A 72,089-nucleotide genomic window follows, 5' to 3' on the forward strand; every position below is an offset into this window, starting at 1 on the left:
ATGTTTAAAATGCCAAGTAAATACCACAACAAATGTATGAAAAATGTTTTACTGATGGTTTCATTTTGTAAATTCTTTTGAAGATTTTTTCTTTCATTCTTCTGGATCGCAGAAAGCAAGGGCTCTCTGTTCTTCATAGAAGAATCTTGTTTGAGTACAATTTTACATCCATTCAGTTTATATTTAACCAGAAACTTAAGATATAATGCTCTATAATTTTTTTAACTAGTATTTAAAAACGTGTCGCGCTGTGAGGTTGATTTTCAGAGCTGCATGGCTTTGAGAGAAGCTTAATGGTTGATGCCAAGTCCTTTCTTTTTTATGCTTTGAACTTTTCCTTTTTCAGTTTTCCGTGTTTAAAATAAAGTTTTGGAAGACTAAATATATCACTCTCCTCTTGGATCCGATGCTTTTCTTTCTGGCAAATATTTATCAATTTCTCCCCTTTGGTATCTCCAAAGACTTCAATTTTCATTAATTCAATAAAATATTTGATAGCAGAGCACATTACCCCCAGACCCTATCTTTCATCATGAAATTGCTCTTTTGTTGATGTAAAGCCAATGGGGTCCCGTAGCGTTATAGAAGACTTTCATTGCTGGACTGCTCATTTGATTTGCTTAAAGTATTAGCCAGTTCACTTTTTTAAATAGCTTATTAGATATTTTTTCCTCATCTACTTTACCGATATTTTGAAGATGACAAGGATTCGAGTTTGGTTATTTTTCCATGATGAACATTGGCTTTAGACCAGTCTCATTTTTCCCCCTTGTCCTGAGCATCTTTCCGTTTTAATGCCCAAGTGGATGTGTGTTGGTTAAGTTAAGATTGTGGAATCACAATCTCCATGGAACTCTCAACAATAGCAGTTTGTTCCCTATCATCCATAGACACACCGCAGCCATGGAACACTAACTTTTACAAAGCTAATCACTATTCATGCCATAGTGAGGTCATAGCTTGCTTTGCAGTAAAGTTGTTTTTGATGTGGCATTTTAAGGACATCTATGGGACTGCCACTTTGTCCAGTACTGGATTACATCAGTTCACATGTTCCTGGATCCTTTTTCCTTTAGTAGCATGGTCAGGAACACAGGGTTTGGGCTCAGGCAGGTCTTAGCTCTAATACTTGCTCTGCCACTTATTTGCTAGATGATTTAATTAACTAATTTTTCTAAGATGGAGAAGAGAGTGTGGATACTTCTATTTTTAACAATTCTGGATTAGATGAATTCTAACAAAACTTCTGAATTAGTTCTAATGAGAACCATTAAGATAATTAAAAATAAAACAAGTGCTTGGAGACATCAAAGAAAATCATGGTAGTGGTGACTCAGGAGGCCAAGATCCTGGAGGAGGAGGCTGTGTGCAGTGAGATAAGCTCAGGACTGGGAGCACGCCACTCATTGTGACATTTTCTGATCCTGGAAAAGTTGCCTAAAAGGTAGAAAAACTGAGTGGTTCTATTGGAAATCTCACAAAAAGAGGTAGACAAAACTGATGCTCAGGGCGACCAAGGCTTGAAAGAGTCTGATACACTTTGGTTTGGGATCATAAAGTAGGGGTTAATGGAAGAAGCCGTAGAATATCATTGTTATTGGTTAAGACTGAGGTTAGGACTAGGTTAAGATGATCCTAGAATGCTGTCTCTTAGCCTGACCACCTGTCAGAAGTAAAACTGAATTATCTCTAGGGGATGAAGACAAAGTGATGTGTGGTGGTGACCAATCACAATGGCAGGGGAAGTTTAAGAGGGGCTCTGTTGGGGTAGTTTAGGTGGAAGTAGAAGCTCCATGGGGGAAATGTTGTTGGATCACAAAGGAGAAGGCTGATGAACCAAGGTGTCAGGATTCGTGGGGGAATTCTTCTAGAACATACTCCCACATCTTCACATCTTCATATGCCAAGTGGGCATGGTTTGGGTCCTGGCTCCCAGATGGGACAAATGACTGAGTGGTTGGTAATCAGTGCACACACTAGTGTTCGGTAATTCGGAACTTCCCTTTGAGGGACCTGAAGGCAGAAAAGGAATCTGCAGATGCTAGCTGCTCTCCCACCTGCCAGCAAAGTGAGAGGAACATGGAATGACCTGTGAGGTGCTGCCCTGACAAGAGAGCCACAGACAGTTAATCCCCATGTTACAGGATGCAAAGTTTGCAGTGGGCATACTCAACATCTCCATGGGGAAATTATTGCAGCTGTGCAAGGGAGATTGTACTATATTTAATTACCCACTAATGTTTGAGACCAACTTCACACAGATTAGCAAAGAAGAGAAGTGATCAATAAGCCCAACCTTGTCCAAGTGGTGACTGTGAGCATCCACTCGCCCCAGCCTCTCACTATCTGATGTCGTGCTGCTGGTATGATGAGCTACAAGCTGTGAAGAGTACGTCTGCTGCAGTCCAGCCACACAGGGAAGAGGCCAAAACCTACAATGGTCTTAGAACTACCTGGGGTGCTTCCCTTCAAGTTTGTAGAAATCTCCATTCATGCATTATCATAAAAACAGCTCTAATACTTGCCACCAGCAGTTCTTTTTACCTTCAATTATGTCCCCTTTCCAAAGGAATAGAAGATTTTTTTCATTTACTGAGACTAAATTGTCTACTTCCTGAGTCCACCAGTGGAGGGTTACATCCCTGCAGACCATCCCAGCTGGGGTCATAATGGATATACCTCTGTTTGAGGCAAAGGACAAGAAGACACCATGAAGCCCTATGGAGAAAGCCATCAAGATCAGGTAAGCATCGGGAATCTTGGCACAGTTCCTGTTTGGGGCCCTCTCTTCTGGTTATGGTGATGGGGAAGGAATCTAATACACCTGCCACACATCCTGTGTTCATGAAAGCACACTCTTTCCTAACCATGACTCCTACGGTACTTGACGAAGGGGCAGCAGGGGTAGCACCATAGTAGGCAATGTGGATGTGCCAGCAATTGAGTGTGCAGACTCAAGACAGATAAGCACAGCACTGGTAGGACAGAGGGTAGTTCCAGAATACCAGCAAAAGCTCCAGTGTCTCCGCAGAGATAACATGACTATGGTGATTGCAGGAGCAGACTACCAGCAAGCCTGTTGCAAAAACAGCCTGATGGTCCAGCAGTGAGACCCTTTGTCTCAACCTTGCAGGGTAAAAACTACATAAATAAACAGGATGGAATTCAGAAACTCCCAACATCGTGCTGAAGCATAGAGGGGAAGAAGGAAAAGGAAAGAACTCTCACCAGAAGGCATGTTCATCACTATAGGATAGGAGAACAAGACTACTCTGATATCGACTTTTGCTGGTTCTTAGCCCACCATGGAACTATTACTATTAAGGGCGAGCAAAAGGAAAAGCCAAAGAAGCCCAGTGGCCAAAGGATCCAGCTCCTTCCCCCACAAAAACACCAACCATAACCCACTGCAAAAACGTCTAGATGATTTCAAACTGTGCTGAGGAACCAACCTACAACTAGTTAAGAATCCCAAAGCAACTGGCTCTTTCTTTATGAACTTCAAAACTCATCTTACTGAACAAAAAAATAGTCCCAGGTTTTGAAATTGTAAAAAAATCCAGCAGGATTAACTAATTGTTGAAAATCAAAATCTGGCCTACTACATAAACACGGCGCCAGGTCCTGAAAGTAACAGACCCAGAGGGACTGAATCTTTCTTAGTGGACTTCAAAGCCAGTTATCCTATGCAAATACCAGTCCCAGGTCCCACAAGATAGGATCCAGAAGAATTGGCTCTTTATGAAAGAACCTCAAAGCCCAATGTTCTGCACCTGATACAGAGGTGGACATCATGTTTAAAACTGGAGGAGAGCAGCATGGAGACCATCATGCAGTCAGCAGAAGACGGTGGGGGATTGAGGTCACTGGTACCATGATATTAGAGACCAAGGAGACAATATGTTTTGAAGTCTACCAAAACTTACACAAACAAACAAACAAACAAACAAACAAAACAGAGGATGGGGACCAAGTTGTTTCCAGTTTAGCAACTTTTTAAAAAAATTTACTAAAACCACATTTTCTCAGAATGAAACCTGAACTTCTTTTTGAATTTACATGTTTCAAGGATAGTAGTGACTTCCCAGTGGAATCTATACTGGAGCCTGAGACTCTTGTCTCCAGTCAGCACAGCCCAACCTCACACCTATGTTTAACAAAACCAGTGGGGGGGGGAGGGGCTTCCACTTGCCTTGGCCTGTCCCCCTTGGGTTTCCCAAGACTATGGCTAAAAGGCACAATCCATGCCTAAGAAGCACCACCATTTCCCTTTCCTCTTCCTCTATTTCCCCCTCAAAGTCCTTGTATATATATGTTAAGTCCATTCCATAGATTAAACAAGAACCAGAATTCACGTTTCCTCAGGATAGTCCAGGAAGGGAGGAGAGAGAGAGAGCTTTTGCTAGTAATCAGAATAAGAAAAGTTTTCATCTACACTTGATAATTTTACTTGTAGGTATGTATCCTGGTGAAGCTCTCACATATATATGTCCCAGGGAAACAACTATGAGAATATTTGTTTAAAAATAATTTATAAAAGCGAAACACTGGAAATAGCCTCAAATGCCCATCAGTGAGAGAACTGATAAATTATAGCATAGAATACACACACACACACACACACACACACACACACACAATGGGGTGCTATACAACAGTTGTAGCTAAGAACATTGACATGGATCAGACCCATTGAGTTAAGAAAAAATCAAGTCACAGAAAATTAATTTACAGAACAGTTCTACAGTAACACCAAACAAGTTATATAGGGTACAAATTCGGCAAGATTAGAGATCAACAAGATGTCTGTGGCATAAAGTAGGGATATAAATGCGCTTCAATAATTTGGGGAATTATTTTATATCATAAATAATATGGTTGGTACACATGTATTAATTTTTGGATACTCTCACATGCTAACATTTCTGAAATCAATGTGCCTTTAAATGATACAGTTATCATTGTCAGTGTTTTCATAGAAAAAATTTAATCATTTTGTTTTAGTAAAATTTTATATTTTATAGATTCACAAGATGGATAGGTCAAAAACCAAAGTGTGAAGTATCTGCTTTTAATAAATATATAAAAAACGTTTGAAGCGACAAGAAAAAAAAAGGCATTCAAGAAGAATCATTTGAATGAAAACCAAGAGAAAGAACAAACAATACAGACACATAGGGAGTCTAAATAAAATAATTAAAATTGGCGTTGTTTTAGTTTCCTAGGGCTGCCAAACAAAACATCGCAAACTGGGCGGCTCAAACAACAGAAACTTATTTTCTCACGGTCCTGGAGGGTAGAAGTTGGAGATCAAGGTGGTGGCGGGGTTGATTTCTTCTGAGTCCTCTCTCCTTGGGTTGTAGATGGCATAATACGAGCAATAATAAGAGCCTCAAAATACTTAAAGCAAAAATTGACAGAACGAAAACAAATAAAAACCAGAAAAAGAGATTAAAAAAAAACAGAAAAAAGACAAGTCCACATCCATCGTGGAACATCTTTCAGTTATGGATAGAAAAAAAAAAAAAAAACAGGACAAAAGTCATTAAGAATAAAAAATAGTTCAATAAAATAGTTAGCAAATTTGACTTGATTGTCATATATCATGGCCATATAGAGATCACAACTTAAGCAGAATAAACATTTTTGCAAATATGAATACAATATTTACAAAAGTTAACTGCACACTGGTATCTGAGACATGTTTTAATACATTTTACATGGTTGATATCATACTTTTTTTAGCTTTTACTAAAATAAATTTTCCGTCTTTGAAATTTAATTTGTACACATACTATAAAAGTCTTCACAAGTTGAAAACATGGATTAAAATCTAACGAAGCTTAAAATGTGTTTCGTGGTTATTGGTTGTTTTCATATTAACTGGTGTGCAGATAAAATCAAAAATAAAAAGAGGAATGTAAAATCCCCGTTACGTTTGGAAATGAAAAGATGCACTTCTATCCCATACAGGGATCAATAAGAAATCACAATGGGAATTAGAAATTTTTTGAAACTAAATGATAATGAAATATCAAAACATGTAAAGCAGCCTGCACTGTGCTTAGGACAAATTTATAAACTTAACTGTATAAAATTTAAAAATACAAGAAACACATCATAACAGAAAAATAAAATCAATCAGAAGCAACAAATAAAAATAAATAATACAAATAAGAAATAGTAAGAGTTAAAGGAAGAAATAGAAATAAAAAAGACCAATGAACAAATTATCCATCCCATGAAGGTAAAGAACCAAATTAAGACCAGAACACCGCTAATGCCATAACCAATTATTGAGTGTCCTTATTCAACTGTATTGCTAAAGGATCATTCAGAAATATTTACTGATTGGTCTTTAAATCTGAATCTAGGAAAGAGTTACTGGTACCTGTGATTAGCTGAATTCTAGAATGGCCTTCCAGACCTCACCCTCCTTGGTACACATACCCTGAATAATGCCCTCCCCATGAGTATACACAGGACAGGACAGGTGTTTAAGACAGAATAACCTTTTTCTAATTTTTTTATGTTCTTTAGTAAAGGTGAATTGGTCTTGCAGGTACAATTAATGGTTTCTTTTTTCAGTGGATTTTGAGTTAATCAAAAGTGAGATTATTTTGAATGAGGTTAACTTAATCAAAGGAATCCTTAAAACAAAGTGTAGGCTTTCACTCAAGAGAAATTAGAAATAAAAGGTGATGATCCATGAAGAAGTAAGCTGCGGGCTGCGAGAGTGCCTGGGGAAGATTCTATAGGTACCTCGGTAAGAAACTAAGAAACTTCTAGAAACTGATAGTACCTTCCATCTTGCAGCCAGGAACCTCATTTCTACAGCCACAAAGAAGGGAATTCTGGCAAAACCCACTGAGTTTGGAAGGAGAGGTCAAGCACTAGAAGGGAACTACATCCTGATTGACATCCTGATTTCAGCATCCTGAGACCCTAAGCAGAGAACCCTGCTCTAATTCCTACATATTAATTGTATGTAGAAAATGAATTGAAATATATATTTTTAAAATATGGAATCTTGGTAAAGCTCTGATTAACTGATTCTCACTATATCAGGAAAGAAAATATTTGGCTCTCTTTTCAACATGATGAATGTAAGTATGATTTATTGGCACTGAGCGTGGACAAGGCATTAGCATAGGCACCCAAGAAGGGGATGTGCACAATGAGCCCCAAAATGCATTTAGTCAGAGAAGGTCATTTCCTAAAGGACTTCAGAATATAATAAAGTTACTTCTGCACTGATTACAAGAGAATTGAGGAATGGCTCTGCTATTAATTAAGCCTGGAAACCTCACCTCGGGGTAAGACAGTTACCTGGTCTTGGTTTCTGAATTGAGCATTGGAATTCCAAACCCTGTAAAATCTTATTAAATTTTCTCAACCCTGAAAAGAAAGTAATTGTACAGAACTTAACAGTTTGAAAAGAATACAAACCCCTTGAGAGACCAGATGTATTGATTCCTATATTGCATCATCCTGAAAGATTAGTTTGCGTCCATTAAATGTGAATAACTGGCTCTTTTCTTCCATATCACCACAGTGGAAAAGTTCTCTCTGGAGAAGTGATCTTTTCTTGCATTCCCATCTGCTTTTTTTTTTCCCCTCCCCCTTGAGAGTCTTAGTCTGTTTTCCTCAGGTTACCCTGTAATCTTGGTTAGAAATATTTCTGTCATGGGGATAGTCAGTACATCATTTTGGAAGGGTAATGAAATGAACGTATATTCATAACTAGCTGAGAGCTGACCATTGCATGAGACACTTAAACATAGTCACAATATTTACTTATTAATGTTCTTATTGTTATTTTTTCATAGCAAAAAGTTATTTGAGCATTTACTCCATTAACGAAACATTGTTTCAATTCACATAATCATAAAGCCAAGCAGAATCTTTTCATTTCTACTGATGGGGAAAGTCAGAGAGATTAAGTATCCTGCACAAGGCACACAGCCAAGAAGAAAAGTATCTGGGTTCAAGCCAAGTTGGTGACACTAAGACCATAGACCTTTCACCAAATATCTATTTTTATCTCTTAATTTCTGTCTCAGTGTGTGTGTCTGAGTTTCTCTGTGTGTGTATGTGTGTGTGCAAGCCAGAATTCCTGAGTTCTAATTCTTGCTTTACCATTTGGCCCATTGCTCTAAGATTCCTGATTCAGTTTCTTCATCTGTAAAGCAGGGATAATACCTATTTCATGGAGTTATTGTGAAGATCAACATATGAAAAATACTTAGAACAGAGCTGGTGTGTTATATAAGAAATGCTATTATGACTTTTCAACCAGGCTGTTGTGAGTAAGATCAGACATTCAAACAGAGATCCTCTCTTAGATTCTTCTTTACCTACCTTCACTCACCTGCATCCTCCCTATCACCTACACGGGCAGGGGGGTGGGAGCTAGTGTTCTACACATCCAGCACCCTGTAGAAGCCAACATAGATAAGAGCAGTCTTACTTAACTTTAATGAGTTGCAAAGCTAAAGATGGGGATCCCACCACCCCCAAAAAGAGCCTATGAATGTAAAACAAGAGCCTCATTTTTCTCCTGTAAGCCAAACTGATACACCTCCCTTGGTGAAAATGCACTATCTTTGGGATTACAACCATTCCGGCAAGAGCCACAAATTCAAACACTTGCAGCTATCTAGCATCTGGCAGTAACAAGAATGAGTCGGGTGAACAGAATAGTAGAGAGCCCATGTTCCATAAAAGCTTCAGAGCAATTCTGCCCAGTTTGGTGGAACATAGAGTGTAGGTTCTTTTCCAGAAACGGGGCAAATATTAACATTTATTTATGAAGGGGCACCTGGGTGGCACAGCGGTTAGGCGTCTGCCTTCGGCTCAGGGCATGATCCCGGCGTTATGGGATCGAGCCCCACATCAGGCTCCTCTGCTATGAGCCTGCTTCTTCCTCTCCCACTCCCCCTGCTTGTGTTCCCTCTCTCGCTGGCTGTCTCTATCTCTGTCAAATAAATAAATAAAATCTTTAAAAAAAAACAAACAAACATTTATTTATGAAGCACTAGTTTTCCCAGGAACTATTCTGAGCACTTTATACATATTAATTTACTTAATCTTTAAGACACAACCCCATGTGATAGTTACTACTATTATCTCAATCTTGTGAATGAGGAAATGGAGACAGGAAGAGGTTAAATGCACAGTCCAACATCATTCACCTGAGAAATGATGAACCCAGTATTCTTAGACACATACCTGTAGTGACTTCGGTCGTATGGATATACCCAGGCCTGAGCTGAACATTTTATTGTTAATGATTTTATTTATTTATTTGTTAGAGAGAGAGAGCACAAGCAGGGGGAGCAGCAGGCAGAGGGAGAAGCAGGCTCCCACTGAGCAAGAAGCCCTAAGCGGGATTTGATCCCCGGACCCTGGGATCATGATCTGGGCCAAAGGCAGATGCTTAACCAACGGAGCCACCCAGGTGTCCCTGAGCTGAGTATTTTAAACACCAAAAAACACAGCCTGCCTTAGTGGACAATTTGTTAAACTCAAAAGAAAACACTTTTTTTTTTTTTTTTCCATTTCAACAGATAGGGAAACTGAGATTCAGAGAGAATGAGTATCTGGCCCAAGGTCTTAAAACATCTTAGTATTTAGGAATCTCACCAGCCCTTCACTGAATTTAAGATCCTCAATTGCTCTGTTAAACTTTATTATGCCTTCCTTCAGCCTCATGAAAAAAAATGAAAGGGTCACAGTAAGGAACTGAGTAAAGTCTTTGTTTGTTTTTGTCTGGAAAAAAAATCCAATACCAAGACCCAACTGCCTATCAGTTCCAGCATGGAACTGTTTAATGTTCCTGTTGTTCTCTGAAAGAAGCCAATTCCCTTATAAGTTCCCCAGACTCTTACTCAGTGACCACTTGCTAGTGAGGGATCTCTCTGGAGGCAATTATTTATTTTTCCAGATATGTTACATCCTAGGGCAAAATGCTTTCTCTGGAGGTCCTAAAGATAAAGACCAGGTAGAAATACAGTGAACAGTATAGGTCTTTCAATTTTATGTCTGCAATATCATATTTATAGTTTGAGACTCCAGGATCTCGTCCTTTGGTCTTGTATCTTCTGTTCCTGGGGAATGTGGATGACTCACAGGGACAGACAGACAATTTAGAGCCATCTGAGGCTCCGCAATCTTTCACACGTCTCCTACTGGTTTCCCTAAAGAAGCTCTATTACCATGTCTGTCAGGGCTCTGACTGACGCCCTCAGCTAGACTGTAAAAGACACTCATACAGAGAGACAAGCATTGGAATGGCTGTCCGTTGGCTCACTGGGCTGCCTCAGGTTGCCTGTGGAGCAAAGCAGCTCTAAGGAGTGGTAAGAGTTGTTTGTTGTTTCTTTGAACCAACACTAGATATTCTTAGAGAATTAACTTTATTTTTTAATCGCAGCATACCCTCAATTTATAAAAACAATCATACTTTTAAGTATCATCCTTTACAGAATGTTTTCGCCTGGTGTGATAAAAAGATTAAGGCAGGCAAGGTGATATCTTGGCCCTTTTGCATACTCGCTGCGTGGTCTTGGACATATTATTAGAAGTACACAAATATTACTTTTTCCCCCAGTAAAAGGAAAAGCCTGATGTGGAGGGAGATTCTATAAGAAGGAGGCAGCTTTCAGTGGCTAACAGCCCTGTATTTAGATTTAGATAAACATAGGTTTGGATCTTGACTCTGCTGTGTGATCTTAGGGAATTAACATGTTTCAGCTTCATTTTTCCACGTTTTTAAAACAGAGGTACTATCTATCTGGAAGTTATTATAAAACTTAAAAGAGATAATATGTGCAAAGTACTTAGCAAATTCCCAGGCATATAGTAAATCATAAAATAAATGTTCGTTGTTTATTAGATCACAACCACTACTACCCTACTAGTTTTACAACTAGCACTATGATTTTGCTCAGGAGAATCTTTTCTAGGGATGAACTCCTTGTATTAAGTAGTCCCCTGGAAGTATGGGCTTTGCTATCAAAATTGAATAACTTAAACTGTTGTGAATGTACAGAAAAAGGAAGGAGGAGTCACGGGAAAAAAAGAGAGAGAAAAGTGGGAGGGGAGCATGAAGGTTACATGTGAAATGTCAGGGAGACCAGAAAATCCAAGAGGAAAACTTGAAGGTAATCAAGTGAGCATAAAGTCAAGAACAGGAACCAGGATTCCCTGAATATTAAATGGAGATTAAATTCTAGTGTTAATTAGGTACGTTTGTTCTTTTTTGTTTTTAGGGAAAAGACTCCGACTTTCTCTTGAGTTGCAAAGGATAAATTCATGGCAGTGGTGCACTGATCGATGTTAACGACACAAGCAAATCAAGCAAAGTTGCAAAATTGGATGAAAGTCAGGGTAGCAAGCAGAAGTCATGGGCATAGAGATTCCAGTTTGAAAGGAATCAGACAATGAACAGGAAAATGAGTTCAGAACTCAAGGAGGAAGGAGCATCAGGGAACCCAAGAAGTTAAGCTCACGGGTAGAAGAGCTTAGAATCAGAGAGAGCAGTCAGTAGAAATCAGAGTGAATTTAAAATCCTCAGGTTACTTTATTATCGACTCTTCCTTTGACCTCTCCTTCCAGAACTGCAGCCTGAAAATGTTATGCCAACATAAAGAAGTGGAATTGATGGACTGTAAAGAGAACTGGGGGCTGGCCATGCAATCATAATTTTCTCTTGCTGTCATTTTTCCCCTAAATTAAGTGATTTTGACCTTGGACAAATTACTTAGCCCCGCTGAATAGAAGTGTCTTTGCTCATAGAATGGGGATATTATATTTTCCATGCAAGGTGGGGTTTTTTTTGAGATTTAAATGAAATGACCAATGTGGCACTCTTCACCCAGGACCTTATACATGCTATAAGCGCAATAAATCAATATTTGTTCTTAAGAAAAATACGCTTATATAGCCAAATTGAGTAGGTACTAGAGGCTTCCTTTTTTCTGTATCTAATCTGCCTATACGTGAACATTATTCTGCCAATTCTTTCTCCATTCATGTGAGTTTTCGAGTGGTTTCGAATGGCACCATGAACTATATAATAACTGCCAAATTGAGAACTAGTCAACCAAATATCACATGTTTATTGAATATGAACTATAAATTGGCACAAGTTAGGAGCTTTTCCAACAAAGACAAACCAGGCTAAATTCTTGGTCTCAAGTGCTAAAAATGCAGTGACAACAGCAAGTGAAACACACACACACACACACACACACACACACGCATGCTCATGCACATGTGCGCACACACGCACACTCATGCACATGTGCACACACACGCACACTCATGCACACGTGCACATACACACACTCATGCTCATGCACACGTGCACATACACACACACTCATGCACACGTGCACATACACACATGCACGCTCATGCACATGTGCACATACACACACTCATGCACACGTGCACACACACTCATGCACACATGCACACACACGCACGCTCATGCACATGTGCACATACACACACACGCTCATGCACATGTGCACATACACACACGCACGCTCATGCACATGTGCACATGCACACACACGCACGCTCATGCACATGTGCACATACACACGCACGATCATGCACATGTGCACACACACGCACGCTCATGAACATGTGCACATACACGCACACACACACACACACACACACACAGGATGAGCATCTTTCAATACAGTGGCTTTTGGCATGTTAAAGGAAGTCATTATTTGAGTAGTTCTTTTCCAGAAAATATATATTTTTGTGGGCGTGCATCTCTGTCGGTATCCTTAGAGCTTAGAGCCTTTCCACACTGGGAAAAAGGGTCAGTTACTGGAGGAAACTTTCTTAAGGGCTTGAATTTCCTAAGCATTTTATATCCCCAGTCAGCTTTCATCTCCAGGTGTCATAAAGTAACATTTATCAAACCTTAGATGCTCTTTCTTGTCATTTTAAAGGAAGAAAAATTTTGTCTTAAGCACATTATTTAACTGTAATGAAAGTCTTAAAATATTGGCAAATGACTGAAAATAATTTTACGATGTAACAGCTACTACGTGCAACAACTAGCTATATCTACCAGCCGACTTTCACGTTCTCAATAGATGTGTTTGTAAATTGTATAGTTATAGTTAATTAGCTACTGTATATTTAAAAGGCTGCCCCAGAGCTCTTGTTAAATCTTGCTTTTGTAGCATTAATTATGATTCATTGGGACTTTCAACAAAATTAAATTCTGAATGAAGCAAAGGAGAATTGTTCCCTAGAATGTTACAGTTAGGCCTACCAATGATCACAAGATGTGGTATTATTGTTATTATTTCTTGTAGATTGGCCTCTTTTTTTTCCCAAATGAAATTTAACAAGGAACTGATGCTCTTGGTAAATAAACCACAGAGCTTCTTAGAGGCACCTGTCTATGCTGATGTGTCCCAAAGGCCATACAACAGGCATCTGCAGGAAGACCCATATCAAAACCAAACAGAAATACTATTTTTCAATTGTGTAAAATCACAGTGTTCAAAAGGAAAGGGGCTTGAACTTGGGCTCTTCAAGCGGTATATTTCTGGGAATGTAGATTTATTTCTAAGGCTCTGTTTCTGCTTTTATAAAAAGGAGATAATCATATCAGTTTTAGTTACGCCACGGGGTGTTTTTATGAATCAGCACGTGTGTGTGTGTGTGTGTGTGTGTGTGTGTGTGTGTGTGTGTATCATAAGTAGATTTAAGATCCATCTCCATTGCTCCCTCCAAATCTAGTCAATTGTCCTGGTTCTTAAAGTTGACCTGGTGCTCTTTGGAGTTGCTCTGTTTTCTGGATATGCCTCACTGGGGACTATGTGGCAATTACCAGTATACTTAATGAGCATGCCTAGATCCTTATGTAAGCAGTGATTCCTGAGTCTTCTAAATACCGCCACAGGTGTGGAATGATCTTCCATGTAAATACAGCCGATGGAGGTACCCAAACTTCTCACATTTCCTAATAGGCATATGCTGATGAAGTTAACTCTGGGCCATTAATCTATGTCTGAGAGTTCCACCTTAAAAAGGAAATAATGGAGCTGGAGATAACCCAGAGAATATACCGATTGAGCCAGAGGCTCTAAAACATTGGTGTGTTCCAGAATGAACAGAGAAGCTTACTAAAAGCAGATTCTTAGGACTCTTTACCAGATAATCTGATTCAACAAAAGGTAGTTTAGGAATCTGCAATTTTCACAAACATTTGAGATAATTCTGGTGCGCGGGAAAGACTAACCAGTGCTGGTAAAACTATTTTAGACAAGCAGCTACATGCATTTAACCAACATGACGGACTAACGGCAGAACAGTGGAGATGGGGGAGCGGCCATATCGAAAATCTTCACATGGCATAAGGTGGCTTTTAGTGATGCATTTGTTTTCATTAATTAAAATGAACGTAGAAAAATTAAAAATGAACATAAAAGTCTTGGGTCTTCAGCTCCCTTTATTCTGCATTTTTTTTCCCTGGGTCTTATTTTCTCTCATTCACCTTTCTCCTTAGCCAGGGAGGTGAAGTGCTCCCTGCAGACTGATTAAATTCACCTTCTCAAGCCCCAACATCAAAGTTTTCTGTCCAAGATTGACTCCGGATCCCCGGCTCTGATACTGCAGCAGCTATGTGTTGCCTATTCTTACCTGCACAGTTGGGAAAGGAATTGTAAGGAATGGATGCTGCCCTTATTTTTATTGTCCCCTTGCTCTGCTCAGGGAGCACAAATTCAAAATGTTGTAATCCCAAAACCAAACTCCATTCCAACAAACATAATCCACTTTAGACTTAACTATTCCTAGAATATTTACATATGAAATGGAGTTTCATAATTCTGATCATTCCCTAATCGGTAACAAGTACTAGAACTTTTTTTGAGTAATCCTTCACTGGTTTCCCCCATCCCCAGCCAGGTGTGAAGAGCAGCAGATGGAAGGAGATTTTTCTATCCATGTGACATAGTGAACACAGGAACACAGGCCTATGTGCTAAACTTCAGCATGGCAGGATGAAGACTATTCAGTCTCAAAGAAATAAATGTAGGGGGGAAGGAAGTAGTCCCTGAAATGTATGCAGACTTTAGAGTCAGAAAGAATCATGTTTGAATTATACCTCAGGACCTACCAATTTTATGTCCATAAGCACATTCTTAACCTCACCAAACCGCAGTTTCTGAACAAGATAACACAGAGATGTTATATACTTTGTTGCATTATTGCTGACATAGAAAATACATTCAACTAATGTTTCCTTTCCTTTCCTTTTCTTCCTACTTCGTCTAGAAGATAGAGAGCTTACATAACTTACGCCCACAATAGCAAATGCTAAAATTAAGAATAAACTTTCATAAAGAAAGATCGCTCTTCACAAACGGTCAATCCTTATTTCTTTTACTTTTGTTTCTATATTTTGCAAATGTTCTTTTTCCATATGCAGCTAAACAAGGGACTCAAATACAGTTAATTTCCCCCCACTTCTCTGTGCTTTTCTGGCCATTTCACACCCACGCCTTCAGGTATGACTCTCTCCTCACACAGACTAACAGAGCCAATGTCGCAGTACCGCCCTGGCTGTCTCTCCCGAATCTGTGCAAGGGTGTACACGGGCCAACAGACAGCAGCCACCCCTGAAAGGCACAGGTGAGTAATGAGGTTCAGTGTTACAGATCAGAGGCTGTGCTGTCAGGAGGAACAGACCTTTGCTGGCACGGCAGGCATACTCTGCAATCAGTTTTAGAAATGCCATGGGTGCCATTTTCTTATGTTAAGGACTACTAACTTTTATTTCAAATTCTAGTGGTTGTAAAATGCATTTTGAAAGTTAAGAGTAACCCTGAAAGAAGTGTGGTTTTTTTTCTTATATTGTACTTTGGATCACATGCCGTCAGTCAATCACCCTTCAAACCCAGCAGCCTGAAAACCTCCAAGGAAAGACTGGATTGTTCACATCCTTTTTCTAGCACTGCTGACGTGGAAGGTATGGATGGAGATACAAATGGGTGCCTCTCCTGCTCACAATGCGAAGCATTATGAATAAACCCAGCTGTCCTCAGGGAGCTACCTGAGAAAGGAGGGAGATGGAATATAAACAAGGAATTACAATGCAATGTGTTTGGTGCTTCATTTAAGATGCAGGGTGTCAGGAAAAGGGTCACTCACCATCCAGTGTTTGAGAACCACCTTAAAGAGTGATGAGAGTTTTCCATCTTAAGAAAACGGGTGGCATGCAGCTGAGGAAAAAGTATGTGTGTGGAAGAACAAAACAGAAATACATGGAAGATTTGGAGAAGTGGAATAAATCCGCTGCCACTACGTAGAGAATAAAAATAAGTAGAATGGAGTGGGGAGGTGAGAGACAGAATGTGATGGTGGAAAGGGTTCTTAGTGAAGAACAGTTTATAGCCCCCTCTGGAATGTGTGTACATTCAGCAGGGGAAAAAATGAAATATAAGTGTCACAGGCACATAGTTTGTAACATAAAGGATAACTTGAACAGCAGTGGGGAAGATTGATGATATTAGAAGCAGGGCGATCAGACATGGTTGGCTATCATCGAGGAGCTTCCTGATGAGATAGAGCCCCTGGTTCTCAGCTAGGCCCACCTAGACACATACACACAGGACACAGCGGGCTATGTCTGGAGACATTTTTGCTTGTCACCACTAGGGAGCTGACACCAGCATCTGGTGACTAGATGCCAGTGACGCCGCTAAGCCTCGTGCAACACGCAAGAAAGCCCCTCGTGACAAAGAGTTACCAGTTCAAAATGTCAATAATGTTGAGGTTGAAAAACCCTGCCCCAGACAAAGGCTCTGACAGTAGAGACAGAGAGAAGCCTAACGTCGAGGAACAATTTTGAAGACATTTCAGGACTGGGAGAATGTAAGGAAAAAAGAAAGAATCAAGACCATCTAAGAATCTCTCACTGTAAGAACTTGGATGACCTTAACAAATACAATTTCTTTGAATATAATAAAAGAGGATGACATTATATTTTCTGCTTAGGGTTTCCAATAATCCATTATCCAGAAGAGGTTGAAGGATGGAAATAGATTTTTTTAGTCACTGGCTTTCAAGTTATAACAGAGAGTATGGAAGAAGGGAAATCACTGAAGTAGAGTACGTAGGGTCGTAACCAGAGTTGTGCAGCAGAATCCTCTGGCCTCAGAGGGCTATTCTAACTTGGTGGATTGAAAGTAGGTCCTAAGAATATGTCTCTTAAATATGTTTCCTAAAGGGATAAGCAATATATTTTTTGATGCCTTTCTATGTGGAGGGAAGAAATACTATAAAGAAAACAAGAATTGAAAATAGTCTGTGATGATATCTAGTTTTGTAAGATTCAGTTTGGATTCATGGAAATGTTTACATAAATCCAAAACAAAATTAAATAAGGTAATATTTCCTAAAAATCTAAAGCAAAATGAAATAATACAGCTATCTATGTTTTGAGTTGGTGGCATAACAGATAATCCACTCCAAGTGGCCTTAAAAATTTGGTAATGTCATGTAACCATACACTGTGGACTGAATTGTGCTTCCCTACTGACACCCAGAGCCCAGGAGAATATCATATGCTGAATCTTTAACTCCCAAGATAATGGATGGTATTTGGAGATGATGCCTTTGGGAGATAATTACTTTTAGATGAGATCATGAGGGTAGGGTCCTCGTGGTAGAATTAGTACCTTAAAAGAACAGGAAGGGATGACAGAGCTGTCTGTCTGTCAGCCATGGAAGGACACCTTGAGAAGATGACTGTCTTTGGCCAGGAAGAGGGCTCTCACCAGGAACTGAATTAGCCTGCACCTTGATCTTGGACTTCCCAGTCCCCAAAGTTAAGAGAAAATAAATTTCTATCGTTTAAGCCACCCTGTCTTTGGTATTTTTTTACAGCAGCTTGAGCTGAATAAGACATACATGTGCCAAATAGGGTTCCTGCTTTTAGTAATCATATCAGTGGTGGCTGTGGTGATGGTGCTATTCTGAGACAGTTGTATGTGCATTTTGAGCTAATATAAATGCATAATTATTCTTATATCTTTGAGAATGGGGATTTGGAGGATGAAAAAAATTAATGAGATTCGGATATATGATTCATGTGGTCCAGTAAAACTTCTGTATTAGTCATAATGTATTTATCTTTAAAAAAATAAGTACATACTTTCTAACTCTGGCTAGTGAAAATGCATAAAATTCCAGCAGCAATTAGCATTACCAGCACCAGATTGTGGTGTCTCAATACCACTTCTCTGGAAAAAGAACCAAGGTCCCCTGGAGAAATGGCTAAAGCCAAGTCTGTTTCTTAGTTCCTTTTTTAGAAAGACAAATACAAAACAAAACACAACACAGTTGTCATCCTAGAAGGATGCTAGTGCATGGATTCATTATTTTGGAAACTGGTAAGAACAAGAAAGAAGACCTCTAATCTCGCATTTATCCTTTTCTTTTACATATATATTGTGTCCCAGAGTAAAAGATTAGTTGTATGTAGAAGAATCTTTTAAGATAAAGAGTCTAGCTAATAAATGAAAGAATGTTGAAATTATAATACCATTATTTTTCCACTCCAACCAACATAATGAATCTTGTTTCTAACATCATAAAAAGAGAGACCACCAAATACGACATGACTTCTGCCTTCTAAAATACTCAAACATGAAACTGATGGATCATCTAGGTTTATTTTCAGAAAATACAGGAGACAGAGTTAGTAAAAAATGACACCTGAGAAGCCAATCAGCAAACCCCAGATGGTGAGAAACCAAAGAAACCACCAAGTTTCTTCAACAAATAAATAGTAAAGAAGAAAGAGAAATAAAAAGAGAGAAAAGGAGAGGATAGATAAAGAGATATTTTAAGACACTGAAGTGATATTTATCAACCACCAACTGGAATACATAACTCTTATTCTAATTCTGATGCAATCGAGTAAGCTTTAAAATAACATTTTATTTTTTTTAAGGTTTATTTATTTATTTGAGAGAGAGAGAGAATCCCAAGTCGACTCCCCGCTGAGCGGGGAACCTGACATGGGACTCGATCCCACGACCCTGAGATCATGACCTGAGTCAAAACCAAGAGTTGGATGCTTAACTGACTGAGCCATCCAGGTGCTCCTGAAATAACAATTTATGAAACAACACAGTTAATTTTAAAACCGACTAATGGTATCAAGGAATAGAATGCTAAGTTTAGGTATGATAGTGGCATGTAATTTTGTTTCAAACTATTCCTTTTCTAAAATATTCACTGATATATTTTTGGTTGGAAGGAAATATCTGAGATTTGCTACAAATGAATTTGGGGGATTGGGGAGTCAAAGGGGGTTTAGAAGAAACAAGTTAGCTGTGAAATGAAAATTATTGAAACAGACACATGTGGATGCTGAATTTTCTATTCTCTATATTTGGTGTATGTTTGAAACTTTTCATAATAATAAAGTTTTGTAAAGCTTCTCAAGTGATTATGCGTAAGCCAGGTGATTACTGGTGCAAAGTAAGAATAAAAAGAAACAAGGTAAGAATCCTAAGACTAGGAACATGGATTTGAAAAATTCGCTGAGTGAGGATTAACATTGACAACTGACTCTCAGGGAGAAAAGGCAGCATGACTTCGGTGCAAATGCAGGAGGTGCTGGTGGAAGCTCTGAGAAGAGAAAGTTTTAGTCTCTGCACTCAAAGAATTAAAAATGGGCTCACCCGAGGTTTTTGTTATGTATTGCTCCTATCATCAAAGAGATTGTGTGTGTGTATACATGCAGACACACACTCGTATACACACATGGACACATTGGTAATTAATTACATGGGGTTTTTGTTGTTGCTTTTTGTTTTTTTTTTTAAAAGATTTTATTTATTTATTTGACAGAGAGAGAGACAGCCAGTGAGAAAGGGAACACAAGCAGGGGGAGTGGGAGAGGAAGAAGCAGCTTCCCAGAGGAGGAGCCTGATGTGGGGCTCGATCCCAGGACTCTGGGATCATGCCCTGAGCCAAAAGCAGACGCTTAACGACTGTGCCACCCAGGTGCCCCTTAATTACATGGTTTTTATTTGATACTCTTATAGTTCTTATAAATCTACCAAAGGCTTTGTAATATATATATATTTTTTAACCCTCTCTTATCTCCCCTCACTGCCTTCCTTGAATCCCACCAATGTGTACATCTCTACATACTTGAACGACTGCTCAAAAGAAACATGATGGGCTTGCCTAAATTAAATTGAATTGGAGATAAGTGAGGACACATATGAAAGGAAAGAATGTGAACCTGAGATCTGGGATTATAGGAAATGTGGAAAGATTCATCTGGACCCCAGGAAATTTTAGAAGTTTGCGGAGCCTTGATCCAGATTTTATGCCCCTCTTTTTTATAATGCTGTTCGAGTTGCAAGAGAAATTTTATAGGCTAACCATTTTTGCACATTATCATGAAGGGTAGCCGTAATGAGAAAAGAATTCACAGCAAAAGTGTGCCAGGGATGTGTGGAAGAGAAGAAAAGTGGGTAGAATATGTTTCTGGGGCTTTAAACCCCAAAAGCATCGACATAAACCTCCTTCACTACTTAGGACCAGTCAGTAACATGCCTCTGTTTCCTGTTCCCCAAACTCACCTCACGTCACTCCTGACAATGACCAAGACTATGTCTGGACATTTAAGAGGAACACTCTATGGCAAGACCCTTTTGTAAGCTGCCCCCACCTCAACGGTCCCTGTGACTTGCTGTTCAGTGTGTCCAACACCTCCAGTTTCTAAGGACAGCATGCAGCTTAAACTTTGGTAAAAGGGTCAAAGGGCAGAAATGTCATGACGATTTGTGCTATCCTGTGAGAAAACTCTTTCACTCCAGCTACCTTTTTTTTTTAACCTCCAAGAAATGTCATTAAATTAGGACTAATTCCTCAACAAGTCAGTTCCACTTCTGAGCCTCAGTTTTCAAATTGGTCAAATACAAATGTGATTGTTGATGAACCCTATATGATCGCGAAACATTTTAAGAACTGCTTGAAGTTGTCTGTACATCGAACAATACGTCAGCGTTAACTGGAAAGAAAAAAACGTGAACTGTTAATGCCACCAGGTGATTCTGCTTGCCTACTTTTCAGTTCCTTAGTGCAGGCCTCTCTGAACCCCCTTGTGAAATAAATATTTACAGCTTGGGGCTTCATTGTGCACATTATCCTATGTGTGTGCCCCCACTTCAACAATTCTGAATCAGGAAGTAGCTCTATTCCCTCTGAAACAGAAGACAACCTGTACATTGCATAAGCTTATACTTTTCAGGGCCCAAGAGTCTATTTAAACACATATTGAATACTGGACGCCTCCATAGAGATGTCTTGAATTACCCCCAAATAATTGCGCCATTCAAAGAACTCTAGATTGTTTCACAGGGCATGGAAGCCTATGGTCTAACAGTTGCCTCATGTGATGGGGACATCATGTGACTGAGGACAAATGGTTTATAAAGCCCAGAAAGGTTAAGAGTTGTCAGAGCCTGAATGTGCCTATTGTATTTCAGTAATTGCCACTTAGTATTTGATTTAATGAAAGCTTAGAAGTAAAGAATGTTTCTATAGACATGGCTGTTATGCTAATTTTTACTATACCCTTCTCTGTCTTCCCAAACTACATTCAGAAACCTCTGTTTTCTATTATAGAACCACTTTCACTCTCCCTGCTCTCTGCATACATTCCCAAATCTCTCAATGGCCTCATTAAAGACAACTACTGTAAATTATAGGGTCTCTGGTTAACTAGCTCGGCCTGTCCCAATCTAAAGATGCAAATTCCATTGCATATACTGGACAAAATTTATGCCTGTCTTCCATACATGTTAGGCAATCCAATCTTCTTTATAGAAGACTGTTTCTTGGTCAAATTGGTTAACTGTTTTCAATTATGTGTGTCTTGGTGGGAGCCTATGTATGCATACTTGAAACACCTTGTTATATTCTCTCAGGTCTAAGCTAGGAAAAGGTGCTTCATTGCTTTTATAAAATACCCATTGATAATAATAAAGTCAGAGAATCTGGAAGGAGCTAGTTTCATCACATTCAGCCCTTCAAGTTATACAAGCCTCTGCAGGTAATGGTAGTGGAAAATAATCATTAGAAACATCCTATGGGAACTGAAATTCCAAAGCAGGGGCTAATTAGCCATCATTTGGGTATTACCTATTGTTCTATTGCTAACTCTATGTTGGACAGATTCCAAAACTTGAGGATCCAGGATCCAAATTTATTCTCTTATTAGTATTTACAATGATTTTCAGTCTATGCAACAGTTGGAAATTAACTGCTTTCTTCCCTCAGTATAAAGCCACATTGCCCTTTCTCTCTCTCTCTCTCTCTCTCTCTCTCTCTCTTCGTGTGTGTGTGTGTGCGCGCGTGCATGTGCATAACTGAATGAAGACAAAGAAGAAAAGAAAAGAAAAAAAACCTGTCTCTGTAATCCCATACCAAGCACCTTCTGTGCTTCTTAACACCAAATTAAATCTTATGTTTTTTGTTTTCTTGTTCTAACTGGGACCAGCAGCCAAAGATGATGAAAATCTATAAGATAAATTATTCTATTTCCCAATGAAGTTGTAGATACCACAAAAATTGTAAGAGGGAGGAGCTCTGCAGACAGCAAGTTTTGAAAAATATCAAAGCCCCAGACTTTCTCAGAAGATATGCAAGTTGCTAGATTATCATTTTTATCTCTTATAAAATCATTTCAAATCCTTTGAAAGGCAATACTAAAGGTTAATAATTAAGATGGAAGTATGAAGAATAGCTTTAAATCAACGAGATTGATTTAAACATTTAATAAATCAACATACAACTAAAGCAAGCTCTTTAGCAAAAGGGAAAAACTAAAAACTGAAGAAAAAAGTGAGAGTAACACTTTTATTTTTCTGTAGCAGTCGGGAATGGCTTCAAAAATAGCTAAGATAGACAGCTGTCTTCAAATATAATTTAAGGAGTCCTTGGAAAGCAAGAAGACCTGAGGATAGCTCTTCCCTGAATTTGCCACTTACAACTAAAATTGTGGTGGAAGAGAAGAAAGTACCATATGACAAGCACCTCTGGAAGAAGTAGTCTGTGACATTTATTCCAAGTGACTTAATTTATTAAATAATATTCAAGGAAAATTTAATTTCAGAATAAGTGGAGATACTTTGAAAACCTAAGCAGCAGTTGAAGACAAAGAGAAAGAACCAGAAGATGTGGTGACAGGCAGTTAACATAAAGGATAGGCTTGATTACGATATTTAGAAGCCATAAAAACTGAAAAGATCATGCCACCTCTGTCACATGTTATGCAGAATAAAACTATTACCTAGATCTAGTAAATTCCAAAGGTCAATAATACGGTATCCTATTTTGAGATCATTCATTGATCTACTATATTGTGTCCTCTGCGTTTGCTCTGCCTGCCTATCCAGTATTCCACAATAGCCTGAAGGGAACTTGGATAGAAGAATTGTACTGGACGGGGTCATAGACTGGTCCCATATGTTTCCTACTTTACAATTTCACTAACTGACTGACTGATTTTAGATAAAACAAAGAATGCCCTCCTATAGCCTCTATCTCCTACTGGAAAGGAAAATCAAGGCTTATAGAGACATTGCACAGGAAAACAGGCATTTTTACCTCTGTACTTGATGTGAGAGACTTCAGACTAAATCCTCAGCCACAGTTTCCTTATCATTTTATATTATGTATCTGACATTCCTTGGGTCCTGGCTCATGGGGAGGGATATTAGGCAATCATGGAAAAGTGTCGATGAGGGCAAGAAGATTATGACTAGAATAATCCTGGTAAACTTAAAAGTACAACCTTATACTTCTTCTGAACCAATAATGTCAACACTTACGTAGGCATCAGAATCCCCCAAGGGACTCAACTCTAGAGCGATTGAATCAGAATCCCCTGGACAGGAGTTCTGGTCTTGCTATTTTTAATAAATTCCTCAGAGAATTCTCCTGCTCTCAGCCTGGCACTTTTCTGTGGCCTGACACTTGGGAGCCACTGCTCTTTATTCTGTTGTTTGTTATGGTCCTTTTATGTTTCATGTCATAAATCAGATTCCCAAGAGCACTTTCAACAACTTTTCAACTCTATTCTTCCACTTCTTTTAAACTCTCATTTCCTCAATGCCCTTTGCCTGTCGTAGGGATCTAATTCCCAACCCACATACATCTTCCAGGGCTTTCAAGTATATTTTACAACAGATCCTCAATGTATGTGAGTTGATGGACAGAGTGGATTCTCCCCTTCCCTCCGTAGCCCCATAAGGGCCTCCCTGGTTAAGCAACTCAGCCCACAGTTTTGCTGGTACTGAATTTTAAAGAGAAAGTCAAATATAATGTCAGTAAATCATTAGCTAGTCATACCCATTTGTGAGATCCATGGCAGAATCACAAAAATAAAGCACTGAATGAGAAGATCTAGGTTTCAGTTCAAGTGTTTATATTCATTTGTTGAACAACTTGGACGAGTCATTTAATCTCTCTGAACCTGTTTCTTCATTTGCCACTTGAGAATTTTATTATCTGATTTATCTTCATCCAAGGGTGCCTCAAGGATCAAATTAGTAGAAAGTGCCACCAATGGGAAGGAATTACCACGAATCTAAGAAACAACTTCAAAGATCCATTCTTACAACCTCAAGATCAAGTTTTTTATGTTTGTTTGTATTTGTTTTTGTGTATCTGAAACCTTCTAATTTTCAGTGAGTCTTCTCATGTGTGGAGATCCAGAAGGACCTGATGTGCCTGAGAACTTTTTCTTGTCTTGAAATCCAGGCAAAGGAAGGAAAAGAAAGTAAAATTTCAATTTTTTTCTCCTTGTACTATTTTCCTAAAGCCATTTTTGACAATTTACCACAAACAAGGTGTCTTTAAACAATAGAAATTTATCCTTTCGCACTTCTGGAAGCCAGAAATCCAAAATTCAGGAATTGGCTGGGGCAGGCTCCCCTCTCAGTCTCTAGGGGAGAATCTTTCCTTTCTTCCTCTAGCTTGTGGTCACTAAACAATCCTTGGTGTTCCATGGTTTATGGAAGCCCAATCCTAATCTCTACATTTGTCCTCTCATGGCCATCTTTCCTCTGTGTGCATCTGTGTCCAAATGTCCCACCTCTCACACGGACATTGGTCATTGTATCCAGAACCACTCGAATTCAGTATGACCTCATCTTCACTTGATTATGTCACCAAAGATTCTATTTCCAAATAAGGTCACATTCATAGATTTTTGAGTGGACATAATTCAGAGGGGACACTATTCAACTCCATACACTTCTATTGATTATATTTCCTTCTTTTCTTTTTTAAGATTTTATTTATTTATTTGACAGAGAGAGAGACAGCCAGTGAGAGAGGGAACAAAAGTGGGAGAGTGGGAGAGGAAGAAGCAGGCCCCCAGCAGAACAGGGAGCCCAATGCGGGGCTCGATCCCAGGACCCTGGGATCACGCCCTGAGCCAAAGGCAGATGCTTAATGACTGAGCCACCCAGGCACCCCTCTTTCCTTCTTTTTCTTGAGCCTCCTTTATGTCCAATTTTTCCAATGCATTCTACCTTTTGTAACATCTTATTGTAAATATATATATATATATAATCTTGGGAGAAGATTGAGATTAGAAGGTTTAAACTAGAGGGTTAAATTAGAGGCTTTAAATCTTCCATGGAGGAACAGATTAGCTCTACGGCTAGTGAGAAGGCAGGACTACTGTGAGAAGCAACTGAAAGCATAGCCCATGGTCTTTAGGTCCATGACACTACAGAACGTTTTCTAGTTCTGTTAAAATACTTGGATAAAGATGTTGAGCCAAAATAAAATTACAAATTTGTCTGGTGAATGTCATATATGAGGACAATGAAGCTAAATCAACTCATCAGGAAATAAACCTATGTCTCAAAAAAAGATTTTTATAGTACTAACATCCAGAGCATTACTTCAAGGTCAACGTTTTGCTTATGAGTAGATTTCTGGGAGAGTTCTGGGAGAAAATGTGATTTCTGGGAGAAAATCCAATGGAAAGGGAGAGGCTATGGATGTAGAACTTACTATTTAAACACCACAACATTTTATAAAGGATTATTAATTGGTTTGGAATGTAAACATTAGAATTTGAGCACTAAAATGAGCATAAATCTATCATGCTTTTCCTTCTTGTCTTACCCATCAGGAAGTTCAGAGCTCAGTTTAGTCACGTTAAGACCGTCTATTTTAATGACAGTATAAAACAGAATCTATTCATCCAGTGGAGTTTCCCCTCCTTGTCCGTGATTTTTCATTTTCTAATCCTATAGTTCTAACAAAAGAATGGCATATTTTTTTTCTATTTTATTGGCAAATATACCAAAACAGGTAGATTAAGTTGGTGGTGGAAAGAATTAGGTTGATGAACTAAATGAAATTGATTATGTTCAACAATTTTTATGTATAACAAAGATACCTGCATATGTTTCAAACATAAATAAATAGATAAACAAATAAACAAATAAATAACAACAAGGAAATGATAGCCATCAGCAGAAATTTACCACAAACAAGTTTGCCACATGCCCTTTTCTGATAGGGTTACTAGAGTATTATATATGGGAAATGCATTCGACCTTAACTCATTCATTAAACAAAAGTTTATTGAGCATTTTCAATGTGCTGAACACCATGAGATGCACCAATAGACCAGCTGAAACAGACATGTATGCCCTTGTAAAATTGCAACCCAACTGCAGTGAAAATCATGGTATTCAATTTTTTTAAACATTCCAACCATGTTTATTATATGAAAGATGAAATAAAATAAAGTCATTCACATTAAGGGGTTTTCAAACGGCACCGAAATGCCATTAAGGCGCTGGATCATATGCACATCCTCACTGGGTAGAACTATGAACTTTTTAACTGAGCCAAACCCCAAATAGTCCAAGGTCTCTGTACAAACACTTGCAACTTGTTATAGTAATGGACCTTTGCTTAGTGATAACTTTAGCAACCAATTCTATTTGGCCAAGATTAGTTTTCTGCTGCCAACACCAATCAGAATTCTTTGTAAAGAACATACACAATCATTTCCTTTTTGTCTTTAAAAACCCTTGAATTTGTTCCCTAGTGGGACACAATTTGGGTGCTACCTGAATCTGTGCTCCTTGAACTGCAATTCCAAGACCTCAAATAAATGTTTTTGTTCTATTTCAGCTCTGCCTCTTTTTCTCAGTCAATAATGGAAATCTTACAATGCTTCAAGCCCTGTGCTGGGCACTGAGAAGCAAGAGTGAGCAAAACATAAAAGAGAATTCCTGCCCGGGCATTCTGGTCATTTATCTTGAGCTTAATCACATCAATCAATTTCCCTCCTGTGATCAATACTTAAAAAAAAAAAAAAAAGCAGAGTGTTAAGGGAATTCAGAATAGAGGGGATCTGATCTCCTTTTATGGGCTTCAACAAGCTGAAGGTTGACTAGGACTGAACTGGATGAAAAAGCATGTGAGTGGGATATTGTGGATGGGAAGGGAGATCCTTGTCAGGGGGAATCTCTTGCTCTGGGACCTGTAAGAATGTGGGGCTAAAGTGGGGGATGAGAATAAGTGTAGAGGGCTTAGCAGTTCAGGCAAAGGAGGGCTTTGAAGACCTCTTTAAGACCTTCATCTTGATCTTAAAATTCAAGAGAAGCCATTAACCATTAAGCAGAGGAGTTTGAGAATCCAATTTGCATTTTAAAAGGTGTCTCTGGATGCCACAAGGAAGAAGGAATGGGGGGAAAGAAACAAGCAAGTGCAGTGTGGAGGCTCCTTTGTGCAAACAGCTCGCTGCATCTTGCAAACACAGACCGGGCATAGACTATTGCACCGAGGCTGTATCAGTAGGAAACAGGGGGGTGGTGACATAGCAAGGTTACACACAGGGCACTGCTGAACCACAGAGCAGGGGCCTATCAACCAGAGCTAATGTATGTGGAACATGGATTCGAGATCATATCCAAGAAGACTTTCAAAGGGCAAGCAAGCCTCTCACTGTGTCTGCAAATTCTTGTGCACTACCATGTCCTATCATCTAAGGAAGCTAGAAGGAGCAGTAGAGATTAGACAAGAATCCAGTTCACTCCCCCATCTGCGTGTATTTTTAAGTCATCCTATCCTTCTGGGCCTCAGTTTCCTCATTTAACATACGGGAACATAATGCCTTCTCTACTCCATTGAAAGAGTGTTTTGATCCTACCACAAAATGTAAGAGAATTTTGACAAAAGAGAGAATACTGTAAAAATGTAAGTTATTATTAACTTTTTGCATAATTTTTGACAGCTTATCTTCCCAAAATATGAGAGAAAATAGGACTGAATATGTTCCTATGCTCAGAGAAAAAGACATTATTGTCTCCCTTCCCATTATGTAACTTTAAAGGTTTTAATTCAGAGCATTTTGTATAGAGCTCTGCACCCTGTGGGTGCTAAATAATTACTCGTCAACTGACCTGTTATTAAATGTTACTTTTAATCACCTTGCGGAGAGAATTTAAAGCAGGCTACAGAAGGACAGGCTCGATAACCTAATGGATCTTAAAATGTCTGGGAGTCTGCTGCATTGCATTTGAATTCATAAGCTATCAGAGCTTAATTTCTTTAGAGAGGATCTAGTGCTCAATGAGCTTTTTCTACAATAAAGAATTTTGAAAAAAAAATCTTTCAAGGGGACAATTATTTCTTTCACAGAATAACCTTTCCTTCAAACACCTTTAGTTGGTAAAACTTCCTAAGTTTTAGAGGGAAATGAATTCTGTAGAATTATATCTGCATTACCTTTTTTAAACAAAAGAAAGGAAAGAGATAATTTGAAAAACTGCTCCCAGGAAAATCCAAATTCCCAGGCCAATTTTACAGAGTCTCTGTCTGCACACAGAACATTTGGTTTGACCAACCCATGGCAGGCATCCTTTCCCATTCACGGTGGCTGTCTGAATATGTGAGCCTCCAGGTAACTGGTGGACAGCGCACAGGGCTGTTTGAATGAACTGAGGTGAGTCATTATATAGGTTCCTTCTGCATACACTTCAGCTTCCTCCTCAACGGCAGAACGATGCTCTGTAACCTTTGGCTAATGGGGGTCTCATGCTTGGTTTTCAAAAAGTCAATGATCAAGTAAAATTTGGAGCTGTTAACACTTGATTTTTTTTGGTACCAAACTCTGAATGACTTGTAGACCTCTAGAGGACTGTATTTTCTACATTCTGGTATTTTTCAAGCATTAAATACAGATATCTCTGGACATAGAGATAGATGCATTACATAGGTAACTACCTACCAGCAATGAAACATTCCTGAACTTTTCTAAGACTCTGTTTCATCATCTGAATGCTGGGGATATTAGTGGTGCCAAGTCCATACGATTGTTGACACGATTGAAAAGCAAAACTCTCAGTACATCCCTTAATCCACTGAAGTACCCAATGCATATTGGCTGTTGTCCTCAGCTACTTCTGAGGGCTGTAGTTAGAATGAAAATTATCTATGCAGAGTGGCTTCCAAAAAGTGCTAGTCCCCTCTCCTTAAGATTCTTTTTCTGAGGTAAGAAATGACAACCATAGACATATTTCTATTATCCTGTATAGTTACAAAAATCACATATTCCAGTTAATTAAATTATCCCATATACTTACACAAAGGTTATCCATTACCATTTGCATATGTACAAGTTCTACTGAACGTAATTTTTATGTTTTTGTGGTATTCAAAGATGTGAAATGCCCCACAATGCCTCAAGGTCAACACTATGAATATTATGTATATTCCTATACTAATTTACTGAATGGTGACTAAAAGAGTCTTGATTAATAGAATGCTACCCGACAAAACAGCCATTATGACAAAATACCCAAGGTAGAATTTTAGAACCCAAACAATACAAACATTGTAAATCTAATGTCTCGTCTTACTGATGGAGAAATGATAATATATCCACTCATTCATGTGTATGTGAACACACACACACACACACGTACATAGTAGTTACAAGAACAAGGTCCAAATCTCAATTCTAACAGTATTAATTATTGGATGTGTGAGTTAATATCTAATCTAATTTGCTCATCTGTGTCCTAGGGGTTGACATTAATAAAAGCCTATTTACTTACTATGTACTATGAAACTGTAAGACCCAAGAGGTTATGGTTGTATTAGTTCTCTGTTGCTGCATAACTTATCACAAACCTAATGGCTTTAAACAACACTCTTTAATTATCTCATAGTTTCTATAGGTTCTAAGTCTGGGCAGAGCTCAACTGGGTTTTCTACTTATGGTCTGTTTGCTGAAATTGTCATAACACACTACCACTGACTGCGTAGACTAAAACACAGAAATCTGGTTTCTCATAGTTCTGGAAGCTAGAAATCTGGGATCAAGGTGTTGGCAGCCTTGCTTTCTTCTGAGGCTTCTCTTCTTGCCTTTCAGACGGCCATCTTCTCTCTGTATTTGCACATGGTCTCTTCTCGGAACACATGCCTCCCTGGTGTCTCTTCCTACATCCAAATTTCTTCTGATGATGATGACAACAGTCATGTGTCCTAACAGCCTCATTTTTATGTAATTTCCTCTTTAAAGGTCCCATCTCCAAATACAGCCCCATTCTGAAGTACTACAGTTTAGAGCTTTAAGATATGAATTTTGGGGGAACACAATTTAGCCCATAACAAGGTTTTATATGACCAAAATTAAGGTATTAGTTGGAGCCATACTCTCTTCTGAGGTTTGAGGTCTTCTCCAAACTCATAAGTTGTTGACCAATTCACTTTCAGTTGGGCTAAGTTGTTAGAATGAAAAAAAAAATTCAAAAATAAATTGTATACACCTACCTCGAAAGATATCTTTTTAGAATAATTTTTCTTATCAAGAAGCTACCCAGATGATTTGTCAAATAAGACGGAAGTCAAATTGTGGAATGAGAGTTATGTATCCATTTACATATACATGTATTTTAGATCATGTATTTATACACATTTTAATTTTTTAAAAGATTTTATTTATTTATTTGACAGAGAGAGAGACAGCGAGAGAGGGAACACAAGCAGGGGGACTGGGAGAGGGAGGAGCAGGCTTCCCGCTGAGCAGGGAGCCCAATGCAGGGCTCTATCCCAGGACCCTGGGATCATGACCTGAGCTAAAGGCAGACGCTTAATGACTGAGCCACCCAGGCGCCCCACATTTATACACAGTTTTTAAAAAGAAGCCTTCAGTGGACCTTAATATTAATCTCTGAGCTCCCTCCCCTATGAAATTGCTGTCTCTCTTAACTAGTCTGGCCAATAGAATGACCTTCACCTTAACTTCATCACCCACTGTTCTGTTTTGAAGCCACTTTTTAGATGACTTACTTATGAGTAAGTCCTTCTCTGAATAGATACACTTGTCCAATAACTATCAAGCATTTACCAGTTGCTATTTATGGAAGTCTTTGATTGTATTCCATTATATGATGCCAAACACTTTTAGACTCAGTAAGTACTCACTAAAGTGTGTGGATATGTGATGGTGTAGTCCTGTCTCTCTCTCTCATTTGTTCTTTCTGTTGTATGTGTGATCCATGGTCCGAGTTTTGTTACATCTGGTTAGATCTCCACATGTTGAGATGAAGAGAAATATCTCTTCCTGCTTGTGATCCAAACTGAAAGTGGAGGCTTAATTTGTCAAAAGCAAAGAAGTCCTACCTCGCATTCCTTGAGATGAGTGACAAATCTTTCCCTGTCCCTCTACTCCACAGCCCCTTAGCGTCTCAGGTAAAATGTGACCCTTTAGCAACTTCATTCTCTCTAAGTCTTCCAAGGGGGTCAGATCCTAATTTTGTATGGTACTTGAGTATCCTAAAAGCCATAAATTAAACTTTGTGTTTAAACAGTGTTTAAAAAAACAATTACAAATTTTCTTAATTCTTCAGAAATTTTCTTTTTCTTTAGTCTGATTATTCTCTACTCCACTCAAAATTCTTTTTCATCGTCTGCACCCCTCCCACCGGATTTTTTTCTTTATCCTTGTTAGGGTGTTCCTTTGATTATTACAAGTTCTTCACATAGTTTTTGAGAAAATCTGAATGTAATTTCATATCATTGCTAACAATTTCAGACAATATGGACTTCCTACTTGCAATTTAGACTGCAAATTCATCAGTTGCCCTCAGTTATAGGGAAAAAGGTTCTTATCAGACAATCACTAAAATGGAATTAACTTTGAAACCATAGAACTAGTTAGTTCTAGGAAATTTTGCTTATTTCCTTTGGTATACATGGGTATTTTGAGAAATAACTACATCTTACTTGATACAACTAGTGCATTGGGATACTCTCTCTAGGCAATGCCAAATCAAGTGCTCTAACTCCATTTGTATACTAACCAAAATTCTTTATACCAGGTCCTGATTTTTAAAAATACTATGTAAGAAAACCTAAATGTAGAGACAGGAACATAAGTGGAGTTGACACTTTTTTTGTTTTTCAAAAATATTACTTTTTAATTTTTTTAATGTTTTTAATTTATTTCATTTATTTTTTCCCCATAACAAAGTTTTATAACAATGTGGATCACTTGTTTCAGAATCACCTGTGTTGATGTTTAGTTTAGTTGGGTTTTTCAGCCCAGATATATATGGCCAGCCTCTGACATATTGAATCAGAATTTCTGGAGCATTTTCTAGTTTATTAATTCATTCAAACAATATCTGACTGTCTACTCTGTACGTGGCAATTGTCCTAAGTAAGGGTGATACAACTGTGAACCAATCCTGTCTACTCCTACTAGAGGGAGAGGGACTTAGAGATTTTCATTTCAAATAGAATAACAAAGGTGTGAAGGAAAAGAGGAAGTGTTCCCACAAGATATGTAGAGGCAAGGACTTGCCAGACAGAAGAAATGGTAATTGAGATGGGAGCTATCTGGTATGTCTAAACAACAGCAAGAAGGCCAGTGTAGCTGGAGAGGCTGACTGCTGTAGAGACAGTGTTGCTGGGTCCATAGAGAACACATTCTGGGGACAGATTACCTGTGCCTGTGTCACTCTCTCATGTGCTGGGTGACCTCAGGCAAATTTCTTAATTGCTCTGTGCCTCAGTTTCTTTATCTAAAAGATGGGAGTAATAATTAGACCATGATTACCTTGTTACGAAATTTAGTGTGTTAATATTTGTGACTGCTTGTCATTTGTATTAGTCAGGATTCTCCAGTGAAATAGAACCATAGGACATACCTACATATATATTAGAGTAAATATATTATAGGAATTGGCTCACATGGTTATGGAGGCTAAAGAGTCCCACAGTCTGCTGTCTGCAAGATGAAGAAACAGGAAAGCTTGCAGTATGATTCAGTCTGAGTCTGAAGACCTGGGAACCGGGAGGCCACTTGGTATAAGTCCTAGTCTTATAAGTCTAAAGGCCTATTAACTGATGCCCAAGGACAGGAAAAAATGGACGTCCCAGGTCAAGAAGAGAAAAGAGGAAAATATTCCCCATTCCTTTTGTTTTTGTTGTATTTGTGCCCTCAACAGAAGATGCTTACCCACAGTGGTGAGCGTGGATCTTCTCTACTTAGTCTACTGAATCGTATGCTAACCTCTTCTAGAAATACCTTCACAGAGATACCCAAAAATATGTTTTACCAGCTATCTGGGCATGCCTTAGCCCAGTCAAATTGACACAAAGTTAACCAGCACAACACTCATAAAAATAGGGAATAATAGAAACTGAAGTCAGAGATTAAGCACCAATTTGTAGAACATTCACTTTTACTCTGATTGACTTGGGAAATTGTTACAGGTTTTGAGCAGAGGAATTGTGAGATAAAACATATATTTTAAGTAGGACAAACATTTGTATTTTGTTTCATTCTCAGTTAATGAACTCCCTGAAAGGAACACTTTGAAGTATAGATTTAACTTGGCACATTTATTTTATTTTATTGTTGTGGCTGTCAACATCTAAATTGCAAAAATCTCTTCAGTTTAAAAAATCATCAGATACATCTAAGGGTTAATTTACTCTCCATCACCTGTCATGTTATCCTACTAATCAGTAAGAAAGTACCACTCATATTTTCCCTGTTGCTACACCTAACACAATCTATTATGTCCAAAGTTCTTGACCCGATTTCTTCATCCATGTTACAGGACACACATATTTGTTCAGCTTATTTCCCTGTGTTACTTGTAAGTGAAAGATACATATGAGTTCCCTGAAATTAGCAAAATGCTATAGAAATAAATGTTTGATCACCCATGGTATCGTGCCCCCCTTTGTAAATGTTAAGGCACTGGGCGACTTGACTTCTCTACTATCTTTTTCAGTTGGTAAAATTCATTTGAACAGAAAGTTCTGCTAATCCTTTCAGACACCTAGTGGAGTTATCACTAATGAATCATTATTAGAGATAGTCTACACTCTCTGGAATATTAGGGAGTCAGATTGGTCAATCACAGGGGCTGAAGAAATGCCTGGTTTGAGTCGTCTCCTCAAACACTTCCGCCTCTGGTAAGCTGGCTCTGTAGTCTTCCAGAAATGCAGTTTGCAGAAATGCCCATTCCTATTCTTTCTTTCATCCCTTTCCTGTATCAGAGAAGAATGAGGACAGTGTCCTATTTGTTTATTTATAAATCCATCTGTTCTCTACATATACTTTTGGAATTCCTATTGTGTGTTACAAGTTCTACTTTTTTTTTTCTTCATTTCACGAATTACGTGTTAATCTGAAGGTTGATGTTTTGGATCCTGAGTACTTAAGCACTGACTACCTAGGTGATTGCATAATAAAACGTTGCCTAAAGCAAAGGCAAATTTGGCAGGAAGGGATGTACACTGCAAGTCCTACCGTTGCAGGCTGCTCCAAAGAAAGCCATGTGACTGAGGGCTGACCCTCACTGGCAAGTCCATTTGGGTGTTTGGGGTGAGGACGGGAGTGGACTAGAGACAAGTGAAGTGTTTGGATGATATTCAAATAACATAGAAGCAGGTCATAGCCTCTTAATTTCGAGATTAAACATGAGGAATGAGAATACACTAGAATCATGTTAATTCACAATGTAGGGGAATATGCATGTTATTATATACTTGTAACTAAGTATCTAGGACCTTGTTATCTTGAATATTCATTAAGAACTGGGCTCTATTCTCTCACCAAAATGGACATCCTTTCTTTTCAGTTACCAGTTTCCCACATGCCATTCTTTTTTTTTCTTTTTGTCTCTCATCAAAGAGCAATACATTTGGTTATAAACAGCAAGTGTTGGAAATTGCCAGCTGGAGGCTCTACTTCTAGGCAATGACAATGACAATAAGAAGAGGGTGACGAGCAACAACAGCTCATGTTGCTGATGAGACACAATGAAAGGGCAGATAAGGACAAGCGTTCCATTTGACACACACACACACACTCACCAGACTGGTCAGATTTCACAAAGTTGCTCTGTTTCAAGGGCTTCATGTTGCCAGGATTCCTGGCATGCCCAGCTGAATTTTCCCCAGATTAATCCCATCGTTCTGAAAATATCCAAGCCTAAAATAATGATGATGCCAAACACAGACATGGTGCTTCGCCCTAGGTGGAAGGGGGTCAACACCACCACGGAGCTGCACGGGGGCTCGTTGGAATGCCGTCTGGAGCAGCATGATGGGGCTTGGGCTCAGCGTCTGTGGGAATTCCAGCAGCAAGCGTCAACCCTCCTAGGACATGGCATTTCCATGTGAACTCATGAAATGACACAGAAAATGTTTCTGTGCTCACATGTAGTCACTCTCTTGCTGAAATAGTGCCTGAAATTGTACTTCCAAAGTCTCCTGTCTCCAACTACTCAGTATCCCACTCTCAATGAATGTAGGATTCCGTTCTAGAATCATTCATGAGCAGTTACCTTCCAGTGTTCCTAAGCAAACAGTGATCTGTTTTTTAACTTACCTCAGGTGGAAAATAACGGTGTTGTCTCTTACCGACTGAACCGGAGAAGCCTGGTGGTTAACCCAGCGTCCACACCAGCGATGGGCAGGCAGTGAGTATGAGGCTTAGGGTAATAATCCTGGAGTCAGTGAGGTCTGGGTTCAAATCCCAACGCTGTCATTTACTGAGACTAACTTAGCCAAGCTACTTGAACTTGTGAAGCTTCAGTTTCCTCAACTACAAGAAAAGACAAAAATAATTTCTGAGAGCATTCTTATTAAGAATTAATGAGGGGGAAAGAAGCACATAAAACAATTGGTGCATAGTAAACGTTCAGGAAAGTTATGTGGTATTATAAATTCTTAAGCTAAAGCATTCCTAATACACAATTAAATGCCATGTGGATTTGAATAAGATTTTTATTTAATTCATTATTAACAAATTAAAAACATGAGAAAGTAAAAAACAGGCTGAGCTTTTCTTTCTTTTGTTGGGTGTCATATTTTACTTATAATTAAAGCATTATTCAAGACTAATTATACCCTTGATTTTGAACTCCAGTTTTGTTGATGATGAAAGTTAGAGAATTTTAATCCCCAGGGTGGAGAGGGTACAATGGCTTATGACTCGGTAAAAGGAAGAGATGATAGGAAAGTTATTTAGAGTCATCAATCAACAACTGCATGATTTTTAGGCAGAAATAATTGATTGGGGAGCCATTTTTGAGCACTAATAGATAAAATAGAAGAATCTAAATTGTTAGAAGCGTTCTTCCTTTGCCCTGGCTGTGGCCACAGACTCCTTTTGTCAAACGTCTGCCTGTGCCTCAGCCTTCTGGTTTATAAAAGGATTCTACTTTCCACTATTGACAAGGCCTGGTTAAAATCTGAAACCTGCTTCAGAAGTATTGTCACTCTGAGGGTGTTGCCGAGTCAGAGAGTTTACAGCAGTAGGGAAGCAAAGTAATTCTGAAACCACAGTTTCCAGTACAATGTAGATGTCAACATTACACCAAATACACCCATTAACTGAAAACCCTGCTTTTGAATCAGCCTGTTCCTGCTTGTGGCTTCGTCTGCTTCTGTGAATGTATTTGTGTTCACTGCCAAGTTATGCTTTGAGTTGGTGAACACAGATGCCACAACGTAGGCTGGAAATACTATGTTTTGGGAAAAAAAGAGAAGTTACATCCTGAATTTCTGCCTGCACACCTGTGTGTTTTATTCTCAATTGAAATGTTCATATAAAAGGAAAAATAATTATGCGATTCATTACTGGCTGGGAGCAAAGAATGTGTGAGTTCACGGAACTGTTGCACACCTTTGTTGGGCTTCGGATGTCTTTTAGTCAGCTTACACATTTCAGACAGTAGATACTAATGAGGCTCTTCGTTTCACTAATTGCTGCCAAGAGAAGATGTAGGAAAATAGGACTGCTCATTTCTGATTTGCTGGTCCCAGTCCTGTCCCTGCAGATGGGTCTCCAGAGGACCATTGAAACTGAGCTCCTCTTTGGAAATGAGAGAGCTGACCTCTCCTCCCCCACACATCCTCTCCTCAAAACACTCTAGTTTGCAGGAGAACAAAAGAATGCCTATTCAAAGACAGAGTAAATAAAAGCACCTGTCCTTCACAAATCCAGAATTCCTTGGACCTGCTCTGGTCAGATTCCTAAGTTTAATACAGAATGTGTGAGGATCATGTACTTGGTTGTCTTCCTAGAGGAGGAGACACCAAGCTTAACCACCATCACATTTACAAAAATGAGAATCAGCTTCTTGCACCCAGTTTCTTACCAGCCCCCCCAAAAAATGTTTTGAGGAGTGTTTCAGTTTTCTATTGCATGTAACAAACTACTACTGAACTTAGTGGCCTAAAATGATAATTATTTTATTTGTTCATGATGCTGCAGGTCAGGAATGTGGGCAGAGTCCCAACTTCGTGGATCGTCTGCTTCATGTGGTATCAGCTGGGGCACAAGGACTCCTGGAGGGTCCCAAGTGGCCTTGTTCATACATTGGACAGATGGTGTGGCTACAGGCTGGGACTTCAGGCTGAGCCTCTGTTGTCTTTCACATGGCTCTTTCTAGGGGCTACTTTGACTTCTTCACAGCATAGTGGCTGGGTTTCAAGAAGGAACATTCCAGGAGGGATTAAGTAGACACCTCAGATCACTGAAGGCTTGGCCTCAAGAGTGACCTGGCTTCAATTCTGTGGAGTCAAAACCGGTCATCAGAGCAGCCCAAATTCAAGAGGAAGGCTCAGTCTTTCAAAAGAATTAGTAGCAAAGAATTGGGGGGTCATCTCTAATATACCACAGCCTCAAGAAACCAAAACCAGATAAAAAGTTATCTCTAGGGGCGTCTGGGTAGCGCAGTCGTTAAGCATCTGCCTTCGGCTCAGGGCATGATCCCGGCGTTCCGGGATTGAGTCCCACATCAGGCTCCTCTGCTGGGAGCCTGCTTCTCCCTCTCCCACTCCCCCTGCTTGTGTTCCCTCTCTCTCTGGCTTTCTCTCTGTCACATAAATAAATAAAATCTTTAAAAAAAAATTTAGCTCTAGAAAGCAAATATTTGCTTCCCCAAGTTTGATTTTTGACTTCTATTTAAATACTGAATAAAGAGTCACAAAGCCAGTGGTACTTTCGTATAAAGACACACAAGTTTCAAGACTCAAAGCAACACACACACACACACACACACACACACACACACATTCAGTCTTACTTAAAAAAAAAAAGATTTATTTCAGGTGAAAGCAATACATTGTTTAAAAATACCCTCTATCATATGGGTACATTTCCCCAGTGAGACAGACTTAGGGAATGAGCCCACATACCTTAGGCTTAGAATGCTGTCATCTCTCTGTAATGCTGAGAAAGTAAACAGTAGAGCTAAAACAAACAAAACAAAACAAATGGGGGATGTGGGTGGGAAATTGTCTGGTCAAGTATATGGCATCATGCCTAAAAAACAGGAAAAAAAGTCTTTGATTTTGTCTGGCAATTTCGTACCGGTGCACCTGAGTCTAGGTGCAATCAGATAAGCCTGGCTATTCTGCTTAGTACAGGTTTGACAAGCCGAGAAGCTGGTAAAGATTCTTAGTGTTGATTCTGCCATAAATTCAAATAGCATGACTAAACCTAACAGAATCTGAGGCACACTTTTAAGATTCTCAGCTCCCCTCCTTCTTCCCCCCCAAAAATATGTGCATTCCATCTGTCCTTTTTTTCATTTTTTTTTAAAACCAAAGGCATCCCTGGAAGGTTATGAAATCTCTTTTATTATTCCTATTTAACTGGTGGGGAAATAGGTTGGTGATAAGCGATTTGCTCAGATTTGACAGAGACGGAACTTTTTTGAAGCTCTCATCTCCTGCCTCTCTATGAAGTGATCTTGGTGTCCCCCCCCACACCCCCCCCCAACCACTGGCAGACACACAGGAGTTATTATATGCAATTTACTAAATTCCCAAGAGAACATAACCTTACCTTTAATTAATTGATGATGCCAAGTTCAAGAGATGTTAATTAGAAACCACGTAATATTATTTCTTAAGTCAAGTGTAAGGGGCTTTTGGTCTTGATGATAGTTACAGCAAGAATCACTGAGGCTAGAAAAACAATTTAAAACAAGCTCTAGTCATCCATTTTGTGCCCTCTTTCTAAAATCTTCAGCCTCATGGCGCCTGGGTGGCTCCGTCAGTGAAGCATCTGCCTTCAGCTCAGGTCATGATCTCAGGGTCCTGGGATCGAGCCCCACATTGGGCTCCCTGCTCAGCAGGGAGTCTGCTTCTCCCTCTGCCTCTGCCCCTGCTCTGCTCTCTATATCAAATAAATAAATAAAATCTTAAAAAAATAAAATAAAAAAATAAAATCTTCAGCCTCCATGTGAGTGGGGTAATAAAAGGAAATGCTCTCAGAGGCTGGTAAACTGGATCTCTCAACTCATTTAAAGAACCTTCATCTTCAGTGAATTGTTGTCATGTGGTCATATGGTCATATGAGCCCAGTGTTGCCAGATCTGTCGATATTTCAAATAAGGCCAGAAATCCAGATTTTTACATGTACTTTCCATATTTTTAAAATGTTAGCAATAATTCAAAATAAAAAGCGTGCAAGCCAGTGTCTGGGGAGTAAAAAGAAGAAAAGGCAAGACCAAGTGCATGTGTGCAATTGCAGGGACATTTCAAGTACCAGGCGTGAGACTCTAGCGTGAGCTTCCTTAATGGCTTTTGTTCTCTTATATAAATCAGTGCAAGACATTAGGAACATTTCCCTTGTCTCCTTTCCTTGTCTCACAAGCCCTCTAAACAAAGCACACGTAGAAATACACAATATGTAAACATAAATGTACAAGACCAATATATTCATCCGAAGAGTGTATGGTTTCGCGGTCTTGTTGATGTTTTGTCTGGTAGATTTCAAAAATGACCATGACATCTTCCATCCATTTGCCACTTCTCCATCAAAAGGTAATTGATTTCTCTTCCCTTAAATCCGGGCTTGACCCTCTGACTTATTTGGTTATTGAGACACTAGCCAACGTAACGCAAGTAGAGCCTTGAAAAGGGTTTGGGTGCTGAGATTTGCCTCTCGTGCTGCTCTGTGGAACTCTCCTGCCATCATGTAAATAAGTTCAGGATGGCCTGAAACCACATGCAGGGAGTGTCTGGCTATCGCCGCGAATCCAGTATGCCCTGTTTGCCAGCTGAACCCCTGCTATGTGCCAGTTGAGTCAACCCAGTCCTGGAGAGCCACCTGGCTGACCAACAAAATCATAAGAAATAATAAATTTGAAACTACTTTCTGACTCATATGATATTAAGAAAAGACAGTGGACTTCAGGGATAAGTAGTTTATATTATTTCATACCTGTGTGATATTGGGCAAGTTAAGACTTCAGTTTCCCCACATCCCAGTCTCCCCAATAAATTACTACCTAACTTATGGGAATAAAGTGGCATGTATAATATCTGTATCCATCTATCTGTCTATCATCCATTTATCTATGCGATTGTCCATTTGTCCACCTGTTTCCTGTCTATCTACTTTTTAAAAGATTTTATTTATTTATTTGTTTGAGAGAGAGAGAGAGAGAGAGAGCACCAGCGGGGGGAAAGCATGGGGTAGGGAGGGGGAAAGAATCTCAAACAGACTTCGTGCTGAGTGCAGAACCCAATGCAGAGCTTGATCTCACAACCCCAACAGCCGAAACCAAGAGCTGGATGCTTAACCAAGTGAGCCACCCAGGCACCCCCTCCTGTCTGTCTATTTATTATTACTGAACATAGTTCTTATTGTTAAACATCATAGAAGATATTGTCAAATATCAGTGACATTTTTCCTTTGTTAATCATAAAGTGCCCTATATAATCATGGGCAATGGTTTCTGATTCCAAGGTATATTCATAGTTTTTGTTTTGCTTTGTTTTTAATTTACTCTTTGTAACAACCTTGCTTGGCATGTAAGGTAACCTTCCAGCAAATTAAGAAATACTCACATGGAAACTCAGAGTTCTGGCAGTTGGTTTAGGAAACAAAGTTAATGATGCCGGAGGCATATGAAACCAAGTATGTTGTCTTGCTCCTTCTTCCTTGAAGAGTAAACATTTTCTCTAATTCCTAAATGAAACAATAACAATATCAGTCCTTCAATGACAATATTATAATATTTTGGAAATAGATTTAAAAGGCAATTTTTGAGTCTGCCAGAGGTGTATTTTCATAGATGTTTTTATATGTACACACGGAATAAAACTGTGAAAGGCAAAGTGAAGATCTAAGGATCTGATGTTAATCACAATCACACTATCTTGTGGGAACGCCGTTTACAGCAGCCTTTCTCCATCTATGAGTTGCGCTGCTACTCGAATTAAGTCAAGATGCATTCCACATCTTCAAGAAAGGGAATAAGAATAATGGTAGGGTTTTAGAAAACAGAAATTCCTTTGTTTCCATTTTAAAACCGCCCATGGTTATACATCAAAGCTGTTGTTATTCTCACCCTTGATCCTTTACAAAGTTTGACCCCCCACCTTCCAAACCCTGCTTCCATTTTATTTTCCACCTGTCTTGTCTCTTCTTTGCAACCCTATTACTTTAAATAGGTGCTTTTTTTTTTTCTCTTCTTCCTAACTTTTCCCAGGCTACTCCCTAAATATGGAAAGAACGCATCTGTACAGATCCCTTTTCCCCTTTCTTGGTTAAAAAACAGCACAAGACTGAACACATAAACAAATAAAACCTAAGTATGTCATATTTTATGCAGAAGTCCAAAGCCAAACGTACTGACGTTCTGTTTACCTGCTTAAATGATGGCTAATACCTTTTTATCTTTTTTTAAAAAGAAAATATTTTATTTATTTGTTTATTTATTTATTTATTGTTTATTTATTTTAGAGGGAGAGAGCACACAAGCAGGAAGGAGGGAGAGGGGCAAGCACACTCTGCGCTGAGTGCAGAGTCTGACCGGGGGCTCAGTCTCAGGACCCTGAGATCATGACCTGAGCGGGAATCGAGAGTCCCAAGCTTAACTGACTGAGCCACCCAGGCGCCCCTCCTCTTATCCTTTTTATGTGTAAATCTGACTGTGGATTTTTGGGAACCAAGGGCTTGGTGAATTTTCATGTTTTTAAATGATGACTTGTGTGCTCTTCTACCATTACAGTTTGTGATTAAAAAAAAATAAATGTTGGTAAAGCATCTCCTTTCTCCTTCTTTATTCTTCCTCTCAAATATATGTGGGAGCTTCTATTATCACCAATATCTGGTCTTTGAAACCTAAACTTCGCACTATAAACTTGCTTAAAAAAAATACATGTGCACAAAAACACAGCTGTCTGTAGGTTTCTTTTGATCCCACTGTAAAAGAAGCTACATGTCATTTTCTTGATTTGAGGCTTTTCGAAGTGAGGGAACTAACAGATCCAAGGCTTCTCTCCCTCATTCTTTTCATCTTCCTCCTTAAGGCACAGCATGTGTGGGAACTGTGGACAAAAAGACACTCTTTCATGCATTAATGATTATGTTGCATTTTGGTGGAAAAATAATTTGGACAAACTGAGGCATCCACTCACATTTTGGGGCATCTTCTAAAAAACACCAAACATTGAGGCCGTTTCAAATTTGCTTTTCTTCCCGGGTGTTTTGAGAAGGGAGGGAAGTGTTATCTGATCTTATTAGGTGATCAAACTAATTTCAGAGTCAAGTTAGTGGCAGATGAAGGGCCTATATTTTTGAACTCATCAACTTGTACTATGATAAACCTATAAAATTCTTTCAAGTTTTTCATGAAATCAGTATTAATGCCATATGCCATTTTCCCTTGTTTATGCAGAATGAAGCAAAAACTAAAGTTAGACCTGCCAAACCTTATGTATCGGAGATTATACAGTAAAATTAGGTCTGTCAAATCTCAGCATCCCAGTATAGACACAGGAAGAGAAAAATGCCAGTAGTCTTCACACTTTGTTTAAAAGATCATTTCAATTTTTTCACATGCATTTTTTCCTAGACATGCAAAAAAGCAGCAAAGCAGGAGTTCATTTTCAAAATTGGCCCTAAATGATCTTTTAACTTTATTAAGGAATAATTGACAAATAAAGTTGTAATATATGGGAAGTGTACAGCATGATGATTTGGTATATTTACACATTGTAGAAGGATTCCCATCGCTAAGTTACCTAACATATTCATCACCTCGTATACTCATCTATTTTTTAAATTTATTTTGGTAGGATCATTTAAGTTCTACTTTCTTAGCAAATTTCAATTATAATGTGGTATTATCAACTATAGTCACTATTTTATACAGTTAATTCTCAGACGTTATTCATATTATAACTGAAAGTTTGTACCCTTTTACCAGCCTCTCCCTATTTTCCTCACCCCCCCCCACCCCGGCTCCCTGTCAAGGGAGTTTGTCTTTATGAGTTTGAGTTAAAGGAAAAAAAGAAAGTAATACCATGCAATATTTGTTTTTCTCTGTCTGGCTTATTTCACCTAGCATAATGTCCTTTAGTTTCATCCATGTTGTAAAAAATAGCAGTATTTCCTTCTTTTTAGAGGCTGAATCCTATTTCATTGTATAAATATATGCATATACATATGTAAATGAATGCAAGAGTAAGATATTTCTTTGAAATAATAATTTTGTGGGGTGCCTGGGCGCCTCAGTCGATTAAACATCCAACTCTTGATTTTGGTTTAGATCATGATCTCAGGGTAGTGAGTTCGAGCCCCACATCAAGCCCTGCATCAGGTTCCACACTGGGTAGGGAACCTGCTTAAGATTCTCTCTCTCCCTCTCCCTCTGCACCCCCACCCCTTACAAAATAATTTTGTTTCCTTTGTATATATACCTTCATGTGGAGTTGTCAGATCATATGGATAGTTCTATTTTTCATTTCTTGAGAAACTTCCATATTTGTCCCTTCCGTAAATTCCACTGTTTTCCATAGCGGCTATAGCTGTTTACATAACCCCCAACAGTGTACAACAGTTCCCTTTTCCTCCACATCCTCAAAGCATTTCTTACCTCTTGTCTTTCTGATAATGATCATCTTCACAGGTGTGAAGGGATATCTTTGCATTCCCGTGATGATGAGTGATGTTGAAGATCTTTTCATGTACCTGTATATCTTCTTTGGAAAAATGACTATTCAAGTGTTTGCCCATTTTTTGATTGAGTCATTTAGTTTTTATGCTATTTAGTTGTATGATTTCATTGTGTAATTTAGATATTAACCCCTTATCAGATATGTGGTTTGCAAATAGTTTCTCCCATTTCATAGCTTGCCTTTTCATTTTGCAGATGGTTTCCTTTGATGCACAGATGCTTTTTAGTGTGATGTAGTCTTGTTTATTTTTGCATTAGTTACCTTTACTTGTGATGTCAAATCCAAAAACTCGTTGCAAAGACAAATATCAAGGAGCTTAATTTCAGTGTTTTTTTAAGGCATTTTATGGTTTTGGGTCTTATGTTCAAGTTTTCAATCCATTTTGAGTTGATTTGTGTGAGTGGTATAAGATAAGTGTCCAATGCCATTCTTTTGCATATAGCTATCCAGTTATTTCAACAGCATTTACTGGAATGATTATCTTTTGTTATTATCTTTTTTATTTTATATTTTTGGTGACTTTGTTGAAAATTAATTATCCATATAAGGTTTGGTTTATTTCTGGGCTTTCTGTACCATTGCATTGATCTTTGTGTCTGTTTTTATGTCAATACCATACTGATTTGATTACTATAGGTTGCAAAATAGTCTGAATTCAGGAAGCGTGATGCCTTTAGCGTTGTTCTTCTCTCTTAAGATTTGTTTCGGCTATTTGGGGCCTTTTGTAATTCCATATGAATTTAGGATATTTTTTTTCTATTTCTGTAAAAAAATATCATTGAAATTTTTATAGGGATTGCACTGAACCTACATGTGGCTTTGGGTAGAATGGAACTTTTAAAGATTTTTTCATTAATTTGTCTCTCCTTCATTTGTTTTCATCAGTATTTCATATTTTTCAGTGTACATACATATCACCTCCCTGGTTAAATTTATCAAGTATTTTATTCTTTGTGATGCTATTATAAATGAGATAGTTTTATTAATTTCCTTTTCCTATAGTCCATTATTATGTATAGAAATGCTACTGATTTTTGTATATTGATTTTGTATCCTGCAATTTTACCGAATATGTTGATTTTTTCTAAATTTTTGGGTAGAGTCTTTAGGGCCTCCTATATAATATCATGTCATCAGCAAACAGAGACAATTTTACTTCTTCCTTACCAATTTGCCTTTTATTTCTTTTTCTTGCCTAACTTCTATAGCCAGTACTACCAGTATTTTGTTGCATAAAAGTAGTGAGATTGGGCATCTCTGTCTTGTTTCTGACCTTAGAAGGAAAGCTTTTAGCTTTTCACCTTAAGTGTGATGATAGCTGTGGTCTTGCCATATATGGCCATTAGTATGTCAAAGTAAATTCTTTCTATAGCCATTTCATTGAGAATTTTTACCCATGAAAGACAGTTGAATCTGTCAAATTTTTTTCTGCATCTATTGAGATGATCATCTGATTTTTATTCTTTATTTTGTAAATGTGATATATCTGTCGATGCAATATATTGATCAATTTGTGTATGTTGAATCCTCCTTGCATCTCTGAATTAAGTTCCACTTGATCATAATGTATGATCCTTTTAACATGCTGTTAAATTTAGTTTGCTAAAATTTTGTTGAGTATTGTTGTAACTATATTCATCAGTGATATTAGCCTGTAAATTTCTTTCTTGTAGTATCTTGTAACAGTGTCTGGTTTTGTTATCAGGATAATGCAGGGGGAGTGGGAGAGGGAGAAGCAGGCATCCCGCTGAGCAAGGACCCTGATACAGGGCTCGATCCCAGAATGCCCAGATCATGCAGAAAGCCAGGATCATGACCCAAGCTGGAGGCAGACGCTTAAAGTCTGAGCCACCCAGGCGCCCCCTAATTATTGTTCTTTTATTTCGGATTGAAGAACTCCCTTTAACATTCCTTGTAAGGCTAATCTTACAGTAGTGAATTCCTTCAGCCTTTGTTCCTTCAATACTAAAGGTAAACTTTGCCAGATAGAGTACCTTGATTGGCAGTTTTTTGTTTGTTTGTTTGTTTGTTTGTATTCTTTTAGCACTTCAAATTTATAACTCATTCCCTTTTGGCCTGCAAAATTTCTCTTTAAAAATCCATCAATAATCATAGGAGTTTTCTTGTATATAGTAAGTTGTTTTTCTTCCACTACTGTTAAAATTCTCCTTTTGTCTTTAACTTGTGACAATTTAATTATAATGTAATGTGGTGTAGGTCTCTTTAGAATCACCTTATTTGCGGGGGCACCTGGGAGGCTCAGTCAGTTAAGCATCTACCTTCTGCTCAGGTCATGAGCTCAGGTCATGATTTCCAGTCCTGGGATCACTCCCCATGTTCAGCTGTGTTCTCAGTGAGGAGTCTGCTTCTCCCTCACCCTCTGCCCTGCCCCCCAGCTCAAGCTTACCAGCTCTCTCTCTCAAATAAATAAATAATCTTTAATTTTTAAAAAATCACCTTATTTGGTATTTTGGGGGGCTTCCTGGATCTGAAAGTCTGTCTTTTCCCCCAGGTTAGAGAAGTTTCTAGCCATTATTCCTTTAAATAAGTTTTTTGCTTCTTTCTCTCTCTTCTTCTTCTTCTGGGACCCCTATAATGCAAATATTGGTCTTATAGATGGTATTCTATAAATCTCTTAAGCTATCTTTACTCCTTCCCATTCTTTTTCCTTTTTTTGCTCTGATTGGATGAATTCCACTGCCCTTTCTTTGAGTTCACTGATTTTTACTTCTGCTTGATGTAGACTAGTGTTAACTCTTCCATTGAATTTTTAGTTTAGTTATATTTTTCAGGTTTACAATTTCTGTTTGATAGGGTATTTTTTAACATGTATTTTTATCTCTTTGTTGAAATCTTACTTTATTCATGCATTTCTCTTATAACCTTGGTGAGCATCTTTATGACCATTTTGAACTCTCTTGAGTAAACCATTTATCAATTTCCATTTCATTAAGATCAATATTTGGAGATTAATCTTGTTCTTTTGTTTTGAATATTTTCTTCTGTTTCTTTGGTTTTCCTTGACTCTTTGTGTTGTTTTCTGAATACCACCCCTTCTAGGTTTGAAAAACTGATCTTGTGTAAATGAACTTTGTCAGTCAGTTTGGTCTGAACTCCTGCTTGTTTTTCAAACTTTTGTGATTATCCGAGCTTCTGTTATTGTTACTAGTGGCTCCCAGTAGTTAAAGGTGTGCCTAGATATGTCAGTTTCCAAAAGGGAAGATTGTAGTCATCACCCAAATGCTGACTGATTAAAACCTAAACTTTCAGGTAGCAGCTGGGAAGTATGCAGTTAAAGCCCTTCTAGGGAAAAACTAGGAGATAAGCATTTTTGTTTTTCCCTCTGTCCTGAACCATGGTGAGTGTGTTAGCATGCCCATTAACAACTGCTTTTTTGTTTGCTATAATCCTGTGGGATTCTTGAACGCAAAGTCATTTGCTTTCAGACCCAGCCTTTGGTTGGCAGGCTTAAAAATTGAGGTATTTTGCTTCTCAGGGAAAAGTTGGGAGTTAGGGGTTCCCTCCCAATTGTATGTCACCATACCAGGGTGGAGTTTATGGTGAGAGTATGTCTCCGCCTTTTCTACCCATTTTAGTTTGGATATTTTCTCAGTTGCCCAACATGTAAGAGTCATTCAACTCTTTTCTGGATCTCTCCCTGGGAGAATTGCTCCATGTGTGGCAATATATTTGGTGCATCTGCAGGATAAAGGAAATTCAGGTGGCTTCCATCTCACCATCTTGATCCAGAGTCCTAGGAGAAATGTTAGAGTCCCCTAGATAATTTTTAAGGCAAATATGTTTTATTTTTTTAATTTATTTGCTTAAAAAAATTAAATCATGACAGACCACACACATTTTGGTAAAGTAGATAGACAGACTATAGAACAGATTTTATGAATCAATAGTGCTCTTAGATTTTTGCTGTGTAATTCTTGACTCATTAATGGAATAAATCTGTTCTAATAAAATGCATTTGATATGTTTTAAATTGTGGTTTGCATTATTTTGGTTATCTGAGGCTGAGACAACCTTCCAAATCTTGACTGTCATGGGAAACAAAAACAAAAACAAAACAACTTTCTATACCTTATGCATAAAAGTCAAGGTTTTTTTTCCCCAAAATTTAATACAAAACAATGCAAAACATTTAAGTATGAGTTCTTCTATAGTTATTTGTTTCAAGTCCCGCATTTTATTTATAGACTACAACCAAGACATTTTGTTTTGTGAATGATAAAGGATTTAGGAAATGACAATAAATCTTGAGTTTATAATTCCAAATGGTAATATTGGAAGTCTCATAAGTTTTCAATTGCATCATGGTTTCAAAGATTATTATTTCTGCTTCATTTTTCGCTATCAAAATTTTATTGTTATACTTACAGGTATTTTGGGGTAACACCGAGCTACCAACATTTTTTAGCTAGCAACTAGTTTATTCCTATAAAAGAAAGATCCTATTTTTTATCTTTTTTTTCTTATTGTACTTCAATATCCCATATTCCAAGTATATGTGTGTATGTATCAATGTACATGTGTTACATTACATATAGTATAAATTACATATAATATATAGAGAGTTTTCTTACTTTTTTGTCTAGAATTGTTCTATATAAAATGAATGTATTACTCCAGATATCATAAAGCATAATAATAGCTTTAAATATTTATTGAAGTGCTTTTCCATAGGGTAATGTGTTCCTAGAATATTAGCAGTCTATTTGAGATGTGATCATATGCACATGAAATAACACTTAGTGTAATAATAATATGTTGAATAAAGGTTTAAATGAACTGTGTAAATAAAGGAGTCAATGAGCTGTTTTAGCCTGAGAAGACCTTCCAACAAAGTCATATCTTTGGTTGAATTTTGAAGGAAGTGAGAAACGTGAGTTAGCGGAGAGGTGACTCTACCATGGAATACATAGAAATGCAAGGATAAGAATGAGAAACATGTGAGTCCTGCTGTAGGTGACCAGTAAAAACTTTGGGTCACATGGAGAAAAGGGTTTTTGTTGGGTATAATAACAAAATGAACCAATAAAATGATCTTTTTTTGGATGAACCAGTAAAACCTCAGTAAATAAAAGTATATAATGGTGAGAGTTAACACAAGTTTTCTATGAACAAAGTGTTACTTACATTTCCTGAAATTTTGTAATGCTGCTTTCAAGTATACACAGCAAAAGAGAATTCTTATTGTCCATTTAAATATCTTGGAGAACTTACTCTAGTGGATAGATAAGAATGATCTAACTAGGACACTAAAAGCACATACTTTGATATTCTTAAACAGGTGCAAGGATCTGAAAAAGACATTGTCAATGGCGAGAATAAAACAGTCGCATACTCAAGAGAGGAAAAATCTTGTTGCCTGATCAATTTTTTATCGATTTTAAATCCTAATCAGTTAGTGACAACTTCACATAATTAACCATGCTTCCTAAAGCCCACTACTTAGCGACAGCCCACACTTGTGAAAGTCAGCTATCAGCAACAGCTGGCTCCAGGAACCCCACTTTTGCTTCCACAAGATCACCAACCCATCAACTCTAATAGCTTTATTCAAGATCAGTTTTTTGCTTCATTAAGAAACATTATTATCTACAAGCCTCATTCTCTCTTACATATCAAATAATACAGTTTAGCTTTACCCTTCAGGTATTGAGAGGTAGCCTCTTCTTTTGACTGTATGTGTATTTTTTTCTAGCAATTTTATTTATTAATTAATGATTAACAGAAAAGTATACATTATAAAATCTGAAATGGCGAAATTTATTCATTCAGGAAACTCTTACTTGGTACTGAGAAGAATAAAGGAAAATCCATGATTTCACAAAGCTCAGAAACTCAAGCTGATCATTGTAATTCAATGTGCCAAATATAATAATCGGGGTGGACTTGGTGTTGTGGTAGTACACAAGAAAGTCATAAAACTTAAGGTTAGGGAAATTAGAGGTTTACTTCTAAGCTCACTCTTTTATTTTTTTAAAGATTTGTTATTATTTTTTTTAGAGAGATAGAAAGCAAGCACACATGAGCTGGGGGAGGGGCAAGGGGAATAAAACTCAAGCAGACTCCATGCTGAGTGCGATCTCATGATCCTGAGATCATGACCTGAGCTGAAATCAAGAGTTGGATGCTTAACTGACTGAGCCATCCAGTTGCCCTCTGAGCTCCCTCTTAAAATAATAATAATAATAATAATAATAATAATAATAATGATAATAATAATAATAGGTAAATGGAGAGATGGCCATCAAGGATGAGTAAATATACTAAACGGCTATTCAAGGAATTGAACTGAATCCAATGTTGCTATCATATAAAAGGTAAGAAGGCAGAGAACTGTGGGGAAAAAAAAGATTAAGAGAGGTAAGCATAGGCTAGATCTGCCATCAGCGAGTCATGCTGAGGAATGGAAAAAGGAAGGTGGGAAGAATGGAATGGTGGAGAAATTATTAGGGAGTAATGTCAGGTGATAGAGGAAACTGGACATGGAGGGATAGGTTGGGAAAAGGCAGTTATTGCTCAGCAAGGAGAATGGTAAAGCTACCAAATGTAATTGAGTTGAGAAGTCATGGACCAATAGTAGAGTTCACAGTATAAATCTTAAAAATAAAAATCAATATTTACCTCTCTTTGCTATTTCTAAATTTGCTTCACTGATTGCCTAATTTGGGAGTAGTATCCATTTTCACATCTTTCAACAAGTTGCACTAATTCTTTTAGAAAAGGGACATTTTCCTTGACTCTAAAATGTGAAGGTAATTAGCTGTACAATGAGATCCAATTTCTTGAAGGATGAAACAAGCTATGCAAAATGTCTGTGAAATTGGCAAATGTATAAACTGTAAGAATGCTTGTAACGTGTCACTGGACTTACTTTGGAACAAGATACTACCAATGTTGCAGTGCGTACTTGGTCTTTGAAATACAGCAAGCCATTCTTTGGTATCAGTGTGCTCCTTGTATCCTGAATGTGAGGTGGCTATCCCCGCCCCCCTGCCCCAGCAGAGGTCTTTGAACAAGTGATTTTATAACTGACATTTTTACAGATTTAAAAGCAGACCTGCTGGAGGTCATACCAAATTAAAGTTTGCTTAGCACCAAGGACAACAGTTCAGACTGCATCAATACAGGAAAACACAGGTGTCTAAACAGAAAGAGATTAGTTTACTTCTCATTCAGCAAATGTGAAAAATGTTTCTTTGTCATATTTTCATGAGGGAAAAAATCACATTTTCTAGGACCTATGATAAGCGTTAACAGGCTTTCATCTTTGTCCTGATTTGTCAGTTGGATATGTAAATAAAGGAAATTGTGAGTGCCTAGGTTTTATGAGAAATGTTTACACAATTTTATTACATAAAACAGCATGTGTTTTCTATTAATAAAGCAACACACAACTGAGTGAGTGAGTGAGCCCATTATTGTTAATTACATAAATGAACATGGAGAGGAAAGAAAAAAACAATTTACTTACTTAATGATACTTTTAAATAATAATCCCATTTCCTTCACGTTTGGCATTTTAAAATCATTTTTTAAAATTTCAGGAAATATTCTTTATTATATATATTTAGGCATATAAATATTTGGATAAATACATTTAAATATATATAGATAGTACATGAATATATGAATTTATACATATATACATATATTTTAAGTTTGTAATTTATCACTGGAGGTACAGAAATGTTGGTATTGGTTTTGACATAGGTTATGGTCACAAGAGTTGAAAGAAACCCGGTGTCCCTTCTCCTAATCTTGTGGAAGATGGTTTCCATGTTTGGGTACTAACATCTAAAGCAGATGTCTCCAAAACCTAAATTTTGTAGTTTCATAGATTCACCAGCCTATGTTCATGCAACATAAAAGAGGCACCAACAGTATAACTGTATTATTAAAATAAATATCTAGGACACTTTATTTTGTCAATAGTTGGAAATTCACTACCACTACTGCAGGTCTCAGCTGACAAGATAATTTCCTTTTGCCACTGCTCTTTTCTCACTGTTTGAAAAAGTCCTTTAACCTATTGTGTTTTATTAATTTGTCCAGCCTCCACCAGTAACTCTGCCCATGTTCAGAACAGAATATGCTCTTAATATTGGTGAGATGGAGGGTTGGAAGAATGGATGGATGGAAAGAGAAATAGGCAAGTGAACATATTCTTCTAGGAACCCCACAGATCCTCCCATCTCATCGGCTTTGATGGGAAGTGGTTGGGCAAGAGGCATAAAGAGAGAGGGCACCTTTATGTAACAGAAGGGCAGAATCAATCACAACAACATTTGGGTTTCTGTAAAACCAATTCTGTATAAATCATTTGACTACCAACCTGCATTTCCCCTGAATTGCTAAGTACCACCCACTCTACTGACTTAAAACAGGTTTCCTATACATGAGATCGGCATATGCAAATTAAAATATCAATGACTAAAAAGACATATGGCTTAATCTTTGCTTTAAATGAAATCTTATCGGGCGTGAAAATCTTTAACTGGAGATGGAATGCATCCTGACAGCCTGAACTTTAGTGTTTTTTTTTTTCCCTCTGAACAGCAGTTATTGGTTTATCATTAGTTTAATCAGAGGCAGACTAGAATGTGTTTGTTTTGCACCCTCCTTGCAGCCGACTTGCTAAAACTAGAAGAGCATATTGGAAACATAATATGCAGTGACATTCTGAGACTGATGCCTAATTCTGTCCACCTGTTACCAGGTAAGTGCATCCAGGCGGCTTCTTGGAACATTTGAAAAGCTTTCTCAGGTACAGAGAAGATAAAAGGAGCTTTTAAAAAATACATATGCTAGAAATCCATTCCTTTCCTCTCTGGAAGACTGTATCTTTTGACCTTTTTTTATCACTTCTTTTACTGTGGTGACTCCTCTTTCCGAACTCTCTTTTATCCATATTCTCAAAATCTTATTTCAAGCGGTGGAAAAAAATGAAGATCCTTGTTCTGTTTTTCTTGTTTACACTCTTTTTCTTTACATCCACACTCTGTACCAACTTTCCCTCCAAGTATTCTTATTACCATTATCACTACTCTGATTTCGACAGCTAATTAAAGTTGTTGATTCAACATGGAAAAGGCACATGACTTACCTTATAAGCTTTGTCGTTCTCTAATGATTGAGTCATAGAGGTGAAGGGAGTAAGTGTAATTTAAAAAAATCATTATAGAGACCTTTACTTGGGTGTATGGTTTGCCTCTGACCTTCTGACATGTCATTCTGAGTCTTGAGTAGTTCATGTCTCCATTTAGGCATAAAATATATCAATGGGGAGAATGATAATTAGGGTTATGCCACTGTTAATTATGACTAATCACACTTATTTAACCATAATATCAATATATCCTTAGCTATATGAGAAGAAAATTGTCCTGTGCCTCACCAAATATGCATGGTTGAGTTAGTCACGGAGTCTGATTTATTCTGTGTTATAATCAGCATCTTTGACCTGGAAACAGAAGATACCGCTAAGCTTACGTTATACAACCCTTGAGTTCAGAAAGGAGAGGGAAGAATGCTCTCGCATGGAGAAAGGAGCACAACTGAATGATGCATACCGAACCAAAGAATTTGCAGCTTGTAGATTTAGCTTATGATTTGCACACTTAGCTTGAAAAGTTTATAATAATAAATTTAGAACTGGGATACATGGGTGGCTCAGTCAGTTAAGCGTCTGCCTTTGGCTGGGATCATGATCCCAGGGTTCTGGGACCGAGTCCTACAACGGGCTCCCTGATCGGTGGGGAGCCTGCTTCTTCCTCTCCCTCCTCTCGTTCTCATTCTCACACTCTTTCTGTCTCATGAATGAATAAGATCCTTAGAAATAATAACAATAAGTTAAGAACCAAAGAAAAATTTAATCTTATTTATGACATTTTGTGTTTATTCTTTATGACGTGATACTGCTTAAGTTGACTAATTTTGATAAAATTTCATCTGCTGCTATACAAGCAATTTTTTTTAATATCATACCTGAAATTTTCATATTTGGTTCAGCTAATGGGCCATTTTCAAACAAAAAGATAGAAAATAAAACATTTTTAATAGGCATGTCTTAATTTCTTACCATAAAAGTACAATATGCTTGTTGTGTTGGTTTTCCAAAGTAAAATGTCACAAAAACATAATATGCTAACTTTCCCACAATCTCAAAGTTAGAGATAGTCACTATTAAAAAATTTGTTTGACTCTGTTATTTTCCAGAAGAGTTTCAAATTTTTTTACAAATTTGAGATCATATTTTAAAGCAATTTTATTCTACATTTTCAGTGATGATTATCTTACCAATATTTTCCTTTTTATGAAATATTTCCAAACTTCTTGTTATTTGTTACATCATATTCCATTATATAGATATACTCCAATTTATTTTAAATTTATTATTTTATTGAATAGATTTGTGTATGCTTTTATCATTATAATAATATTGAATCAAACATGCTATATAGGAGTACATGGGTGGCTCAGTTGTTTAAGCGACTGACCTTGATTTCGACTCAGGTCATGATCTCAAGGTTGGGAGATCGAGCCCTGTGTCAGGCTCCACACTCAGCAAGGAGTCTGCTTGAGATACCCTCTCCCTTATCCCCTCCCCCCACACACATTCTCTCTTTATCTCTTTCTAAAATAAATAAGTAAATAAAAATCTTTAAAAAAACATGCTGTATATACATTTCATGTAGACCTATATTTTGAATAATTTTCTTAAGAAAATTTTCTACAAGGAAAACAATTTGGTGAAGAATATGACGTTTTTCATTTATGCGGGTAAGTACTGATAAATTATTTTCCAAAAGTTGTACCAATGTATACCTATTTTAATCATTTACAAAAGTGATTGTTTTTTTTATAACAGTGAATACTATTAATCATCTGTTGGCAAAACATGATATTCATTCCAGGTCAATTTGCATTTATTTTATCCTGTATAACTTTGAACATACTTGCATGTACTTTTAGTCCATTTAATTTTTCTGTCGCTTGTCAGTTCATGTTCTTTGCTGTGGGCATGTATTTGATATTATCAACACATGGAATTAAAGACTATATGGTTTTAAAAATTTATAATTGTTGGTACTATAAAACAATTTCTTGCAAAAATACATTTTATTTGCTGGAAATTTATTTTGAAAAATCCTGTTGATGATTAGATTTCTAAATTTACCTTATTGTAAAAATATGCTTCCATGGTGGATGATGACTTTTGAGTTAATGTTCCTCAGTTTCCTAATACTTTCCACTGTCAGTACATCTACAAGTGATTTAAAATGTGACCCATGGTGTTTAGAATCATCTAACTACAAGCCATCTCTAACCAAAGTGGGGGTTAATGCAATTTTGGGTCACAGACCAGTGGACACCTAAAAATTAATGGAATTTCATCCCCTTAACCTAGGTTAGATTCATCCCCAAGCTTATGAAGGTGAAAGGCTAATGTTAACTCAATTACTATGTCATAGGATCTCCTGATTTACAGTCTATTAAGATTTGAACATTTCCAGTTAAACTGACATACTTGACATTAAATTATGAGAGCTCTTCACTTTCCTTCCTTTGCTGGAAGTAGCTCTGTTTATCCTCCAAAGAGGTCAAGACCTTAAAATAAGAAACTGAATTTCTTTTATGATTTGAGTTTCTTCTTTGCTCACCAGTGATAAAATGGACTGTAGAAGAGCTCATAATTTAGAAAAGGCAGGATTCATTTGCTTAGTTTGCAAAAGGATGGATATATAACGAACAGCCTCTTGGATCCATAAATCCTAATGTAAATATTTCAGGCAAATTGACCACATGGTCTCTTTTAAGAAGAATTTCATCAGATTATGTTTGGCAACCTAGGCCTTTAACTCATCATAAAATAAACTATATGCCTTAATGAATAGCAGTTATAGGTCCAATTAATAGAAAGACTAATTCCACTCTCATTTGGGTTCTAAGAGTCATTTTATTTTTTACCATCTCCAGAACCACTGTAGTTAAAGAGTGGTTTTTGGTATTTAGTACCTACCTAATAGAGTTGCATTACATAAACTATTAGATTTAAGTCAGTGACTTGTACATAATGAGTGTATAATAAATAGCTTAATATTGTTGATAATATTTCTTCTTAAGTAAATAGATGCCTCTGAAATTCCATACATATCAACCCTTCTCATAGCAAATGTATTATAAATTTTATTGTTTAATTACATCTCTACAAATATAATAGCAAGAATATAGAAAATAATTACATGTTTATGAATTCTAGATTCTTTTTTTTACTTCCCTTTTAACCGTATTTCACTTGGAAACATTCAGCAGATAGCGCAGCATTTGAAAGAGCAAATAATTGAGTTAAGATGTAAAATACAGGTGTCTGTGCAATTTAACTGCCTAGAAGTAATATTCTCAGCTCTGTTTCTTCAAAGTTTTTAAGAGAATTGAAGAATACCCAATGGCTACATAACCAAAACCCTTGCCCATCTAAATCCCTGACCACTCCTGTGCACCAGGCATACTCTACATGATACCAGAAATACCAGATTACCTAATGTCAGTTTGGCATCACCAGCACACCTTGGAAGGATGGAAACTCTGTTTCCCAGAGTCACCTTTCCTATATGGTTCTGGCTTGAAAGTCGCCAATGAAAGGAGCTCATGCTGAACTTGGAAGGTTGATGTGAATGAGAAGTCATTTTTTTCTGGAGGTAGTCACAGCCAGACTTGCAGATAGACAAAAGCACTGAGGCTTCCAACAAGCTATTGAGATCCACCCACTTGGGGGCTTCAAGATGAGATTTTTAGTATCAACTCATGAACCTGTTGATGGCTATTCCCCCAAGACCTTCAACAGTGGTAGCTTCCCTGGCCTCTACTCTCCCAGCTGTTGGAATGATCATGTAAGCCACTAATTAATGTCAAAACCTTTATATCTGGGGACACCTGGATGGCTCAGTTGGTTAAGCATCTGCCTTTAGCTCAGATCATGATCCTGGGGTCCTGGGATCTAACACCACATCCGACTTCCTGCTCAGCGAAGAGCTTGCTTCTCCCTCTCCCTCTGCTTGTGCTCTCTCTCTCAAATAAATAAATAAATCTTAAAAAAAAATTTTATCTGGAATATAATAAGTGGCTTCTATTCTCCTGGTCAAACTCTGAGCAAATAAAATGGACAAATTCTAAGCACAGCTTTAAAATATTTTTGACTGAGGTCCCATCTGTGTTTATAAACCAATTTGAATAGTTTTCCATATTTGACTGTACAATAAATTTCAAAAGCCATAGTAATTCCATTGAATTATATTTTAATTAATTACCTGATCTGCTAATACAAACAAAACAAAACAAATCATGGGAGGTCAAGAGTGAATATATTGATTCATTTTGATTTTCTTTTCAGTAACATTGTTCTTTTCGTCTATAGATAGGGGAAAAAGGCATCATACCCATAAGATTTCATGGGCTGTGTCATGGGTTGAATAGTGTCCCTTCGAAAATTTGTATTCACCTGGATCCTCAGAACATAACTTTACTTAGAAATAGGGCCTTTACAGATGTAATTAGTGAAGGTAATACTGGTTTAGGGTTGGCCCTAAATTCAATGATAGTGTCCTTATAAGAAGAGAAGACACACAGAGCTATACACACAGGAAAGTAGACCATACAAGGATGGAGACAGAGATTGCAGTGATTCGACTGTTAGCCAAAGAATGTCAAGAATTGCTGGGAGCCACCAAAAGCCAGAAAGAAGGGAATAATTTTTCCTTAGAGCCTTCACAGTGAGTGTAGCCCCACCAGCACCTCGATATCAGACTTCATGCCTCCACAACTGAAAGAATCAATAAGTGATCTTTTAAGTCACCCAATTTGTGGTAATTTCTTACTGCAGCCCTAGGCAACAACTACAGGCTACTTCTAATAAACTTCCAAGAGATTTAGCTCATGATATTTTAAAAGTTTTAGGAAAAAGTGAAAGCCTCTTAATCAATTCACCTCCTTCACAAATCTGTCAACATAGAATAATAAAGCAAACAAAAACCAACTTCACGTAAATTTAATGCAAAGATATTAAATATAATAGTAGCATCCCAAATATCTTCAATGAGGGGTTAATAAATCGTACCTAGTAGGATTTATTCCAGGAATTCTAGAGCGGTTGAATATTTATAAAGTCTAATGATAACAAGGACCAGAAGGGAAAATATATTATCATCTCAGTGCATGCTCAAAAGATGTTCAGTTAGGTTTAAAAACCATTTTTTCTTTTCTAAAAAATTAATGTATAAATCTATGAATAAAAGAAATGCCTTTCAAATGATAGAATTATCCATCTCAATCGAATAGTCACCACCACTAGCCAAATGGCACAACACCAAATACTTTATCACTAGGGACGTGAATAATTTTTAGATGTCTTCTGCCACCACTTCTTCAGCATTATATTCCAACTTCTATCCAATATAATAAGAAAATAAAATAAATAAGAATTGGACAGAAGAAAATAAATATTTTATCATTATTTGAAAAATTTATGTTCTGCCTTAAAAAACCTGAACAAGTCAACTGAAAGGTAGTACAATTCGAAATTTGAATGTGATAACTAGTTGTAGAATTTACAAATAAAATAAATTATTTTGCTAAGTACTAGCCATAACAAGGTAAAAATAATTAAAGAAAAGAAGTTATTCATAACAACCCAAAATATAAATACTCTGAGAAATGTATATGGTTTTTATATAAAGTTGTGTTACTGTTGACCATAATAAAAGAGTTGAATAAGCATAATGATTAACCATGTTATTGGTTGGGAAATTAACAATCAAAATGTATCATTTTTCTCCAAATTAATTAATAAATTTAGCAATTTCTACTTTTTTCTGTGTTATGATAGCCAAATAATTTTCAGAAAAAGAGAAAAGTAACATCAGCAATATGCTTTTCTACATTTTAAATACAGATGAGAAAAGTTATAAACAATAAATAATTACTAATAAAATGATGAATATGATAAAGCTGATGACCTCTGATCAGTGGGGAAGGGATAGATTATTTGAAAAACTAGATCTGGACACAAACAGATTATTATTTGTACATGAAAATTTAGGATTCTCTTTTCATCAAATACCATAATAAATCCGTAATAGAATACAAATTTACATGTAAGAAATTAAATCATAAAAGAGCTAGGAGAAAATTTAGCTAATATTTATTTATTCAAAATTGGGAAAATCTTTCTGTATCTGGCATCAAAATTATTGAAAGCTGTGTCTCGGTAATGTATTATTATAAATTTTATGTGAGGGAGAAAAAATAAAGAATCAGGCACCATTAATAAGGCAAAGAAGTAATTACAAATTGGGAGAAAATGACAACATATATGACCCAAAAATGGTAAATATTATTATATAAAGAGATTTTTCAAAGTTGTAAATTTGAACAATATTAGGTGTTGCAGAGGGGAGAAACAACTAATAAATGTTATAGTCTTAACATCACACACAGAGTAACTGCCCAGTGTATGGAAGCTATTATCATTTTGTTAAAAGCAATATAAATAATTAAATCAATAAAAGATAAAGAATCTGTTAGAAAAAAAATGAGCAATTGGCGTCCATTGGAAAACTTCAGTGGACTAGTAAATATGAAGACATTCAAATAACATAAATAATCCCACAAAGGTAATTTATAAAAGTACAACATTCTTACTTAGAATATTGATAGTTTTTAAAAGAATAACAATTGCAGGGCACCTGGGTGGATCCATCAGTTAAGTGTCTGACTCTTGGTTTTGGCTCAGGTTACGATCTCAGGGTCATGAGCCTGAGCCCCCTGTTGGGCTCTGTGCTCATTGGAGAGTTTGCTTGAGATTCTCTGCCTCTCACTCTGCCCCTCCCCCCAAATAAATAAATAAAATATTTTTAGAAAAAAAGAATAACACCAATTGCTGGATAAAATGTAGAAAGGGTATACTCAACACATAGGTGGCAAAATTCCAAATTAAAAAAAAATTCCAGAGGGCAATTTCAACTATATTTAAAATAAAGAAAACAACAAAAAAGAAAAACAAAGCAAACAAATGAACAAAAAACTTCAAAAATGAATATGCTGACGTAATTCCAGCTTTAGAATTTTATCCTTAAAAAAAAAATGTCCAGAATGCAAAGATGTTTCTTTCAAAACTAGAACCACTCTGAATATCTAAAAATAAGGGTTCGAATAAGAATAGTAGCCTCTTATAAGGGAGTATATGCCCTTTAGAATGGTATTATAGAAATTAAAAGCAAACTTAAGAATCTGGGTACAGTAAGTTCCTTGTTTTTTAATTAAAATTAAGACAGGAAGTACATAAAGAAAAATAGGAAGATGCAAATTCCTATATTACATATGCATCTATATTTGGGTCGTGATACTATGATTGATTTGTTCTTTATGCTTATCCTTTTTTTTTCTATTTTCCCATCATGAGCGTGCATGTATTGAGTAATTAAAATGTTAGTTGCTATGGCAAAGAAGTTATTACAGACTCATGTTTATTGACATTGAATCGTGTATGCCATATTCAATTTTAAAGGATTGTTATAAAAAACTTACTTATCTTAAAAAACTATAGAATAATTCAAAGATACAAAAAACTGGAATAAATAAACCAAAATATTCTCTAGTGGATGGATTCATAAATCGCTTCACTGGTTTTCTTTTTTATCTGTATTTTCAATGTTTCAATCATGACAAAGAAATAAATAATAAAGTCAAGCTATTTAAAAATATGTATCAAGTGTTTTTGAAGCTAAATGGCCGTTAAGTAATTGTTCAAATGGACCTCAATTTATATTTCCTTGTTGAATGTGTCCAGTAAGAATTTCAGCTGCTATGTTAACATTATTGCCGTTTTTCATAATCTACTTTTCTCCAATTTATACATCATGTCCTGCTTCCCCAGGCACACAGATGAGCACCACGCAGGGGCTTGAGAGAAAGGTGGAATCTCCAGCCCCAACCCAGAGCGACTGAATCAGCATCTGCAAGGTAGGCTGAGCTTCAGGAAACTCGTAGGAACATTGGTTTGTGTTACACTCCATTCTGTCAGTCGCGTCCACTAAAATGCTACCGCTTTATGGATGCCTGTTTTGACTAAATAAAATAGCAAAACTCATTCTCCTGATTCACTGTTCATCATAGCACTTACCTTTCTCTGATCTTCTAGCTTACGTTTATTCATTATTATATATTCTTTTTTTTAATGCTCTGCTTTGTCTGAGTTCAAGAGAATTTAGGGAACCGGCGTATGCAGTTGTGAAAAGTGTTAAAAAGTTCCGAATTGGAAAGCAGGACTGGGTACAGGTCAGAAGTGCGGGTAAGATCGATTATTTATACCACAAATACTTCTGGAACTTGTCCTGCCTGTCATACACACTCAGTGCACAAATCAGTCCAAAATGCCTGTCCTCCTGAAACGTTCATTCTAGCCAGAGGAAATAGTAGAATTGCAAAATAAATAAGTTTGGGACATTAGATGGTGAGCAAGGAAAAGGTAGTGGGTGAGGGAAATGAGGAGTGTTGGGTGTATGAATTCAACAGCATCATTAGGAAAGCTCTCACCAAGAGGACCCCAGCAGGGCATGCTTATTTATTTATTTATTTATTTATTTATTTATTTGTGAGTGAGAGAGAGCACAAGCATGAGTTAGGGGAGGGAGAAGCAGACTCCCCACTGAGCAGGGAGCCCAATGTGGGGCTTGATCCTAGGACCCTGAGGTCATGACCTGAGCCGAAGTAAGACACTTAACCAAGGCACGCAGGTGCCCCAATGCATGCTTATTTAAAGTCCTCTAAATACAGGGTACTGTGTAAGAGGTAGTAGACCAAGGGGGTAACAAAGAAGAAATGATGAATTAGGAAGGAAAAAAAAAAAAAACTTGCATTAGTTCATATGAGATGGCTTTGGATTTTATTAACAAGTATTTAATGAAAGGTCATGGAATGGAAGGGCAGGAGATGAGGAAAAGGAACGGAAAATAGAGAGTGATGTTTCCCTGGGGTTGCAGAGTGGAAAAGCAGCTGCATGAGCAGCCTCAGAAGAAGGAGAGAATACAGGATGCTGGAGAGAACAGGGTTCAAGGGGCTGGGTTTGCGGGCCTAATGGCCTGAAGCTGTGGTCCTGAAATAAGGCTGATGAACAGGAAAATACCTGGGGATCATAATCCTGTAGAGGCAAGAGAGCTAACTGATTCAGGCCAAGGGAGAGGGGTCAGTAGAAACGGAGCTGTGGTGAAGAGGAGGAAAGACAGTGTTTGAGCATATTTTGCCATCACGTGTCCATGATCACGGCCTAAGTGCAAGTCAGCGGCGGATCCTTCACGGCCTAAGTAAGCACGACGTCTCCGTCGGGGGATGCCATGACTACAATCAGATTCTCATTAACGACACGTCTGGAGAAACATGACTCTTAATAAGGGGCTTGATTTGTCTATGTTCTCTGGGACAGCATGAGAAGGGAAAGGTGTGGGCTCTCTGCCCTTGATGGCAGGAACCAACGGAAGTTTGGCGGTGACAGACTTAGAAGCTACCATGCCAGTGTGATGTTTGCCCTCCTCACTGACGCCGTGGGATCCAATTTAACTGCAGGCACAGCTTTTGATGAAGCCACATGACTGGCTACAAAATCACTAAATTTATTGTTTACCAAAAAAAAAGAGCATCCTAACGGGATGGATGTATATAGTTGTGTTCCCAAATGGCGTTCTAATAAGGCATGGCTGCAAATGCATCAGGAAAAGCAAGTCATCGCGTGCATTGGCTGCTACGCCTCGTAGCTGACCTATACGGCAAGCTAGCACTCCACTTCTCCAGCAGACTTCTTCCTTGGTCATATTTTACTGGTTAACATTTCACATACGCAGCTTTGGGGGGGGGGGCGCAGCAGTACCCTTGAAAAGATGTGCTTATAGATTTTCAAGTTTTCTTTCCTTTTGGTGATAAGGTTGGATGAGAATTATGAGTGAATATAATAAAGCCTTTGTCTGCATAGCCATCCAGGGATTCTTATGAAATCGGGATTTTCGCAGTATAAACAGAAGCCATACGTGCTCCCGATTAGGACTTGTTGACTGCTTGTTGACTGCCTGGGAGCCGAGGGCCAAGGCTGTTGAGTTATGGTCCCCGGTCTGTCATGAGCAAACTGTGTAACCTTGTCCCAGTTAAGTTACCTCTTAGCATTTCATTTGTAAAATGGGTGTAATCAGACCTTCCTGACAGGAATGTTGTAAGGGTTAATTAATTGCTGTTTGTTAAGTGTGCTGAGATTGTCAGATTAAAGCATTAGGGAAGTGTCAAGTTTGTGTTATTATGGTATTATTTTTCTTTGTTTGGTAGGAAATGCCATTTCTGTGTAATTTACTTTAACAGTAAAATAAGCCATTTTAATCAATGCACAATCAAGCCCTTATTCATGGAGGACAAGGGTGTATACACTTAGCGAGCACACTAGTGTCAGCTGACACAGGGCAGGAATCTGAAAATTCGGCGTTGGATACAAAGAAAGCCTAGAAAATGAGACGTGGGGCAATCAGATTCTGAGTGCCCAGGAGACTCAGGTTACAGACCCAATATAGCTCTTTAATAGCAGAGAGGGGAAAAAAAAAGTCTGTAACCTTAGCAACCGATAGCCACCAAAAAAAAAAAAAAAAGTTACGCATGTTACCAAGAAATTGTTGAAGCGATTGTACATATGGCCCAGAAACTAAATATCATCAATATTTCATTAGAATCCGAAGGGGCTTTTAAACATATGGAGTTGTTTAAGACTGTCTTAACTTAAAAGTGTACAAGTCTGGATGTGAGTTTATATGTATAAATACACATTAGTCATGATTTAGGCTTTGACCATTATGATAATAGCTGGTGAATCTTGATTTTTCCAAAGAAAATACTGACAGTTATATCCTAAGATGTTATTTAACAACACATATAAGTTGCGGTAATTTTAAGATGCTATTTTTCTAATATGTATATTACTAAGTATAACAAATGTAGGTAATAAGTAAATAGGGTAGTAAGTACTTTTACTAAAAAATTACAACTGTTCAGCACAAATATTTAAAATGAAGGAAATTAAAGTGTGTGACATTTCATTGATTATCAATAGGTATTTGGTAAACAATGTCCTACAAATAATGACTGTAATAACTTGCATCTATAGTTTTCAGTATTAATCTTCGTGTGTTATTCAGAAATCATATCTTGTTATTCGCAATTCCACAAGCTTTACAACTTCGGTTGGCCACAAGGATTTAACTTTTTTATTACTTTACCCTAAATCAGACATATCTACAATCTCCGTTTTGAAAAAGTACAGGAATAAGTTTTCCGTTTAACCAGTTTGCAAAGTCATATGGAGAAGGAGCCATCCTTGTTTCTCACTTGGGCGCTGCAATAGGTCTCTAATGATCTCTCTGTTTACCCCATTGCAATATGGAAGCTAGATAAATCCCTTTAAAATGTTAAGTCCGATCATGTCACAGCTTTGTTTAAAATCCACTAGTAACTTCCATTGCAGTCAGAACAAAACCCAGCAGGGCCCTATGTAGAAGCTTCCAGAATGGCTTGTCTGCCCTCATCTCCTGCAGTTCTCTGTGTTTGCACAGGTCTTGGCTCATTGCTCTTGCTGATGTATATCAGAAACCTTGGACTTGGCTTTCCCTATGGCATTTGTACTACTGTTCTTTCTGCACGGCTTCTTCATTCACTTTTCTCAGTTGTGTGCCCAAACATGGGGTTAGAGCATATCCCTAGAAATCCTGTGCATAACAACACCACTCTGCCATTTTCCTATTATCTTCTGCTTTTAACTTTACAACACTTTCTATCATCTGCCATATGATATATTCATCTCTCTTAGCGAACAGAAACCCTTTGTATTGTTCCCTTCTTCAGTGTCCAGACAGCCACCCAGCAAATAGTAGTAGTCTAATAAATATTTATTGAATACTTGAATACATACTGAGATATTGGTGCTTTCCAAAATAGTCCGTCAAATCTCAGCCATTATTAATGATATTATTATTTATTGAATGTTCCCAAATGAAAGTGCCTAGTTTTGAGGTGGCTTAGTGGTTCTTGAAAACAAGTCAACATTTTATTAAGGGGCACCTGTTTAGAGATTCTCCGGAGCTAAAGCTCACATTTTATGTGGCAGTAAGATGTCAGTGAGGGTCTTATATCTTAACCTTAAAGGTTCTTCCTGGGGAAAGCAATCCCATGGCCTGATTGTAGAGTGTGCTATTGTTCATCCTCAGACTTACTAATTTATTCATTTCTTTGGACTTACACTTTTAAATACAGAAGAAAAGTTGGGGGAAAATATGATGTGAGGCATATAAGTTTCCTAGAGGCTAATTTTGCCAGACATTTTTTATTTGATTAAACGGATACCATTTTATGGTTCCTGAGAAAGTAAAGGAGAGTCTATTGCTACTTATCTAAATGTTCAAAATCCTGATTAGCCTTCAAAACCAAAATTAAACGTTGAGATATCCCTTCCAGGGCTAGCTGCCTGTTCCTTGAGTCTCTTTCCATGCACCCTTATGAGAACACATGATGCAAATTTTATATACACATTATTTCTATTTCCCATGTTGGGAAACAGACATATCTGTAAATAACACTGAGCTAATTCAGAGGAGTTCCGTGCCCTATTTCTCCTTTATCTCCAGCATCTGGCTCTACATTTAGCCTGGAGTTGCCACTTAGTAAGTGTTTGTAGAAAGTTTACATGTACAGACATTCTAAGTGGTTGGTTTCTTACTCATCTATCTTCAATGTGTGTCTATTCAGAGTACTTCATAAATCAGTTAGAAATTAAAAACAGTTTTTGAGCCTTTGGAAAGGTGTTGGGATATGACATCATCACTGTTGTCATCAACAATGTAAGTAGTTTAATTAAACACCTACTCCAACTCTGGGTGGTCTGTGCATCGCTGAAAAGTTGCACTTAAAACTGATTTGTATCATCAAATAATAGTTTAGATCTGCTATGAGAGTTACGAAGTGCAAATACTTTTTAGAGGAGCCCTTGGGTTCATTTCTTGTTTGCAAGAAGAGTCATGTGAAATTTGAAGAAAAGTGGTATATTTTACTTATACTTTTATTTTTTCAATGTTTGACTTTGACCTAATATAACCTCTTGGATGTTTTTCATTTGTCATTTGTAAAAGAGGTGCTGCAGAGGGATGATAGCTGTGCAGATTAACCTAGTTTGTCCAGGTGAGCTCATCCTAGTCACATGACTTCTTCAGAGCAGAGAAGCTTCCCTGGCTATTGGCAGAGAGGGAGATGTGACTAGGAAAAAAACCCAGGAGATGCCACGATGTTGCTAGCTCAAAGATAGAAGAAGCCAACAGCCAAGGAATGGGGTGGCCTCTGAGTCCTTTGCTAGAGACTCCAGAAAGGAAAGCAGCCCTGCTGAGACCTTTAGTCCAGTGAGACCCACGCCAGACTCCCGATCTCCAAAATGTAAATAAATGTGTGTGATTTCCAGCTACTAAGTTGGTGGTAATTTGTTACAGCAGCAGTAGAAACCTAATACAATATCTTTTTGCTTTTCCTCTTGTAAGACCTCCAGGTCCACATTTGAATAGATTATTTATGTTTTACGTTTAAATCCTGATTATCATGTATTGGGACTGTCAAAAGTGAAATACATTCATACCAGAGATTTCTGTCTTCTAAATGTATGTATTTGATATACTTCAGAAAAACCTCTCAATTCACTGCTCGAACAAAAGATTTTGTAACTAACTCCTATACTCCTTTCACACAATAGAAATCAGAGCCTGTGAGAGCTCATGCCATTTATTTAGTCAAAATCTGAATGATGCATTGCATAAGTAACAGCATAATAGGGCCCTCATATTGTAATCCGGGTAGATGTATGCTGTGCTTTGAAAATCAAATATTGTTCCCTTTGACGTTTTGACAAGTAATTTCGACAACAATATACATTTGGCTAACTCATGAATGTAGTACTTCTCGTCCTCTGGATTGTGCAGGGTTTGCACTATGCTAAGAATGACAACAATTATAGAACTGACTTGCATTTGCCAAGTGAACAGATGGTCTTGTAGTTTAGAGGAACAATGGTGAAGAAAGAAAAGGCAAAGTGGTGGGAGGGGGAGTTGGTAGAGTGGGATAAAAATTTTGCAATCCAAAATAGCACTAATACAACTAAAGAAAAATGTAGACAAAGGCATGTTACAATTTATTATTGAAAGGTAAAAAAAAAAAAGAAGAGAAAGGTCTTGCTTATTTCAGTCTTCTTTCATACTGGTATTGAGTCTAATCCCAGGGTATTTGAGATCGAATAAGCTATAAAACTATAATGTTGACAATCTCATTTATGGAAATGGTTATTTTAAAGTATTATCAATGTGAATATGATATGAGATGACATTTTTGCCTTTCCTGTCTATGTATTTCTTTTTTTTTTTTTTCTTTTTAGTTTATCTATGGAACAAATAGAACACAAATACGAATTAGGACTTCACTCCCCAAAACCTCAAGTATTTTATACAGATCCTCTTCATAGGAACAGTGAAGTAACTGTTTTCTTTGATCTCTTTTGAGTCATTTTACTTTCACTGAGTGAAGTGGAATATGGGTGCCTTCTTGGAAAAATCTTCATTAAATAGATAGGTTGTGTGTAAATGCATATTTGTGTGTCTGTGCACATTTGAGTGTTAAGTAACTCACAGAGATGGCGTTACTATCTTGCCTTCAGGAATCTGGGTTGCATGCGATGTCACACCATTGAATTTAATATTGAATTTAATAAACCTATCAACCTGGAAAGATCCCCTTGCTTATGGAGTTTTCTGGTGGAGAAAACTGAATTGCCACTTGGGTTATATTAAGGACAGAGTCTGTACTTAGATGCATAGTCTTAAAAGCTATTCAGATATTTATTTTATCTCCCTGGAATAATACTTATGGTACCTAATTACCAAACTAATTATAATGACTCCTACTGATCAAATATTTTGTTAGACACTGTGTTAAATATTTTATCATATATTATCTCATTTAAAGTTCATAAAAAGAATATCACATGTTTTTGCATTAAAACTCTAAGATAGGTATGGGATATTATTTTCCCTTTTTTAAAGATCAGGCAATGGAAGTCTTTGCAGTTTGAGAGACTTACTCAAAATCAAACATTTAATAAATTGAGAATGAGGATTGAAAGCTAAGTTTACTTAACCCCAAACTCTCTACTTAACAATTCAAATTTAGGTAAGGTCAGCGAGGGAATGATAACACATAGACACTGAATGTCAATGTTTAACACAACAGGTACTGTTCACTCAGGTAAGAGTGATGGGCTGGTGTTCATGTTTGCAGGACAACTCTCCGCATAGGATCACACACAGATCCAGGCTCCTTTGGTCTTGACACTCAGCCATCCCCTATGTAAGACTTTGCCATGGTCTGTGTTTCCAGGGGAAGGAAAAGGGCATGGTACAGCTCCCATGGGAGGATTTGACAAAAACATGACTGCTTGTTTTCCTTTGGGGAAAACTTAGCCACATCAAGCCTTCCATCTCAAAGGAGGCTGGAAAAGTCATCTTGCCGTTTGACCAAAGAAACGGAGGGATTTTTGTGAACATCTAGCCATCATTTTAGCACCACTGTTTGATATGTTTTATTAACGGATTTGTGAAAAATAAAGAAGCTTCAGAGTGGACCTTCATGGTTCGTGGATAGGCTTAGATGAATTGTTTTAGCCATATCTAGCCCGCAGTACGGATCTACAAGAGTGTTTTGCCTCTCCTTTGCCTCCCGAAGTTGCTTGTTTGATTCCAATAGTTCAACAGGCTCCTTGGGACCTGTGTTCTTTGTGTTGAATGGGAGAAAACATTAACAAGTTGGAGAAATGGGGAAAAACATGTTTTTCTCTCTTAGCTTTATCAATTAGGTTTCCTCTTAATATTTTGAAGGTCTTCATTATTAGAAGTTATACTAGAACTAATAGTTAATATTTTTATCATTACTTAATTTCAATGAAATTTGTTTGAATTAAATTTAATAAAGAGTTTCAAGATTTAGGCATTTCAAAATAATAATCTCTAGAGTCTCTTTGTTTTTCAATTAATGCCTGAGCTAATATTCATTGTTAAAACTGGCCATAATAGGAAATCAGAAGCAGCTCAGCCATTTCTGACTACTTAGAAGGTGAGAAAGGCAATTTACAATCTTGCCATAATTGTAATACTACTGTTAAATACAATACTGCCTTGTTTTTCCATCATTGTCCTTAAGTGAATTATTTCATAAAGGTGAATTTTCCATAAGGACAATATGAAACTTAACAATAAAAAGAGGAGATCTTTCCTAAATATTTTGCATAATTTCTTTATAATTTAAATGTATCATGAAATCATAAGTTTGTCAATGTAAATATCCATTATTGTATTATCCGAGATAATATGGTACTGCCTGCCCTTTTGCAGCTAGAGATGTCCTGGTTTTAACAAGTCCCAAAGTGCTGATGTACCTTGAATTGTTTTTACAACACTTTTTTTCTGTTTTTCCTTTGACTTGCCACATTTTAGCTTCATATGTTTCAGATTTTTATATTTCATATGTATCATATTGCATATGATATGCCTATGTAGCATTACACATTGGATAAGTATTATACAGATTATATTTCTATATTTTTACCAACCTTGCTATAATTTCCTGCCGATCTACCTCTTATGGGATGAGACAACAGCAGGTCACTCTGAATTGTGTGAATAACAAGAATCTAAAATAAGAGCAATTTGCTCTCTGAAAGACTTTCCTATGTGAAATGAACACAACCATAGGACATGGGCTTAGTCTTTTGTGCAACTATTTTCATCTTTTTATGCAAAGGGAGACCCTATGTCTCGTTTCTTCCGTTGGTTGATGTAAAGAGCGTGGTGGAGGAGTAAGGACTAAACGAAAGGCTGTTTTCTAGCTCTGGAATCCATGTAACCAAAGTTGGTCTAGTCGACTGCCAAAAGCATTTGAGTTTATCCTCGGAAAATCATTTCAATACGATTGATCCAATTTTAACTTTTACTCTCCCCTTTACTTGAATATATCTCTATTTTAAGTAAAAACCGAGCATGGAATTCTTGCTCCTTAGTCGCGGGACTATTTTCCTCTTCCACAGTATACCAATAGGATTATTATTATTATTTTTTAAAGACCTATTTATGTATTTGACAGAGAGAAAGGCAGGGAGAGAGGGAACACAAGCGGGGGGGGGGGGGGGGGGGGGGGAGTGGGAGAGGAAGAAGCAAGCTTCCCGCTGAGCAGGGAGCCTGATTCAGGGCTGGATCCCAGAACTTTGGGATCATGACCTGAGCTGAAGGCAGACGCTTAAGGACTGAGCCACTCAGGAGCCCCATTTTTTTTTTCTTTTTTTTTTACAAAATTACACTCAGGTTTGACATTTTCACTAACATTCCTCCCTCTTCCTCACTTGCAGAGAACTACCCTTAGGTCTTTTCCTTCCTATTTTCCATCTTTCCTTACAGGTTTTGTTGTTATGTTTTAACAGTGGCTGTTTTCTTTTCAGTTGTGAATGAATGTCTCCTAATTCCTTTTCCAATATTTTTTGTCTCCTGAAAATTAGGTCTTGCTCATTTCCTACCAATATGTAGCCTTCTTAGTGTAAAATGAATAAATAAATAAATAAATAAATAAATAAATAAAGCATCTTACTATTATCTGAAAATTAAATGATATGATCATTGTTGTGTTAAATTACAAATTTGGGTAGACATGCAAATACACTCCTGGGAAAAAATTGCATTTGACAAGCCAGTTCTAACTTCCTTGACCCATTCCCCCTTGTATGAGTTCCCCTATCCTCTGGTAGACCTCATTCTATTACTACACATTTCCCTCCAGAGAAGTCCTGATGTCATTATAAATTATAGGGAATTTATTGGGAATTTAAAATAACAATTTATAAAACATAAACTAAGTACAAGGCACCCCTGTAAGCATTATACATGCATTATTAACTCACTGAGTTTTATTATGATAACACTTCTAGAATAGTCCTATTAATATAATCCTAGTTTCACAAATGAGAAAACGACATCACAGAGGGATCTACCCATTGGTCAAATATGGCTGAGTTGAGTCGTAACTCAGGCAGGCTGGATCTGTAGTAATGCTCTACAGGGTACAGAAATTAACTTCAATGTTATTGACGCCTTACTCCACACCGTGCTATGAATTAGAAACTGCAGTATTTTTAAATTTAACTTCTTCCCTAATTATATAATGAAAACTTTTGTCCTGCTTTAAAAGAATTGCAAGCATCAAAGAGCTCACAGGGTGGTATTTGTGGACAAGAGCCCTTTTGATTGCCTAATGTCATATCCCACATGTGGCTACTTCCACAGTGCGAGGCTTAGGTATATTTCTTAATTATTTCCTACTGCAGTCTGGACCTGAGATAGGAAATCAGGGGGCTATGTTTGATT

This window comes from Ursus maritimus, unplaced genomic scaffold (genome assembly GCF_017311325.1).
Source record: "Ursus maritimus isolate PB19 unplaced genomic scaffold, ASM1731132v1 scaffold_25, whole genome shotgun sequence".
NCBI classification, from domain to species: Eukaryota; Metazoa; Chordata; class Mammalia; order Carnivora; family Ursidae; genus Ursus; species Ursus maritimus.